This window comes from Suncus etruscus, chromosome X (genome assembly GCF_024139225.1).
Source record: "Suncus etruscus isolate mSunEtr1 chromosome X, mSunEtr1.pri.cur, whole genome shotgun sequence".
Classification (NCBI taxonomy): domain Eukaryota; kingdom Metazoa; phylum Chordata; class Mammalia; order Eulipotyphla; family Soricidae; genus Suncus; species Suncus etruscus.
Genome location: NC_064868.1, coordinates 118,430,657 through 118,502,095, shown reverse-complemented (window position 1 = coordinate 118,502,095; position 71,439 = coordinate 118,430,657). Strand labels below are relative to the sequence as shown.

Below are 71,439 nucleotides of genomic sequence, written 5' to 3'. Positions count from 1 at the left end.
CAATAGAGATGAAATCTGGAAGGACAGGCTCACAGTATGAAGCTCACCACAAAGTGTGGTGAGTGCAGTTACAGAAATAATTACACTGACACCTACCATAACAATGTCAATGAGTGAGAGAAGTGCAAGGCCTGTCTTGAAAACAGGCTGGGATGGGGGAGATAGAAAATGGGGAGCATTGGTGGTGGGAATATTGCACTGTGAAATGGGTGTTCCTTAGTTAATCGATACCCAACTCCAATTATGTATGTAATCAAGGTGCTTAAATAAAAATATTATAAAAAAAGAATAAAAGACATTATAAATCTAAAAAAAGAAAATTTGTGGAAAAAAGAAAACGGAACCAATATATATTTATATATTGTACTGAATTAAAATATTGCTTTCTCAGGAGTGAGAATTGAAATAGTTCAGAATTGAAATACAGAGGTGTTATTAACCTTAGAACCTCTAAAGAGGAATCTAATCAAATATTATGAATTAGTTTCAAAAGTTTCATCCTTCTTGTAACTGATAGGTTTTAGAGAAATCATTCATGAATGAGGTTACCAAGAAGTGATAAGGATGGGAGAGGAAGGGAAGGGGTTTGAAAGGAGGTACTTAGAGAGAGTAGTGGAAAGATATTGAAACTTTGGTGTTGGTTATGGCATATTATCATTGTATGTCTAAATCCTAAATATTAATACTATTGTGAACCAGGTTACTTAATTAATAAAATAAATGATAAAATAATATAAAAGGAATATAAAATAAAGACAGTTATACATTTATTATAATTTATTTTAAATTCCCTGCCAGAATATTATAATTTACTTTACAAGTTTATGTATTTTGGTGTGGTTAACATAGTTGTTATGCCAGATAGATAGCTCAAAGAGCTAGGACACATGCTTTGCAAGCAGTTCTCCAAATTATCACATTGACCCCTGAGATCCACCAAAAGTCACTCTAGGTGTAGTCTCTGAGCACTGCCAGGGCCAGGTGTGATTCAAAACAAAATGAAATAGAACAAAATAAAATATTCCACAGTATTTTCAAATTAATAAAGTCACAATTCTCTTCATCTAGCTAAGAAAAAATATCACTCTAGTTCCTTCCTATCCTTAAAGGTATTCCAATATAGAAGAGAAGTCTGAACATACCTTGTGTAACACTAGCATATAAGGTCCATTCCCTTAGCACATTTCATATTTTATACCTTTGTTAAATAAAGGATTTGGGTAAAGTTCATATTTGTGTGTTAGTATATATTAATTAGTGTCTAAGGGTCATATCTGATTAACATTCAGTGTAAGAATTAAGAAACAAATGCTTTTGTTCTAGTGAAGGACTAGGCTGTACAATTCATCTTCATCCCCCTCCTAAAATATATAATTTCACATAAAATCGCACAGATTTTCCTAACAATTTTAACAATGTGCTATTATAAAAAATTGCAATATTGTATCTGAAGTATAATCAATTCCAAGTACTCTTCAATTGACAATGAATGAATAGCGTCTTTTAAATCTTGAGAAGAGTAACCATTTTTTTCTCAACTAAATAACAGGAAATTTCAAAAAAGAAATGGAATTATTCTTTACACATAAATTTTGGGGATGTATGTGGGCGTAAAGTGCAATATGTACTTGTACAGCTGGCGGAGTAACAAACCTGAAGATCACATGGCAGCTATGTCTCTTTCCACAGAAGGGCAAACTTACAGTGTCTGTAAATTATGTAGCCATTAATGTAAAATTAAATGTGGCATTTTAAAAATAGATCACATTTAAGATCACCCTGGGTTCCATAATTTGCCAACAGATGAAAAGAGAAGGCGGTCAGTTTCTTAGATTAGACTAAAATATAACCCAACCCCCTTCTGATAACATTTTCTTGGTGAAGAATTGTCACAACGCCTCACTGAGATGCAAAAGTGATTCAGAAATGGAGTTGTACCTGAGAAGTATTTCTCAGTCACATGATTTAGTATGATGAGCAGTACAGCTATTTGGGGGCCAGTTCAGATTCTTTGTCACAACTGGATTATGTCAGCTATGATGTTGGTGTTTCAGTTCCAAACACTGGTTGGTATGCTGATAATAAGAACCAACCAGTCGCATTTCTGCCTTATCACCTGGTTCTGTTGGGCTGTGGCAGTGCTGATGGTAGAAGGATATTACAAAGCTGTATAGGAGAGATTTGCTTTACCAGTTTGATTCTGGGATTTCCTGTTCACTTATATTCTCTTTGAGTATAACTCCCACCTGAGTCCCTGCCATGGAAACAATAGTGCTTCCTATAGAATAAACTGAATATGGTTTGTAAGCTTGTCCATCACTTAGAAGAATCAACCACATAAATCTTTTAGGGTCAACACCAATGGTCTGCACCTCCTCTCAGAAAGCTAACAGACCTAGCACCAATTGACAAGGGTTCCCTTACAGACATCTGAGTCTTAATTCCACAAACTTTCTGACTAAAATTTTCATAAATACAAACTCTTCTGTTTAAACTCAGAATATTGGTGATAGCTGCTTCCTATAGTTTTGATTTTTTATGATAGCTTCGAGCAGTCCTAAGCTAGAAAAATATCAATGGAGTCAAGTTGATTTTAAATAGTTCAGTAGCCACTTTACAAAGGAAAAAAAGAAACAGTGAAATCAATTTCAATACGTATGCTTGGCTTACACCTTTCAACATAAAATCATTGCCAGCTAATAATGAGATGTTTTGTTTGAGGTCTTTGAAATCTAGCTTGTATTTTATATTTGCAGCATGCTTTACTTTAATTAATAATTTTTCACTAGTAATGCTGTATTTATATTTAAATACCTTGACATTTACAATTGAAAATGTAGCTTAGGCATGCTCGAGTTATTCCACACATACTGAACATTTTTAATAGCTGAATTTAGTGTTCATTTGTTACATTTTATTTTGAAATGAAGACATACTCACAGGAAGTTAAAAAATTATTACATAGAGTTTCCATTTACCTCCACCTCCACCATTGGCAACATCTTTAATAACCAGAAAATTAATTGACACAAAACACAATGTTATACTGCAGATATTAATTAGATCTTACTGGTTTTTAAATGCAATTACTACCTTTGTATGTATTCATGATTATGTGCCTTGTATCATGTATATAGATGTCCTAAGCACAGCCACTAAAAATCAAGAAAGTGAATTGCTTTATTAATGCAAATAAAAGTCCTCATGCTTCTCCTTTATTGTTCCTTAATCCTTTCCATACAGCTAATATCAGGCAACAACTAACATATTCTTATCTCTAGAATTTTTTTTCATCTACAGTGTCCTATAAATGCATTCATTCAAAGTTTGGAATCTCCTGGAATTGTCTTTTTTACACTCATATTAAGACAATTGCTGTCTATTCTGGGTGCATGCTGTTTGCAATGGTTTATTCCTTCTTATTGTTGAGTAATATTCCATACTATGAATATTTGTACCACAGTGTTCTTAAGCATTCATTGGTTGAAAAACATTTGTTTTATTTTCAACTTAGCACAATTACAAATCAAAGATTCTGTGAACATTGTAGTGTGTTTGGCTATACATTTTCACTTTTATGAAATAATCGCCCAAGAGTATGAGTATTGGGCCATAGGACAATTCTGTTTAAGTGCTAGAAGGGTTTCAATGTGACTTTATCACTTTGCGTTCTGATCAAGTTAATTTGCATTCTTATAAACATTTGATGCCAGCAATACTTTACATTTCAACCATTCAAATGGGTGTTTAGTATCATTTAATTGTGATTGTAATTTGCAGTTGCCTAATGACTAATGGGATTCAACATTAGAATTTTCATGTATTCATTTGCCATCTGTGTATCATCTCTGGTGAAATATTTGTTGAAGTATTTTCCTATTTAAAAATTATTGGCTGACTACTTAGATTGTATTGTGAAAGAGCTGCATATATATATTCCAGATGCAAATCCTTTGCTAGAGAGAAGTACTTGCAAATTTGTTTTGTCCTATATGTAGCTTATTTTTTGTCCTCTTCACAGAGCCTTTCACTATAAGAGTAATATTTTTTTGATTTTATATATACTGATATTTGGCAATAAAACAGTCATTCTGTTTGCCACATTATATCTAATAACTGTTGATATAACCCAAGGTCATGAATATTTTCTCATATATTTACATATAGAAGTTTTATAATTTTATACTTAAATAAATGTTTCAATTTTATTTGTGTTTGTATGGTGTAACATTTGAGACCCAAGTTTATGGTTGTAATTTTTACTATGAGTTCTCAGAAACTTTTATTGAAAGAAAAAAACACTCCTTATTTCTAACATTGTATTACCACTTTAGTTGAATGACTCTTTGGAGGAACTCACTCACAAGTCCCAATTGTAGGTTTTGCTCATAGCTAAGGTTCTGTTATAGTAAAAATTACAGAGCAAAATCAACAGGAAGAATATTTGTATTCAATAGATTCCAGGAGGTTAGAGATAGATGTCACCCCCTAAAATAACAATGGAGATATTTTCTCTATAAGGAAGCCCTTTCAAGTTTTAGAATTTGACTATTTAATGTGTGTGTTTGTGTGGGGGGCAATCTGGGAAAATAGGCTAGTAGTCATTTATCTTACTACATATATCCCTAGGAGCCCTCTCTTATTTTGATGAGTAATATTTATTATTTATTATTTAATACTTATTATTTAATAGTATTAATTATATACAGTAGTTAATTATTTACCTTTCACCTGTTCTTAGTTACTACTAATGAAAATTCTATTAATATTTCCTGTATGCATATGTATTGTTTTCCCATTTTAATGTGCTTATGCAAAAGAGAAGCAATGCCACAAGATATTGTTGGTGCATCTGGGGCCAACAAATAAAGTCCAACATTTCCCATAACTTGGTATAAACGTGAGATCTATACAGAGTTATTCTTCTACCAGTATTGCTTATAAAACAGATCTCACAGGGGGAAAATCAAACAATCAAATAACTAATCTAGTGGTCAAAATTGTCACAAATGAGGATATTTGAAAAGAGTTAATAGATGTTAAGGGAATACATCTGAGATATACAAAAGAGATACATGTGACCCTTTTATGTTTTAAAAAGAAAAAAAAAAGAAAGAAAACAAGGGTATCTGAAGACAACAGGTGATAGTTGAGTTTGAGACATGTTTTCCGGCATTACGGAATCCTATATAGTCCTTGAACTAGGGGTTATGCTGAAGCTGATTCCGGTATCATGCAACAGTCAAGTTCTTATCTAATAGAGATTGGAACACAAATTTGGTAATGTAATTAGGCCTTTTACCCTGAACATTGGCATAGTGATTTGGCTCAGTCCTCAGAATAATGGGCATCGCCCACACACACCTGAACTATGGAAACAACCACAATTGTCTTTAACATTCCCAGGATCCAAGCCTCTACCAGGGAAGACCTACCACTGCTTTGGCATTGACTTACTCCAAAGAGTACTCCCAACACCCTGGCGACTCAGCAACAGTCTGCATGCAGGGCAGATCGCTCTGCATTTAATGATATGCTGAAACTAGAGGATGCTCCACATCAGCCTGACATCAACGAAAGAAATGCACAGAATCCAGAGTCTTTAAATATAAAAGTCTGAACCAACTATAGCTAAAGTGTGAAAAAGTTTCACCGGGACCTTGAGAATGATTGGAGATGGATAGACTGGTATGCCTGGAACCCAGAGTCTTTCTTATGCCAATAAACTTCTGGGGTGAGGCCTTTTTGTAATCAGGTCAAGGATTTTTTTTCCCATTTTCTCCATTTTTCTGGACCTATGCAAACATAGGCGATTGCCACTATCACACCTTTACTATATTTTTTTTACTCTTATCCTTTAGGGAAAAAATACAACTTACTGAACTTAAAAACAAATTACTGTAGTAGAATGCCTGTCTAGAATACAGGCAGGGGATGGGAAGGGGGAAGGGGGTAATGTTGCACTGATGAAGGGGGGTGTTCTGGTTATGACTGTAACCCAAATATGATCATGTTACTTAAATAAAAAATATATTTAATAAAAAATTTCCTGTAAAAGGTTTTTTATGAAATCAGTCATATTACCTTGGGCTCATATCAAGGGGAGTAATGATTGAATCATTTAATTGGTTCATTTAGTTGTTTATAAAGTACCAAACTACTTTAAAATAGCACCATTTACATTGCCACAACTAGTGTAAAATGGTTCCTATAGATTGAAATCCTTAATAATACATGGTATGGTCATTCATTATCATTTCACTCAGTCTAATTGGCAGGTTAATATTTAGCCATGGTTTTAATTTACAATTATCCAATGACTAATGATGTTTGAACCTCTTTTCATGTACTAGGTCTCATGTCATTTTTTCTTTTCTTTCTTTTTTTAATATTTTATTTAAACACCTTGATTACATACATGATTGTGTTTGGGTTTCAGTCATGTAAAGAACAACACCCATCACCAGTGCAACATTCCCATCACCAATGTCCCAAATCTCCCTCCTTCCCACCCGACCCCTGCCTGTACTCTAGACAGGCTTTCTATTTCCCTCATACATTCTCATTATTACGATAGTTCAAAATGTAGTTTTTTCTCTAACTAAACTCATCCCTGTTTGTGGTGAGCTTCATGAGGTGAGCTATAACTTCCAGTGCTTCCATCTTTTGAGTCTGAAAATTATTATTGCAAGAATGTCTTTCATTTTTCTTAAAACCCATAGATGAGTGAGACCATTCTGTGTTTTCCTCATACTCTCTGACTCATTTCACTCAGCATAATAGATTCTATGTACATCCATGTATAGGAAAATATCATGACTTCATCTCTCCTGACAGATGCATAATATTCCATTGTGTATGTGTACCACAGTTTCTTTAGCCATTCGTCTGTTGAAGGGCATCTTGGTTGTTTCAGGAGTCTTGCTATGGTAAATAGTGCTGCAATGAATATAGATGTAAGGAAGTCATTTTTGTATTGTATTTTTGTATTCCTAGGGTTTATTCCTAGGAGTGGTATAGCTGGATCGTATGGGAGCTCGATTTCCAGTTTTTGGAGGAATCTCCGTATTGCTTTCCATAAAGGTTGAACTAGACAGCATTCCCACCAGCAGCTGTAAGAGTTCCTTTCTCTCCACATCCACACCAACACTGTTTGTTCTCATTCTTTGTGATGTGTGTCATTCTCTGTAGTGTGAGGTGGTACTCATAGTTGTTTTGATTTGCATCTCCCTGCTGATTAGGGATGTGGAGCATTTTTCCATGTGCCTTTTGGCCATTTGTATTTCTTCTTTGTCAAAGTCTCTGTCCATTTCTTCTCCCCATTTTTGATGGGATTAGATGTTTTTTCTTGTAAAGTTCTGTCAGTGCCTTGTATATTTTGGAGATTAGCCCCTTATCCGATGGGTATTGGGTGAATAGTTTCTCCAACTCAGTGGGTGGCTCTTGTATCCTGGGCACTATTTCCTTTGAGGTGCAGAAGCTTCTCAGCTTAATATATTACCAGATGGTAATCTCTGCTTTCACTTGCTTGGAAAGTGCAGTTTCCTCGTTGAATATGCCTGTGGTCTCAATGTCCTGGAGTGTTTTGCCTACGGGTTGTTCTATATATCTTATAGTTTTGGGTTTGATATTGAGATCTTTAATCCATTTGGATTTTACATTCATACATGATGTTAACTGGGGTCTAAGTTCAATTTTTTGCAAATGGCTAGCCAGTCGTGCCATCACCACTTATTGAAGAGGTTTTCTTTGCTCCGTTTAGGATTTCTTGCTCCTTTATCAAAAATTAGGTGATTGTATGTCTGGGGAACATTCTCTGAGTATTCAAGCCTATTTCACTGATCTGAGGGCCTGTCTTTATTCCAATACCATGCTGTTTGATAACTATTCCTTTGTAGTACAGTTTAAAGTTGGGGAAAGTAATTCCTCCCATATTCTTTTTCCCAATGATTGCTTTAGCTATTCTATGGTATTTATTATTACAAATGAATTTCAAAAGTGCCTGATCCACTTCTTTGAAGAATGTCATGGGTATCTTTAGAGGGATCGCATTAAATCTGGACAATGCCTTGGGGAGTATTGCCATGTTGATTATGTTAATCCTGCCAATCCATGAGCAGGGTATGTATTTCCATTTCTGCGTGTCCTCTCTTATTTCTTGGAGCAGAGTTTTATAGTTTTCTTTGTATAGGTCCTTCACATTTTTAGTCAAGTTGATTCCAAAAAATGAGTTTGTGTGGCACTATTGTAAATGGGGTTGTTTTCTTAATGTCCTTAATTCTATTGGTGTATATAAAGGCCATTGATTTTTGTGTGTTAATTTTTTAGCCTTCCACCTTGCTATATGAGTCTATTGTTTCTAGGAGCTTTTTGGTAGAGTCTTTAGGGTTTACTAAGTAGAGTATCATGTAGTCTGCAAACAGCGAGTGCTTCCTTCTTCCTTTCCTATCTGGATTCCCTTGATATATTTTTCTTGCCTAATCACTATAGCAAGTACTTCCAGTGCTATGTTGAATAGGAGTGGTGAGAGAGGACAGCCTTGTCTTGTGCCAGAATTTAGAGGAAAGGCTCTTATTTTTTCTCCATTGAGGATATTTTCCACTGGCTTGTGGTAGATGGCCTTAACTATACTGATAAAGGTTCCTTTCATTCCCATCTTGCTGAGAGTTTTGATCAAGAATGGGTGTTGGACCTTATAAAATGCTTTCTCTGCATCTATTGATATGATCATGTGATTTTTATTTTTCTTGTTGTTGATGTTGTGTATTATGTTTATAGATTTACGGATGTTAAACCAGCCTTGCATTTCTGGGATGAAACCTACTTGATAATAGTGGATGATCTTCTTAATGAGGCATTGAATCCTATTTGCCAGGATTTTGTTGAGGACCTTTGCATTTGCATTCATTAGCGATATTGGTCTGTAATTTTCTTTTTACGTAGCATCTCTGTCTGGTTTATGTATCAAGGTGATATTGGCTTCATAAAAGCTGTTTGTAAGTGTTCCCGTTTTTTTTATTTCATGAAAGAGTCTTACTAGGATTGGTAGTAGTTCCTCTTGGAAAGTTTGAAAGAATTCATTAGTGAATACATCTGGGCCTGGGCTTTTGTTTTTGGGTAGATATTTGATTACCTTTTTAATTTCATCAATAGTAATGGGGGTGTTTAGATATGCTACATCCTCTTTATTCAACCGTGGAAGATTATAAGAGTCCAAGAATTTATCCATTTCTTCCAGGTTCTCATTTTTATTGGCATAAAGTTTCTCAAATTAGTTTCTGATTACCCTTTGAGTTTCTTCCATATCAGCAGTGATCTCTCCTTTTTCATTCCTAATATGAGTTATCAAGTTTCTCTCTCTTTGTTAGATTTGCCAGTGGCCTATCAATCTTGTTTATTTTTTTTTGAAGAATCAACTTTTGCTTTCGTTGACCTTTCAGATTGCTTTTTGTGTTTCCACTTCGTTGATTTTTGCTCTCAGCTTTGTTATTTCCTTCTGTCTCCCTATTTTTGGGTCCTTTTTTGAGCACTTTCTAATTCTATGAGCTGTGTCATTAAGCTATTCAGGTAGGGCCCTTCTTCCTCCCTGATGTGTACTTGCAAAGCTATAAATTTTCTTCTCAGTACCGCTTTTGCTGTGTCCCATAAGTTCTGATGGTTTGTATCTTTATTATCATTTGTTTCCAGGAAAGTTTTGATTTCCTCTTTGATTTCATCTCAGACCCATATTCAATAAACGGGGTCTTTCTTTTGTTAGTTCTTTTTTAATTTTATTGGCTGAATGCAACTAAAGACTTAGTAACTTGTAAATTTTTTTGTTTTGTTTTTGAGCCATGCCAGGCTGCACTCACGAATTACTCCTAGATCTGCATTCAGGGATAACTTTAGGGAGGATTGTGTACTATGTGAGGTCCTAGGAATCAAATACATGCTGGTCATGTGCAAGGAATGTACTCTACCTTCTGAACTATCTCTCTGATCCCCTTAACTGTCATCTTTGAGGGACCAGAGAGAGAAAAACCACACAGCACCTAACATTAAATCTCATTAGATAGCACAGACTAAGCAACCTGACAGAGAGCAATTGTTACCATCACTGTGCTCATTTTATAATTTGGTCACAAATGTACTAATAATCAGGAATACAGAGAGCTCTCTGCTGCTGTGCATGACCTTTATTCAAGAAGAGTTTGACAGACCAGGTTAATTAAAGATATATGACATTTTGCAGCTAAGTCAATACTCTGCACATACTTAGAATGGAAGACAGCAAATGTATGGTCAATTCTTTCTCTACATCCACATACATCCCCTGCTGGGTTTAGCAGCAGCATCTTTTTATCTAAAAACTAATTCTTAATCAAGGGGCCATGGGGACAGGAAGGGAACCTCCAAGAAAATAGGGTGCTTAGTGTTTTGGCTTTTTAGTGCAGACAGGGAATGTATGAACTAAGGAAGGCAAAGGCTGAAGAAAGAAAAACATTAAAACTTATTTAACAAAATGTTCTTCAGGACATTTTTCAGGACATAGACAGAACTTGGTGTACAGAAGTTCACTGTGATGATTAAAGACTCTCAAGAACTAGGAAGTCTATGTCTTGATCTATCCCATGTCCAAACATTTTCCTCAGGAAAGGATCAATGCAGCTCCAGCGGAAAGTTGAATTTCCAGCTTAGAATACTCTGGGAAGAAGCAACTTCCCATCAGTCGCTTCAGAACAGGCAGTTGTAGGTGTGAGATAAGTGCGGGTCACTTCTGAAGAGCAAGTCAGTGAGGATTGGTGGTATTTGGCCTCTACCCTTTGATCACAGCAATTGATCTCTTTAATGGCCTCCCCTTCTTGCTGATCCCAGTATCATAACAGCTGTTCACCACATCAGTCACATTCTGCTTTTTTTCTATGTTTTATTTTATTTATTTATTTTTAATACATAAAATATTTAAGCACCATGATTACCAGCATGATTGTCAGTCACATTCTTATAGGACTCAGGAGCCTAACTCAGGACTCATAACCAGTTTGGATGAAAAAACACAGATGGCAATTCCCATATCTGTCAATTTATCTAAATAATCCTGAAAATCTATATTATGTGGAGATTTTGCTCATGATAATGCGTGACCATGGCACATTGTTCCAAAGGACTCAGTCATGCCATGCTCAGTGCCAGTAACTACCAGTTCCCGTGGTGCCACCAATGAGCACTGGCTGTCAAATGGCGAGGAGGAAAAAAATGGGTGGGTCCTTCTGTGTACCAACAGTATACACTCCTTTCTGTCCACCACACGCTTCTCCACTTTGGCAATATTGTGAGAAACATCAGAGATCAATCACATATAGGGTCAAGTCATCAGGGGTTGTGTTGAAGACCTTGACAAACATCTGGTGAGTTAGGAAGGTCATGGAAGAGTGGGTGACCCAGGTGTAGTTTCCACTTTCTGCCATTCCCCTGAGATAGTCCTGACCTTCTGGAGAGGCAATCCGAAACTGGCCAACTGACAGTTATTGACTGTGATATTGTCTCTCTTCATAGCTTTTTCCACCATCTTAGCCACCAGGGCATCTGTTACTACCTGGTAGCCCAGGTCTCTGCTTCTACTGTGGTTCAACACGCACACACACACACACACACACACACACACACACACACCACACACCTGTTCCTTATGGTTAATGCCCATTTTCTTTGCAGCATATTAATTAAAATCTCATCAACAACCTGGATTTCCGCATAGTGGTTGCTTGGTCTAAGGGTCCCCAACTGAGGCAGGCCTCTTTCCTTGCCCCTGGCAGAGATGTTGTTGGGGTCAGTTTGAAGCATCCTCCTGTACTCCTCACATTTTTGCTCTTTGTCCTTAGCCCAGGTATAGCCTCTTCTCAAGGACCAGTCTACACCTATCAAAAGCCTCCTCCATGTCTTTGGCATTCATTCATTGGGATGACACCTATTGAGTCCACACCAACAGGAATATGATCAAACATGGCCTGGACAAATTGTTTCTTCACAGGCTGAACATCATTTTTATCTAAATGGGTTCTTAGCAAGAGGACACCACAGTTCATATCAAATCTAACACCAGCTAGGGACACCACTGCTTCAGGCTCCTTCATATCAAAGGCTGCCATATTTCCAAGAGCAAACCCATAACCTGAATGAATATCAGAAGCCCAAAAGACCTATAAACAATCACAGGCAGAGCTGTCATGTTGCCTATATGCTTCATAGCAGGCAGAAGCCATCAATATCACCACCTTGGCAGGCATTCTTCAAACATTAATTTTTCCAGAGAAAAACTCCTTCAACCTGCACATTTGTCATGAAGCCCTTTATTACCATCCAAAATTTTTAATTAATTTTTCCAAGGACTGCATTATTATTATATATCATCATTATAGTTGTGACTCATAGAGGCAGAGGCAACTCAAGGACCCACCTCATGTCATTTACTTGGTGGTAAAGTTTTTTTTTCAGATCTGTTGCCCAATTACTTTTATTGAGTTGTTTGTGCTCTTCTCACTGAATTTTAGAGTACTTTTTATATATTAGAAATAGAAGTACTTTGCCAGATATAGACATTATGAATATTTTCTTCTGTGAATTTTCCTTTTATTAACTTGACATTATCTTTCAAAAAGCACATAATTAAAATTTCTATAAAGTCCAATTGAACATTTTGTTTTTAATGGGTTGTGCTATTTGTATCATATTCAAGTAATCATTAAGTCAAGGTTACTAAGATATTTTTACTGTTCTCTTCAAAGAAATTTACAGTTTAAATTTCATATTTATTTCTATCATGAATTTTATTTACTTTTGTAAATTTTTCTCAAGTATGAGTTGAAATGATTTTGATCATAGTGCTATTAAGATGACAGAATACTTTTTATAATTTTTGTGTAAACATAGATTTACTCTTAAAGATACTTAAGAAATAGGAGCCGGGAAGGTGGCGCTAGAGATAAGGTGTCTGCCTTGCAAGCACTAGCATAGGACGGACCGCGGTTCGATCCCCCGGCGTCCCATATGGTCCCCCCAAGCCAGGGGTGATTTCTGAGCGCATAGCCAGGAGTAACCCCTGAGCATCAAACGGGTGTGGCCCCAAAACAAAAAACAAAACAAAAATAAAAACAAAAAAGATACTTCAGAAATAAAATTATTGGGCCAGTGTTCAAGTTGTATAACAGATGACTCGCAGGTGAAATGTCTTGAGTTTGATCCCCCAAAGCACGTGGCCCACCATCATATGTAGTCCTTGCAGTACTTTGAAAATCACCATCCAGAACATTCCTGGCTATTTCAGGAGCAAGCTATTCTAGAGGTAGCCCCATACCAGCCACCCACCCAGTACTACCAGATGTGACCCCTATACAAAAAACTTTAAAAAGTCATACATGAAGCTTCTGCTTCAAGTATTATCATTTTGCATAGATACATAGTTTTAGCTGGTGTCATTTTCTGTCTGCTTAGAATATCATTTATTTATTATAATTATGGACTGCTTACTACCCTTTTAAAGTCCAAGATGTCTTTACTTCCTTTTATTATTGTGGTTAAACATAGAATTTATTAAATGAGATGCTGAAATGAATTCTAACATATAGTTCATCAGTATTATCACTGTTATTGCAGCCATCACCACACCCATCTCTACAGCTCTATTACTCAAACAGAACTGACAACTTCTGTATTATAAAGCTGTTCATAACTTTCCATTCTTCACTTCCATCAGTCCCAAAACTCTCTCTAAAACGAAAAGATGCTTCCTTACTTTTGATTATCAAACCATTGGTTATGCAGAGCTTACTATATACAGGTTGATTCTAATATTACTATGTTCCTTAGTATTTTCCTTATTGAGTTCCTTAACTACTTAATACCTTCCTTTTTAATTATTTTCTTTATTGACTTCCTTAGTATCTGAGTTTATTTTCTGTTTACTTTATTAGAAAAATACTTCAGGGAAACTTAAAGACTTGTAAATGGACCAAAACCAAAAGCAAATAATTCTTAGATTTAACATGTGGCAGCTTTTCAATTACCACTGATTGGGCCAGAGTGATAGCAGAGCAGTAGAACATTTGCCTTCCTGTGGCCAACTCGAAACGAACCTGGGTTTGGTTTTCAGTTTTCCATCTTTCCCGTAGCCTGCGAGGAATGATTTATGAGTGCAGATCCAGGAGTAATCACTGAGCACTCTCAGGTGTGACCCAAATATAAGAAAAGAAAGGAGAAAGAAAGAAAGAAAGAAAGTAAGAAAGAAAGAAAGAAAGAAAGAAAGAAAGAAAAGAAAGAAAGAAAAGAAAGAAAGAAAGAAAGAAAGAAGGAAGAAAGAAAAGAAAGAAAGAAAGAAAGAAGAAAGAAAGAAAGAAAGAAAGAATGAAAGAAAGAAAGAAAGAAAAGAAGAAAGAAGAAGAAAAAGAAAGAAGAAAGAAAGAAAGAAGAGAGAGAAAGAGAGAGAGAGAGAGAAGAAAGAAAGAAAGAAAGAAAGAAAGAAAGAAAGAAAGAAGAAAGAAAAGAAAGAAGAAAGAAAGAGAGAGAAAGAGAGAGAGAGAGAGAGAAGAAAGAAAGAAAGAAATGAAAGAAAGAAAGAAAAAAGAAAGAAAGAAAGAAAGAAAGAAAGAAAGAAAGAAAGAAAGAAAGAAGAAAGGAAGGAAGGAAGAAAAGTAAATACATTACCAATGACAAATATTTTTATATTTTATTTAAATACAAAAAAATTAGAATAATAATCACACAAATAAAATGTGATTCTTATCCTAGAAACAGCCTGTAAAAAGTATACCTATTTATGAACCGAATCTCAGTGTAGCCATTTAAAAGCCTGTGTCTAGCTTTATTTTTTAATTTTGCTTTATTTTTGCTTCTATTTGCTTGGTTGAAGGCACTGAGTCATGGAAGATGTCTCTAGATTCAATTTCATGAAGGGTTGTCTTATGCCATGAACATAATTTATTAATTGATGTATGATAGCAAGATATTTGATTAATTTTGAATGAACTTTTGTTTAAAGTGTAATACAGGTATCATCTGTGTTCTTTTTTTTCACAAATGACAAACAGGCCGGAAATATTAACCCTAACATGATTGCACTTAGGCTAGCAGCAAAGCTAATAATTTTATTAAGATTGTTAATAATAATAATAATAATAATAATAATAATAATAAGATTGTTTGAGCATACAGAACTGCTAGTGATGGGGGGGTTAAAAAAAGATCTGAGTGGAGCTGGTGCGGGCTGGCTCCTGGCAGACCTCCGTACGTGCCAGGGGCCTCTTGGCCTGGCCTAGGGTAGGCGGGCCCGGACCTGGGTCTCCCAACCCCCCTCTTCCCCTTTCCTCCGGATCTCCAGGTGGGTTCTTGGGAGGACTTGATGGGGCACCCTGGGTTTTCCCCACTCCCAGGCCAGCCCCAGAGATTGGCTTAGTTGGTGGAATTTGATCTGGGGGGTGGCAGATAGCTACTCAGTTATACTCAGGCTGTCACTGGCAATTTCATACCAGTCTACATGTTGCAAACCGCGCGGGGTTTACTCCTCCCACCATCAGTACCCCAGATTTACCCTTCTTAACTTCAGTAACACACAGTTCTAATCTCAGACCAAAGACATACAGTGGATCTAACAATCCCAGAACTATTTAGAAGGACACAAATTGAACACATATTGAACACATATATCTTTTGAATATTTTATGAGTATTTTCTTTAACAGCTGTAACTCTCTATATATTCTTCTACCATGATGTTTCTATCCACTTTTCATCTTGTCTCTTCTTTGTAAGCTGTTCAGTAAGGATTGTTGGTGGAACTGTCCCTCAGTTTAATGCCTATGATTGAACTATGCCATGGAAATTGCTGGTCTTGTTCCTATTGCCTCCAGATGGGCCGATAACGCTTCATGGCATTGATCCTTGTTTGCATAGACACATTAAAATGGGAAAACACTATACATACAGATAAGTTCTTATCTAATAAATCTCAGTACAATGTACCTTACTCCCTGAACATTGATATAATGACCTGGCACAGGCCTCAGAAGAATGGGCATCCTCCATTCACGCCAGAACCAGGCAAGCTATCTACGAAACATCCAAGGTCTTTTATAGCAACAGCTGGAAGCAGTCCTCTACCAGGAAAGACACTACCAAGGGTCTGACATCGACCTCCTAAAAAGAGACTTCCGTTTACACTGAGAAGACTTGACAACAACAATGACCTGCTCTACAGGACATGGTTCTCTCTAGTGCCCCTTAAGTGTGAGGTGAAACGAGAGGATGCTCTGCACCATCCTGACTGCAATATGGGATATGCAGACTCCAAGATCTTTAATACAGAAGCATGATACCAACAACAGAGACTATGTGAGGAATGGAGATGTATTGCCACTACAGACGATGACTTGGATTGGACAAACTAGTGTGCCTGGAGCCTAGAGTCAGTCCTGTGCCAGGAAACTTCAGGGGTAGGGTTTCCTTGTATTTAGACCATAATTTTTCTTTCCATGTCCCTTATATTTTGGTGGGCCTATGCAAACAAATTCCACTCTAACACCATTTTTTACTATGTTCTCTTGACTCCAATCCTTAAGAAAAACAACCCACTAAAACTTTTGAGGTTAACTTAAACTAGTAAGCATGTGCATGGAACTAGAGAAATGTACTTTGCCCTCAATGTTTAAGGAGTTACATAAGTCTAATGACTTTAGATTATATTGTGTGCTGCTAAGAAATAGTATGTACTACAACTGGGGATTTGATGGACAAAGTAATTGTATTGTACATGGGTTCAGTTTTGTTTTTCTTAATGTTTTTTGGCTGAAAGTTCAAGGCTGGGATATCATCGATGGGACTACCGAGAATTCTGTTTATGGGTGATTGTGCTTCCACTGTAACTTTACCCTGTCCTCTTTCTTTGCATCTTTGTTGTCATAATTAAAATTTAAAAAATAAAAAATAAAAATAAATAAAAATAAAAAAATAAAAAAAAAGATCTGAGTGGCCTTTAAGAGAGGCTCAAAGAAATATCCTTTCGGATGCTCATGAAGTCATGTCTCAAATAATACTACATTCCTATCAGTTTTCCCATTTCTCTGAATTCTCAATGCATGAACAGACAGCCAAAGTCTTTGGTGGTTGTTTTTTGTTTGTTTGTTTGTTTGTTTTGTGGATTCAGGCGGCTCCTAAGCCTCCTGCCCTACCTGTTGAGTACAGGAAGTTAAGGCCTCTCAAAATGTCCTCCCTTGGAGGTACAGGTGGCTAGGGCCTCTTTAGTCTGGTGCTCTTCTTTGTTCTCAGGGTCAGAGTTCCTTACACAAGGGTGGACATAGCACCCAGGTGAGCCATCTGCAAGTGAGATGTGAGATCTACAAGTAAAAAAATGTGAGGCCAAGGGATATAACAAACAATTAGGTATGCCTGTTATATGTATGCAAGATCCCTATTTGATCCCCAGTACTACATGGCTCATTGAGAATCAAGTCAGATTTATCTCCAGAGTCCCCTGAGGACCATTAGGCATGGCTTTTTTTTTTACCAACTGATTCGATAATGCAACACACTTTCTTTTTTATTGATATCTTTATTTATTTAAACACCTTAATTACAAAGATGATTGCAATTGGGTTTCAGTCATGTAAAGAATACCCCCCTTCACCAGTTCAACATTCTCATCACCAATGTCCCAAATCTCCTCCTCCCCACCCCACCCTGCCTGTACTCTAGACAGGCTTTCCACTTCCCTCATTCATTCACATTGTTATGATAGTTCTCAATATATTTCTCTAACTGCACTCACCACTCGATTGTAGTGAGCTTCATGTCATGAGCTGGACCTTCCAGATCACCTCGCTTTGTCTCTGAGAATTATTGCAAAAATGTCTTTTATTTTTCTTAAAGGGCATGACTTTGATGGCTTCCAGACACCGCTGAGGTAATCTCAATGATCTCAGGTATTACAAATTCCAATTCATACTGCATCCTAGGTCTTACAATCAAAAGATCTGGCCTGATTGACCAAGTTAACACTGCGAAGTGACTGCTATGAGCAGTCACAGCTCTGCTGTGCATGCTATCACTGACTTTCTTGAGCATTGCTTAGAGGTCTCAAATAAAAACAATGAAATAAAGTTTGACACCTTATGAAAAGTACCAACAGGGCCCGAGAGATAGCATGGAGATAAGGTGTCTGCCTTGCATGCAGAAGTACAGTTGTTCAAATCCTGGCATCCCATATAGTCCCCAGAGCCTGCCAGGAACGATTTCAGAGTGTAGAGCCAGGAGTAACCCCTGAGCGCTGCCGGATGTGACCCCAAAAATATGTACCACCAGAATGTGCTTAATTGCTATAATTAAAGGAGACAGCTGACAAGCTCATGTACAAGTTCAATATGATAGTTCACAGTGAGTGTCACTTCGCAGTGAGTTTCACAATCAAACATGCAAGCACAACAACTAAAAATGAGTGCATCCATAAGCAAGGACATTTAAACAGTAATAAAGAATATCCCTGAGAATAAAAGCTCAGGACGAGATGGGCTTAATGATACATTTTATCAAATATTCAGAAAAGATTTACTACCATTGATCCTTAAACTCTTCCATAATATTGAAGATATGGGAATTCTCTCTAATACCTTCTATGAAGCTAACATTATGCTGATTCTCAAAATTGCAATATATTCATTCTACCAAGAAACTACAGAAAATCTCACTGATAATCTTTGAAGAAAAAACTCCTCAAGAAAATCTTAGCAAATCAAATCTAACAGCACTTCAAAAATTGTCTATCATGATTATGTGGGTGTCATCTTGGGGATGCAAGCATGGTTTGATATGCACGAATCAGACAATATTACACCACATTAGTAAAAGAAAAGATGAAAACTATATGATCTTATCAATCAATGCAGAGAAAGCATTTGACATGATCTCTATTTGCATATAAGATTATATAAATTAAAGACCCTAAGGATGCCACAAAAAAGCTTCTAGAAACAATAAATCAATACAGTAAATTGTCTGGCTACAGAGTCATTACATAAAAATCAGTAGCACTCCTTTATACAAATAATCGAACAATAGAGAAAAAAGAGATAAAATAGTCTATTTCATTGTCTAGTCCAGCCTTTATGGAAAGCAATATGGATATTCCTCAAAAAACTGGAAATTGAACTCCCATAAGGAGTTCCCTAGGAACACAAAATATAATTCAAAAATACCTTCCTTACACCTATATTCATTGCATCACTATTTAAAATAACTAGACTCTGGAATCAGCCCAAATGCCCTTCAACAAATAAATGGCCAAAGAAACTGTGGTACATATACACAATGGAATATTATGCAGCCGTCAGGAGAGATAAAGTCATGACATTTTCTTATACAAGGATGGACAGGAAATCTACTTTGCTGAGTGAAATAAGTCAAAGGGAGAAAGGTAGACACAGAACAGTCTCACTCATCTATGGGTTTTAAGAAAAACAAAAGACATTACTGTAATAATGCCCAGAGACAGCAGAGATGAGGGCTAGAAGGATTGGCTCTGGATTTGAAACTCACCGCAAAGAATGGTGAGTGTAGAGAGATGAGTAAATTATCATGACAATGTTAATGAGTGAAAGTAGTAGAATGCCTGCCTGGAATACAGGCAGGGGGTAGGGAAGGAGGGACATGGGGGACATTGGTGGTGGGAATGTTGCAGTGGTGAATTGGAAGTTTTCTTTTTATGACTGAAACCCAACTACAATCATGTATGTAATCATGGTGCTTAAATCAAGAAAAAATTAAGATTATTCCATTTAAAATAGTGTCAAAAACCATCAAATACCTAGGAATCAATTTAACAAAATAGGCGAGAGACCTATATCATAAAAACTTCAAAACACTTAATAAAGAAATGGAAAAGAGCCCATGATCATGGATGTGAAGAAATAATGGTATCAAAATAACTATCTTGCTTAAACTACTATACAGCTTCAATTAAATCCTTACCCAAATACAGAAAACATTCTTCAAGGATTTAGAACAATTATAAAGTTTGTGTAGAACCAAAAAAGACCTTGAAAGTCAAAAACATTTAAAAAAGAAACAAGAAACTGGGAGGTATCTCATTATCTAACTTGAAGCTGTACTGCACAGCCATAGTGATTGAAACAAAGACAAATGTTCAGACCAATGGGTCAAAATAGAATATCCATTGACATACTCCCAAGTACATGGTCAATTAATATTTGACAAAGGATCTGAGAACATTAAATGGAATAAAGACAGCCTCTTTAACAAATGGTGCTGGTACAATTGGATAACCATATGTAAGAAATTAAAGCTGGATCTGTATCTCACACCTTACACAGAAGTCAATTTAAAGTGGATCAATGACCTTTGATTCATAAAGTACATTGAGAGAAACAGGCATAGCTCTATAAGAACTAAACCTCAAAGGGATTTACAAAGATAGGATGCCAATGGCAAGAAAATGGGACTGCATCTAACTAGAAAGTTTCTTTATGGAAAAAAAGAAATATGGGATAACTAAAGGACAGATGACTGAGTGGGAGAATATATTTTCATTTAACACAACAAATAGAGGGTTAATTTCTAGTATATAAAAGCACACAGGCTAACCCTGCAAAGTCTAAAAACGCATTAAAATGGGGAGAAGAAATGAATAAAATCCTCTGGGAGGAAGACCAACCAATGGCCAACAGGCACATCAAAAATTGTTTATCATTCTTATATGTATAGAAATCCAAATCAAGAAGGCAATGAAATATCATCTTACACCAATGAAGATGGCATATATAAAATTATTGAAAATTTTTGTTGGTGGGATGTGGTACAAATGGAACCCCATGCACTGCTGGTGGGAATGCTGCCTTGTGCAACCAATTATGGAACATGGAATGGAGGATTTTCAGTAAACTCAGATTAGATCTGCCATATGACCCAACAACCCTATAGTTTGGTATATATCCCTAGAACAACAACCAAAAAAGCACTCATGCAAAAAGATGCATGCACACCACTAATGATTGCAGCACTCAGTATAATAGCTAAGAGTAGGAATCAACATAGATGTCCAACAATAGAAGAGTGGATCATGAAGATGTACATTTATACAATGGAATACTACACAGCTGTAAGAAACGATGCCATCATGAAGTTCTCTGCAACATGGATAGAGCTGGAAGATATTATGTTAAATGAAGTAAGCCAAAAGAAGGATAAATACAAGATAGCATCATTTTTATGGGATAGTAAAAGATACTACATGAAGAAATACAGTAGCTTAAATAGGGGTTGTCAAGAACACTCTATGCCTCAGAATATAGTGAGGAGAAGAAAAATGAGTAGGGGAGGAGAAAGACACATATAAAATGTTGGGAAATAGTGGCTAAGTGGTCTCTAGTGCATTGGTGGTATTAGGAAAAGACATAACTAAATATCCAAGTCAGAGTCAGCAACAATGAAATCACACGACCCAAGTGTTGAGAAACAAACTTAAAAATGTGCCTGTTATGATGGCAGGCTGGGATGGAGGAACGATGGTATGGGGCTCATTCTGGTAATATTGGTAAAGGGAGTTTGACACTGGTAGTGGGATTGGTTCTGTAGCATTGTATAACTGAAACCCAGCTATGAATGATTTTGTAAATCACAATGATATAAGTATTTAAAAAAAGCATGACTAAATACAGACAGTACACGAACAACAACATTGAATAGAAAGGAATGGCAGAGAATAATTTGCAAAGGTTTCTTTGTTTTGCCCTTATCCTATTGTGTTCAGGGCTTACTCCTGGCTCTGCACTCAGGAATCATTTTTGGTGGGACTCTGGGGAACATTTGTGTACCTAGGACCAAACCCTGGTCAGTTGCATGCAAGGCAACTGTCCTACCCACTTGCGCCCCTGAAAACTTTTTGAGCATATTAACCTGCAGTAATATTTGATATACTACATGAGTTTGGACTTTTATGTTTCAATATATTTTAGAGCAAATTCAGACACACGGATATTTGTCTTAAACTCTTTTCACAGTACTCTAGGGTGTAGAGCATGTCATTTGGTGTTTAAGAATTTATTCTGAAGCTCTATTTCTTAGATTTGTTCCTGACTCTGAAACTAGCATAACTGGATCACCTTGGACTCAACCTGCTTGTGTGTCCTGTTTGTCATTTGTAAAATGTGGTAAAATAATACCTCTTTCACAGTGTTGCATTGAGGGTTAATTAATTTAATCCATAAAGTGTCTACATAGCAACTGAACATTGAGTTCATATTTGCCATTATTACAATGGTTGAGCGACTTATTAGAGGATGTTAAAGACACAGAAACAGCATGTTCCACACTCAGAAAGTTCACAGTCTCATGGAAAATATGGTCAAGAAATTAATAGCTGCTTTTAGAAATACCAAATCTCATTGTGGGAGAAACATTGGGAGTGTCTAATAACTTAGTACAGTTTTAAAGCCAGCTTATTCAATTAAGAGCAACATATTCTGATAATATTAACGATAAGAAGCCAGATTAATAAGGTTTATGTTAGTATTGACAAGGAGACTCGAAGACCGGAGATAGCATTGTTTTACTAAGTTAACTTCCATACTTTTTCAACAAAGACTTAGTATATGAAATTAACAATTGTATCAGTAGTCAAAGTGCATTATTTCAGTTAGAATAGAACCAGTTGGACAGAGAATTCATACACTTCCTTTATGAATATGCTTCTCTGTCAAATAAGATGGTTTCATCCTGAGAGAGTGGAAGAAAAAACAAAAAGAAAAGGAAAAAGAAAAGAAAAGAAGGAAAGAAAAGAACCTAAGATCTAATGTTGCTCTGATCCTGAAAAAATTTAATAAGCTTGAAATTTTATCAGAATCATTTAGGGCTTCCTGATGGATGAAAGAGAATCAAAATATATTAATAATAATATTTGATTGATAATATAATTTACTCTGGGGAATAGCTGTTTCAATGCTGTAACCTTTCCTTTTCCAAGCCAGACAAGTCTGTTCGATTAAGATATTGGTTACTTTTTATAAACTAGTTTTTCTCTCTCAGAAGTAGTGAAGATGACAATTTATGTTGCAATCAGTTATTTTGTATGATTCATGAAGAAACACTTTAAAAATAACTTTGAAATAAAGACAGAAAACCGTTTCTTCATGATGGTGAGTCATCATAATTATTTTCGAACATTTGGTAAATCCTATTTCTGTGGATTTTAAGATGTACTGTAAAGCCCTCTCAGAGCTTGTTTCAGACCCTCTTGTACGAATTCTCCAAAGGCTTCACTTGGTGAAGAAAATGGCCTTGAGGTATTAAGCATAGTCTGAGACCATGCTGTTATTTATGTGTTCCTGCCCTCTCCACATCTTTTCATTTTCTCTTCTGAAAAATGTTCAAAGAAATCAAGGGCTTATTTGGAGAAATTAAAGTAATTGTAAAGAGACAAAACCTGGGTCAGTAACCCTTCCAGCATGGCATGTTCTATGTTTCAAGGCTCCAGGGGCAAGACAGTGCATGCATTTCAAGTTTCTGTCTTCACGAAATACAGTGGAAAGTTACCTTATAGTTCTTAAAGTAAGGGATGATGTTGGAGCTTTATATATATATTTAAATTTTTATTTTGGTTTTTGGGTCACATCTGGCAGCTCTCAGAGGTTAGTTACTCCTGGCTCTATGCTCAGAAATCACTTCTGGCAGGCTTGGGGGGACCATATGGGATGCTGGGATTCGAACTACCGTCCTTCTGCATGCAAGGCAAATGCCCTTCCTCTATGCTATCTCTCAGGCCCCATTTGTTTTTTAAGCATGGTAGAGAATATGACAGTGATAAGCACAGCCACAGGATATATTTGGGATTTATTATAGATTTGCTTAGCTGAATTGCATTTAACATTTTATTTAGTTAAACATTCTTGATTTACATAGTTAATGACAGTTGAGCTTTAACCAGTGTCAACTCCCATTACCAATATTGCCATATTCCATCACACCCCACCCCTCACCTTCTGCCTGCCACCTTGAGAGGCACAGAGTTAATGGCTATAGCTTAGATATCATGGTTTTACTGTTGCTGAGTCTGTGCTTTGGATCTATTATCTTAATTACATTTTAAGTTGAAAGTCTATAGTTCCTATTTTGGGAATGGACAGGATACCAGTCTGAGTTGAACAGAACTCAGACACAGCTGTCATCTTCATTTCTTCACAAAGGCTTTTAACAGTTTGTCCTGAAGTGAAGGATTTTTATTTTGCTACACGGATGGTGAGTAGATAAAACAAAAATATATCAGTAATGGAAACAGGATTGCTAAAGGATTGTCTTTTAGTATTTGGGCCGCACCTTGCAGTGCTCAAATTTAAGTGCTCTTAGTTTAAGGCTCAGGAGACCACATGGTGTGCCAGGGTCTGAACCTGGTTTGGCTGGGTGCCAAACTTGAACCCTCCCTTTTGTGCTATCTCCTGGTCCCAATGATTAACACCCTTTCTGGACCTGAATAATGGCTGATGACTAGAATCTCTAACCTCCCAGGGAACTTTACAAAATGTTTGAAAAGTGATTAATCAACTTTGAATTGCAGTTCTAATAACATGATCTTTAAAAACTGTCTAAGACGTCACTGTTAATTTGAATCATAATGTTATCAAATAATACCTTTTGGCATTCTGATTTTGTACCTTTGAGAGCCACTTGCCTTTCTCATTACCCCTTTATGGATCACCTTGAACTAGGTACTGCCAGTCATCATGATATTCCAAGGCTGACCTATTCTTTTTCTGTTTTGTTTTGGTTTGGTTTGGCTTGGTTTTGGTTTTTGGGCCACACTCTGTGACACTCAGGGGTTAGTTACCCCGGCTATGTGCTCAGAAATTGTTCCTGGCTTGGAGGCCCGTATGGGATGCTGGGGATCAAACTGAGGTCCATTCAGGTGTAAGGCAAAAGCCATTTCACTGCAACTATGGCTCTGGCCCCTGACCTCGTCTTTTTCTTTATTAAAATACCCTACTAAATTCCCTCTCCACACAATTATCCTTTCCAAAATTTATGGCTTCTGAATCTTTAAATATCTACAAGAGGTTGATTAGGTCCCTCAATATCCTAATTTGGTCTTTAGAAGAACAAGAAGTTGGAATTTTTTCTACAAATTTCATAAATCACTACATGAAATTTAAAAATGTTATATATGTAAAGTCAGGAACCACTATTTTCTTTAAATTCTCAGAGGTCAGTATATCTCCCAGATATTAAGAAGAATTTGCATTAAAGTCAATAGAGTTTTTAGTTAAATATTATGTTTTACAAGAACCCTCCTAAATATGATCACTTAATCTAACAGAAGAATTTTAGAAAAGGTAAAAGAAAAATCCATGGTGAGATGTATATCATTTGGGCAATCTTGTGATACCCATAATATATGAGTGTCAAACCTAGATTTTCTTTTTTTTTTTAGTTAAAGAAAGGAGTTTATTAGAGAGCTCAGGGCTACGAACTCCCAGGCCTTAGGGGTACCAAAAGCCACAAGCTGTCTATCAATACATACTTTTATTTTTACACAAAGGCAGTAAGGGAGACAAAGCCACATTCCTACCTCGATGACTTATGGTGGGGTTACAGAAAAGAAAACAAGTTTAGTACTTAAGACATCCTGGCAAGCTTTTCTACACTAATTTTATGAGATTTTCCTCTCCTACTCTTATGCTTCTTAAGTGTTTTTAGTCCTGTAAAAGATCCCATTCCCCTATTTTTAGTATTTTTTATTTATTTAAACATCTTAATTACAAATATGATTGTGATTAGGTTTCAGTCATGTAAAGAACACCCCCCTTTACCAGTGCAACATTCCCACCACCAATGTCCCAAACCTCCCTCCATCCCACCCCAACCCCACCTGTACTCTAGACAGGCTGTCCAGTTCCCTCATTCATTCACATGATTGTGGTAGTTCTCAGTGTAGTTATTTCTATAACTGCACTCACCACTCTTTGTGGTGAGCTTCATGAAGTGAGCTGGAAGTTCCAGCCCTCCTCTCATTGTCTCCGAGGATTGTTGCAAAGATGACTTTTATTTTTCTTAAAACCCATAGATGAGTGAGACTATTCTGCATCTCTCTCCCTCTGACTAATTTCACTCAGCATAATAGACTCCATGTACATCCATGTATAGGAAAATTTCAGGACTTCATCTCTCCTGACAGCTGCATAATATTCCATTGTGAATATGTACCACAGTTTCTTTATCCATTCGTCTGGTGAAGGGCATCTTGGTTGTTTCCAGAGACTGGCAATAGTGAATAGTGCTGCAATAAACATAGGTGTGAGGAAGGGGTTTCTGTATTGTATTCTTGTGTTCCTAGGGTATATTCCTAGGAGTGGTATAGCTGGATAGTATGGGAGCTCAATTTCTAGTTTTTGGAGGAATCTCCATATCGCTTTCCATAGAGGTTGGACTAGACAGCATTCCCACCAGCAGTGGATAAGAGTTCCTTTTTCTCCACATCCCTGCTAGCACCGATTATTCTCATTCTTTGTGATGTGTGCCAATCTCTGTGGTGTGAGATGGTATCTCATTGTTGTTTTGATTTGCATCTCCCTGATGATCAGTGATGAGGAGCATTTATTCATGTGCTTTTGGCCATTTGTATTTCTTTTTTATCAAAGTGTCTGTTCATTTCTGCTCCCCATTTTTTGATGGGATTAGATGTTTTTTTCTTGTAAAGTTCTGTCAGTGCCCTGTATATTTTGGATATTAGCCCTTTATCTGATGGGTATTGGGTGAATAGTTTCTCCCACACAGTGGGTGGCTTTTGTATCCTGGGCACTATTTCTTTTGAGGTGCAGAAGCCTCTAAGCTTAATGTATTCCCATCTGTTGATCTCTGCTTCCACTTGTTTGGAAAGTGCAGTTTCCTCCTTGAAGATGCCTTTAGTCTCAATTTTCTTGATAGATCTCGTTAATATTATTATATAATATTAATGAAAAGGTAATTATGACATGTTTCACCCTGTAGTTATGACCTTAGTAAGCAATAAAGTAAAATACATATTCAAATGTTAGCATAAATGCCAAAATGAGGTACAGAATTATTAAATTCAATTTATGATGTAGGGAATTATCAAATTCAGTTTATCCTCATGAACATTTATGGGGTATCTATTATATGTAAACTATGGTGCTAGTTGAAATGGGGTATATAATTAAAAAATATAAAATGCAAAGCATCATAATTATATATAAAATACCCCCTTGTTTACTTGTTTACTTTTTTCTGAACCATAATCTTATCATATATTATTTCTTAAGTGGATTCAGAGATTCAGTTCATTTCACTTTAAAATTTTCTTTTTCTCTTCTTATTGAGAAATATTTCAGATGTGCAAAATAAAATGGTATTTAAATTTCTGTAATAAACACCCACGTGTATACCATCAAATAAAATAGTATATCTCTGTGGGTTTCTCTCTGAAGACAAATGAAAAACCACAAATATTTGTGTTATTTATGAGTTAGAAAATGAAGGTATATATATAGTACAAGGTTTGAGGCCCAAGCCTTGCATGCAGCCAACTCTAGTTCAATCCTAGATACTATATTATCCTCCAAGGATCATCACGTGCAACTGTGGAGCCCCCAAGTACTGCTGAGTTGGTCCAAATAATCCCCAGCACCAAAGAGCCCAAGCAGATGCATCCTTGGATCCCTCAGTGGAGACAATGACCAAATGACTATAAATTGGCAGAAGGGACTTTGTTTTACTGATTACTTATTGTGAGCCCCCCATGAAAAATATAGAAGCCACTGAGGTGTCCTTAAATATATGCATGAACAGATAACAAAGCCTAGATAAGACCAACACCACCAATTTTAGTAGATCAGTGCATAATTTATGGCTTCTATGTTACATCTAATGGCTTCTGAGAGAGAAACGTAGTGTAAGACAGAGAAGCACCTGTGAATTCAAGGGTAATAAGTCATCTCCTAATCACACCTCACTGTCCTGCACAAATTTTGTATTTTAATGTGGTACCATTAAACCTTTGACCGAGTCCAAGATTGACTTGGGAGCATCAAACAACAAAGAACTTCCAGACTGGCTAATCATGACAGACAAAAGTAGTCAAACGCAGATACTTTGGTCTATCTCAGGTCAGTTTGGAAGTGCCATAAATCTGGTCATTCCTGTGCACCAACAACCAATGATACTCAGGGGTTTGGTCAAATATCAACAGATTCAAGAACTCAGGCACACATCCTGGGATGCTTCATCTATAGAATCCTAGATTACCCACTAAATTGGAAACTAAAAATGCCAGCACGTCCCATGCACTGCAACCCAGACTCCCATAAAATTTGATCCCAAACACTCCCATTCACCTTGCATCAGATTTAACAAAGAAGAATTGACCGACAACAAAATAGTTGTAAGGATCTTAAACACACAAGAAGATTGTTCTAACACCATGATCAGTGATAGTGATCACTGAATTGAAAATAGAGACAGCTACAAGGAAAGAAAAATACAAGAAAACTTTAATCAAAAATCACATAGATAAATTGAGCATGTTTGCCATTAGGCCAGAGCCATAGACTCCATCTAATTTTCAAAAGAAATGCAAAACTGGCAACAAAACCACAAAGATATGCTAGCCTTGCAGCTTATTGCTCTGGGGCCCCTCAGAAGCAGGCAGAGCAAGTCCCCTGCCCTGCTGAGCACCTGGAATAATGATGGAGAAATGACACTGAAACTATAAAACATAGTTTTATCAATTGTACTGTAAGCCATGATTCCTCACTAAGAAAAACTGAGAGACAAGGCTATAGAGTGTTATCACAGTAGGCAAAGCCCTGGCTTGATCCCTGGCACCAAAAAGATGATTTATGCATAATTTGAAACAAAATGTAAGGAGCTTGAATGAACTAAAAAAAAACTGAAAATGAGTCAGAAGAAAAATGATAAGTATAGAATAATTTTACATACTGTAAAACATAGGGTTACAACAGTGATGAGCAGACTAAATAGAGTAAAAAGAAAAATAGTGCGTATCGGTAATAGAAAAAGGTTTTCTGAGAAGCAAGTAGGATAAGGGAGATAATTTGAGTCAGTGTTTAAGAAAATGAAAGTAGTATTATACCATAATGTTAAAGCAATGGAAAAACAAAACCTCTATCTATCTATCTATCTATCTATCTATCTATCTATCTATCTATCTATCTATCTCTATCTACCTATATCTATCATCTATCTATCTATCTATCTACATACACATACATACAAACATATATATCAATGAGTGTACTAAGAGAATGTGAGTGAATTAAAAATAAATTCCATAATCCTTGTATTTTCATATGAAAAGAATTGTAAAGTGAAAAGAACAAGTTGTCTAACAAGATCCATAATTTGTCTATTTTGTTTTTAAAACATCACTCTATAGGTATGAATCTAAATATCACATAGTATGGTATGAATGACACCAATTCTTTTTGTTTTATTGGGCCACACCCTGTGGCGCTCAGGGGTTCCTCCTGGCTCTGCGCTCAGAAATCGCTCCTGGGTTGGGGGACCTTATGGGACACCAGGAGATCAAACCATGGTCCATCCTGGGTCAGCCTCTTTCAAGGCAAACACCCTACGGCTGTGCTATTCCTCTGGCCCCAAATGACACCATTTTTAAATGTTTAAATATTATTTTTATTTATTTTAATACTTTTATTGAGATATCACAGTTTTCAATAATGTTAAAGGCATTTATTTTACTTACATAACACTACATATATCCTTTCACCAGTGATTATAGATCCCTCCACCTTTATGCCAGGTCAATTTACCCTCTCTTTACTTAATTCCAAATTCTGTTAAATATGTCCCACTAATTTTTTCACTGTGAATTAAGACACCAAAATAATTTTTGTTGTTGCTGTTTTTTGATCATACCCCACGATGCTCAAGCTTGCTTGTGGCTATGTTCTTGGGAATCACTCCTGATGGTGCTTGGGGAACCTTACTTGATGCCAGGGATCAAATTTGGGTTAGCCATATTCAAGGTGAATGTCTTAACCTCTGCACTTTCTTCTATAGCCCTTAAGGTTTCACCAGTCTTATGATGGAAATTTCTGATGAAAAAGATTTATAAAATGGCAATGAAATCATTTACTTTTATTTCATGCATCTGTTTTTCTTCAAAAGGATGACTGGTTGCATTATCATAAATTTTAAAAATCTAAAGAATGAAAAAAAAACAAGAAAAATTCACATATACAGTTAAACTCTCCCTATGTATATCCAAGCTAGAACTCTCTTTTATTTATGCTATTTGCTTTTTATTCATGGCTTTAAGAGATGACTCTCAATGATACCTCAAATCTGTTTTTCATGATTTCCCATTAAATGTGGGTCAAACGTGGTAACTCGATTCTAATGACTAGAATATGACAAAGCTGATGAGATGTCACTTCTGTGGTTAGATTATAAAATATTTTATCCCATTGAATCTCTTACCCTTTTACCTATCACTCTGATGCCACTTGTTACACTGCTGTGAGGTAATCTAAGGGGAGATCCACATGATAAAGAATCAGGAGTTAACCTACATACCTGTTATGAGATATTGAGTCCTTAGATCACAATATGCAACAAAAATGAATCCTGCAATTACCATGTAAGTGTATTAGGAAATAGATACTCCCCCAGTACAAGAATTAGATGAGACTTCATCCCTGGCCAACATGTTAACATTGGCCTAAGTAAAGATCAGAAAGCAAAACATCCAGTTAAGCCATGCCTAGATTCTTGAAAATATGTTTTAAGCATCTAACTTAGATGTTTGTAATACAATGTGCTAACTAATACAGCTTCGAGGATGTTATCATGAGCCTAAATGTGCTGCCATTTCTATGTGTCTATTTATATTTGTCAATATAATTACTTAAATGCCTATAAATATACACTCAATATATGGATGAGGCTTTTGTTATTGTATTTCTTTTTTCTTCTTAAATTAGTTTTTCTGTTATTTATTTTCCTGCTACAGCCTGTGAATCTTTGCTGCTAGGAAATCTTTTTCTTATCCCTAAAAATTCTAGTCTTCTTCCCATCCCAACTTTTTTTTCACCTTACCCAAAGTAGTGCCAAAGCAGTGAATTAATCTTAGGTGAATTCCATTTCCTTCCCATATCCTCTTTAAGCCAAAATGTAAGTGTAGGCTCTTCAAATATAATTAACTTCTAGGAAAATCTCCTTTATTCCTTTGGCTTCCTCTAATAACAGTGCTTTCATGAGTAGTATGCACCTAAAATTACATAGATTATACTTGGGGAATTATTGAAATCAGAGAGAATTTGATATTCTGCATGTCTACAAAGCTTCTGAGCTGATATTACTGATAAATGGATAATATTTATTAGCATGGTTCCAGAGGTAAGAAAGCCATTTAGTAAAGCATAAAATGTGTTTTAACTCAGAGTCAAGAATTAGTACAGTGGGAAAGGTACTTGCCTGGCAAGTGGCTGACCTGTGTGTGATCAACAGTACCATATATGTTCCCTTGCACCTTCCAGGAGTTATTCCTGAACCTCAAGCCATACATGAACCCTTAGTACCACCAGGTGTGGCCCCCAAAGTCAAAAAATGCATGTCTTAACTTAATTGTTTAATTTATATTGAATAACAGAACTCAAAATAAACTTACCCAATGATAGAAATTAATAGCCTTCAGAGAAGATAAGATGGAATATTATTATTTATATATTATTTATATATATTACATATATATTATATTTAGTCTCTTCCATTGCTTTGCAAGTCTCTTTTGATGTCAATACCACATTTTTCTGTTGTTTTGGAAGATATTTGGAAAATAAAAAATGTGAGGCCTCCTGAAAAAAAGGAATATTATATGTTTTAGCTTCTATAGAAAATATTATGGTGTCTATTCAAAAATTAATTTATTTTGGGGGCCAAGAGATAGTACAGGGGATAGAGTATTAGCCTTTCATGTAATTTATTCATATTTGACACCTCTCCCCTTACAGCATATCTGATCTGAGCAACCACCATAAATGATTCCTGAACACAGAGCCAGAAATTAGCCTCAAATACTAAACACAAAAATAATGAGTTTCTATGTGACCAGATATTTTTCCACTCTCCATCTACCTCTAAAGAGCAAAAAAAAAAAAGAAAACCCATTAATTTGAAAGATATTTGCATTCCAATAATCATTTCAACAGAAATTCACAGTAGCCAAGACAGAAAAACAATTTGGGTGCCTAAGAATAGATGAGTTGATAAAAAAATTCTGATGTATGTTCACACTGGACCACTTCTCAGCTATTAGAAAAGAAGAAATCCTGCAGATTGGATAGAACTGGAAGAAATCGTGCTAAGTGAATTGTCAAAAGGAGAAGGAAAACGTAATGATTGCTCTCTATGTAATATGTGAAGAAACATATTGAAGTAATAAGAATGTCCAATAATAAAAGATCTTGAGAGTCAGCCTATAGAATTGAGTTTGTTAAGTTGGGAGTGGGGAATGAGAGAGAATCTAGTGTAGGAGGGATGTGACAGCTTATTGGAAGATGTGGGGTAGGGTAGGAACATTGTATTCCTGAAACATTAATATGAACAATACTGTAAACCATGGTGCTCAAGAAAAGAAGGCAAGATGGCAAAAACAAAACAAATAATGCAAGGACACATTTCATTCTGTACTATTTACCTAAAAATAAATAGGGGAGTCTGGTGATGGTACAGTGGGTAAAGCATTTGCACTCACAATGTTGATATGGGTTAGATGCCTAGAACTCAATATGGTTCCAAAATCTTCTGACACAGGATTGGTTCTTTTTAAATAAATATTTAAAATGGTTCACCATGAGACATAGATATAAAGTTGTTCATGATTGAATTTCAGTCATACAATGTTCAACACCCATCCCTTCACTAATGCACATTTTCTGCGACCAATTAACCCAGTTTTTTCCCCACATTTCCCACTCTCCTCCAGGCTTCCTGCCTCTATGGAAGACATTTTTTCTTCTCTCTCACTCTTCTTTATTTTCTTTTTTGACACTGTAGTTCGCAATATTGTTTCTAAGGGCTCCACTGTAGGAAGAGTGCCACAGGATTGATTCTTGAGTGCAGTCAGAAGTCCTGAGCACACTGGATGGAACTGGAAAATATATTGAATGAAGTAAGCCCGAAAAATAATGGCACAGGATGCTCTCTCTCTTACCTGTGGTTTAATAATAATAAATGGATGAAAATATATAATGTAATAAAAGGGGATGCATAAATCAAATTTGACCCTATAATTTAGGGAGAAGGTCAAGAAATGAAAGGGATCAAGGGAGAAGGAAGATGATAAAATCAAGTAATAGTGGAACAGGTGTCAAGGGCCTTGGTTACAGGGTGATGTGGGAGAATAGTATAGCTATATATCAAAAACAAAGGTTCAACAACAGTGAAAAAATTGGGATCTAGACAACAGAACTTTTATTTATTTATTTATTTATTTATTTATTTATTTATAAAATCTTTACTTAAGCACCATGATTACAAGCATGACTGTAGTTGGGTTAATATGCCTTTCAAAGCGGGAGGTGGGTGTTGGGAGGGAGCAAGGCAACACCAAGTGAGGGAAGTTGACACTGGTGGTGAGATTGCTGTCAAAAATTGCATGCCTGGAGCTGGAGTGGTGGCACAGCAGTAGGGCTTTTGCTTTGCACATGGCTGACATAGGACGAACTGCGGCTTGATCCCCAGGCATCCCATATGGTCCTGGAGCTTGCCAGGAGTGATGTCTGAGTATAGAGCCAGGAGTAACCCCTGAGCGCTGCTGAGTGTGGTTCCTCCCCCCCCCAAAAAAAACAAAATAAAGTTGTATCTAATTTTATTTTGACTTAGGGACCACATACATCAGTGCTCAGGGCCTACTCCTGGCTCTGCACTCAGGGCTCACTCCTGTTGGTGTACAGGGACCATATGGACTTCTGGGGCAGCATACTATACATTATTCTATCTCTTGGGACAGTGGGTGCTACTTTTAACACAAGACTAGAATGTGTGACTTGAAGGACACGTGAGAGCCTGTTGGAACATGGAAAGATTTTTAAATATTTACTAAATTCCATTTCGAGGGGCCTGAGCAGTGGAGCAGCTGTAGGCCTTGCATGTGGCTGACCTAGGACAGACCACGGTTCAATCCCCAGCATCCCATATGGTCCCCCAAGACAGGAGCGATTTCTGAGAGCAGAGCCAGGAGTAACCCCTAAGCATCACAGAGTGTAGCCCAAAAACAAACAACAAAAACTGTATGCCTAAAACCCAACTATCAATAATTTTGTAAATGACAGTCCTTGATTAAATACAAAATTTGAATCATCAAAAAACTCCATACTGTTTTTCATAGATGTTAAATAAGGCAACATTCTCACCAGTAGGAGATGAGGGTTGCTCTTTTACCACATCCCCTCCATCTGAGATGTTTTCTAGGTTTTTTTTTTACATATGCCAGTAGTGAGTGATGATATTCATTGTCAAATGAATTTTCCTAATGATAAGGGACGAGCTATTACAAGTGTATGCTTCAATTCCCAATTACAATGAAAAATCACTTAGGAAAGGAATGGAAAAAGTTACAAGAGGATGAAAGAGCTCTCAATTTCTATATTATAGGTCAATATCACCCTGTTACTGAACCAAAGATATTGCAAGTAAACTATAGACCATAATCCACTTGAATAAAGGGGGAAATCCTCAGCAAAATATTAGTAAAATAAAGTTAACAATATATAAAAAGAATTAAGTCATATAAAAATGGGATTTAGTCTAGGAAAAAAGGAAGGCTTATCATATCCAAATAAATTCATAAAAAATCCTAACAACTTCATTTTCGAAGGTTTTCTTTAGTTATTTGGGTGTGTTCATTGTTTCATGTGAATTCCCTGAGTGTGATCTATTTTTTTTGAAAAATTTCATGAATATCCTAATAGGGACTGCATTGAATGTGTACAATAAAATGCATCCATCAACAACTTTGTAACTGCACCTCTCATTGTTATTCAAAAAAAGATAGTAAAAATAAATTCTCACAATTTGGGGCCAGCGAGGTGGCGCTAGAGGTAAGGTGTCTGCCTTGCAAGCGCTAGCCAAGGAAAGATAGCGAGCGCGGTTCGATCCCCCGGCGTCCCATATGGTCCACCCAAGCCAGGGGCAATTTATGAGCTCTTAGCCAGGATTAACCCCTGAGCATCAAACGGGTGTGGCCCTAAAAACCAAAATAAATAAATAAATAAATTCTCACAATTGAATATGAAATAATATCACATGATCGTCTTATTAGATTCAGAAGAGCATTTGACAAAATCCAGTATCATTTAATGGTTTTGAAAAAATAATTTAAACTTAAAATTGTAGAAAAGTCTTGACAAAGAACATCTACAAAAGCCCTATAGATAACAGCATATGTATCAGTAAGCTAATAGATTGTTAACCCCAAGAGCAGTAACAAAATTAGAGTATCTGACTCTCAACATTTTATTGGACAAGAAAAATACATATAGATACAAAATAAAAGAAATAAAATTATCCCTATTTGCAGATGAGATCATCTTGTATGTAGAAAATCTAATGTTCCATTCTGCACACACATGAAAATTCCCTAAATAACATTTATGCATAATTAAAAAGTTCAACAAGGTTTCTAACACAAAAATTAATATACAAAACTCAATTATATAGTATTACAGTGAATAGTACATTATGAGAATTATGAGATTAATTACATATAATAAATACAAATATCATATATTCAAAAATCAAAATAGTATATCTTATGTGTAAATATATAAAATAGCTTATGTATAAATATATACATTGTATGGAGTTATGAGAATGAGATTAAAAAGCAATTTTATTTATGACAGCTTTATAAAGAAGAAAATTCTACTGAAATAAGGAATACAATGTCTTAAATTTTACAGGAAGAGAAAATGCAATATCCTTGATCACCATTAGCTTCCTAAATATTAAAGAAATAGAAAATTTTCCAACAGCTTATAGGCCATCACATTATAGTGTAAACTAAAATTTGAAGAATATAGAAATAATTTTTTAAAGAAACCCCTTCCTCACACCTATATGTATTGCAGCACTATTCACAATAGCCAGGCTCTGAAAACAAGCAAGATGCCCTTCAACAGACAAATGGATAAAGAAACTGTGGTACATATACACAATGGAATATTATGCAGCCGTCAGGAGAGATGAAGTCATGAAATTTTCCTACACATGGATGTACATGGAATCTATCATGCTTAGTGAAATAAGTCAGAGGGAGAGAGAGAAGCAGAATAGTCTCACTCATCTATGGTTTTAAGAAAAAATAAAAGTCATTTTTACAACAATCCTCAGAGACAATGAGAGGAGGGCTGGAACTTCCAGCTCACTTAATGAAGCTCACCACAAAGAGTGGTGAGTGCAGTTATAGAAATAACTACACTGAGAACTACCACAATCATGTGAATGAATGAGGGAACTGGACAGCCTGTCTGGAGTACAGGTGGGGGTGGGTGGGATGGAGGGAGGTTTGGGACATTGGTGGTGGGAATGTTGCACTGGTGAAGGGGGGTGTTCTTTACATGACTGAAACCTAATCATAATCATATTTGTAATCAAGATGCTTAAATAAAGATATTATAAAAAAAAGAATCCCCCCCCCAAAAAAAGAAAAAAAGAAACCACCAACAGCAGAATCAGCAGCATAGAGAGAACAGGTATGTAATCAGCGTTTTACTATAAAGGTCCATAATATAGAGATAATTTTTAAAAAATTTCAGACCCACTTCACTGATGAACATCAATGAAAAAAATCAACAAATAGTGGCAAATCAAATCCAGCAATATTTCCAAAAGATTATACACTGCTCTCAAGTGATATTCATACCAGGGATGCAAGGAGAGTTCAACATATGCTAATCAATTAATGTAATACATCATATCAACTAAAGGGAAGACGTAAAACCATATGATTTTTCAATACATGTAGAGAGAGCTTTTGACAAAATCCAACAGTCTTTAATGATAAAAAAACTCTGTAAATTAGATAGAAGAAAAATTCCACAAGATAGTAATATCCATTTACAAGAAAAACACAGTTATTCTTTTAAAATAGTTTGAATTGTTGAGATTCAGTGGCTTACAGTGCTATTAATGATGGTTTCTCACTAACATAATTCTGACACCACAACCATTACCAGTGTACATTATTTCTAGCTCGCAAAAACTTTAAGGTTTCTCCTTCTCGAGCTCCCCATGCAATTGTGTGGATCAATTCTCCCATTATGTTGTTACCATATTGTGTATCATTAACTCCCACATGTTAGAAAGATAAATCTGTGTCTATCCATTCCCTGCTTATTTCACTCAGCTTGAATTCACTCTAGTAACATCCATGTTTTTGAGAATTGCATAAATTTGTTCTTTCTTAGATATGCGTTGTATTCAATGCCATCACTACTCTTATACTCAATGTGGAAAAATGAAAACTCCCTCTTTGAAATGAGGCATTAGCCAAGGAAGCACACATAAACCATTTTTATACAATATAATGCTGAATTTCCTAAGCCAAAAAATCTCAGTGATACAATCGATAATATAAGAAGTCAAACTATCACTATTGAAAATGACATTATAATATTCAGAGAGGATCTTAATCATTCCACTATATGTATCTTTGAGACAACAAATCATTGTTTATTTACAAAGTAGTAAGCTAAAGAATCAATACACAGGGCTGGAGTGATAGCAAAGTGGTAGGGTGTTTGCCTTGCACATTGCTGACCCAGGACTGACCCAGGTTGGATCTCTGAAATCCCATATGGACCCTCGAGCCTGCCAGGAGCTATTGCTGAGTGAAGAACCAGGAGTAACACCTGACCACCACAGGGTCCTCCCAAATAAAATAGAAAAGAACAAGAATCAACAGTGATGGAACAGAACTTCTTAGAACCGTAAAGAAAGACTCCATCCTAGGCTCCTTCCTATGACCTGTGCAAATACCAAGATCTCTAGCTACAGAGGCCTGATTTTATCATCCATGACTGAATGGAAAGTTTCCAGACATCACAAAAGGACCTAGGGGAGAGTAAAAGAGCATGTACGGAACCTGTAGTTATACCCATGACAGTGTGCTTCAAGGGTGGAGAAACCCTGTATCTCTTAGGCCAAGGGGATTCCCTTTCTAATCTTCCCAATTTTTACTGTGCCTATGCAAAAAATTAGCACAAATTATTTTTTGTAATTGTTGTTGTTGCTTGTTTGTGTGTGTGCTTTGTTTTGTCTTTATTTCGGGGACCGTGGTTATTGTCTGGTTTTTGTCTTTATTGCTATGGTGCTTTTCAGGTTTTTTTGTATTTCTGTCATGTTTTCTTTCCTTTTTCTCTTTCTTAAACTGTTATTTATATCCTCTAGAAGGACTCCTTCCTTTTTTTTGCTTGTTTGATTTTTGCCCCCCCTTTTTTTCTTTTCCTTATTTTCCCTTCAAACAGAACCACATAACTTGAATCATCTTGTTCTGCCTCAAAACTTGAGGGGGAAATATTGGAGGGTACCAAGATAAAACAGTGGTATGAACATTGAGTAGAAATAAAAAAATATCATACATAAACACCAAATCCAAAGCCAACTACAACAGAGTCGACACCCAATCTACAACAAGCTAGACACAGAGGGGACCACTTATACTAGCAGCCCGGGTGTCAAAGGAGGGGGATATGGGAAGCATGCTGGGAACAGGAGTGGAGGGAGGACAACACTGGTGGTGGGAATGCCCCTGATTTCATGGCACTATGTACCTATAATATTACTGTAAAAGATTTGTAATCTACTTTGGTCAAAATAAAAATTATTTCATTAAAATAAGGGAGGTACCAAGGCCAAATAGGTGTAAGTAGTAAGCTAGACACAGAGGAAACCACTTATTCTAGCAGCCCCGGGGGTAAGGGAAGAGGATATGGGAAGAAGGGCGGGAACGGAGGTGGAGGGAGGACAGTTCGGTGATGGGAATTTCCTTGATTTTATGTTAATATGTACCTAAAATATTATTGTCAATGATATGTAAGCCACTATGATCAAAATAAAAATTAAAAAAGAAGGTATTGGGCTATAATTGATAGAATTGTATTGTATCTTAGAAACTTAATATTAAATTTTCCCACCCCATAAAGGAGTAATAATGATATACTAAATGACATGTATGCTAACACATGGAGAGAACTGTTTTACAAGGTATACATATATCAAATCATCAAGTTGTAAAAATTTAAATGTCTTACAGTTCTATTAGTGAATTATGCTTCAATAAATCTTGGGAGAACTTAATTTATACTTACAGTATAATGATTTCAAAGAATCTATCTGATGTTCATAGGCTCATGTCTTGCATGCAAAAAGACTCAAGTTTAATCTCTGTAAAAAAAAAAGATGCCTCCTCCAAGCACGGTTGGGTATATAATTTGTGGCCTAGTCAAACATTAAATGATCTAGCCCAGTATGTTGGTCAACTATAAATTAAGGTCACTTTGGGACCCCAAAACAGTTCCTGGGAGGTATTCAAAATATAAATTACAAATATTGGTGAAGGAGGTTGACACTGGAAGTGGGGTTGGAACTGAAACGTTGTCTAACTAAAACTCAACCGTGAAGAACTTTGTAAATCACAATGCTTAACTTTTTTTTTAATTATGTCTTTGTTTTGTTTTGTTTTACGGCTACATCTGGCAATGTTGAGGAGTAAGTTCTGGCTCTGCACTTAGAAATTACCCCTGGCAGATTCAGGGGACCATATCAGATGCTGGATATTACACCTGGTTCCACCACCTGCCTCTGCAATCCTATTGCTACAGCTCCTACATTTTTTTAAGAAAAGGAAAAATAATGAATGAAAAATTTTGAAAAGAAGTTACCCTATTCCAGGTAAGAGATAAAAGATGGGTTTTCTATTGTGAATTTGGACAGTAACCATGGATAAGAAGAGACCAAGTATCTGATTGAGCGCATAGACTCAGAAAGCCCTAACGCTGAGCAAAAGGGAGGAGTTGGGGCAAGAGTGTGGGCATCAGTGCTGACAGCTGCTGGGATGTCAAATGTACAAGGACTGGAAAGTGATCTAGGAATATTGTGATAGTGACAAAGGAATTATGGGCTATCTTATCTAGATAATTTCTTGTGAAATGGAGAGGGCAAACTAAAGGACACTGATGACTGAAAAGTCTCTGAGGAAGTAGACTACATGATACATCAACAAGGCATCTGACACTCATTGTTCTTTATATGTTCCTCTTCTGGCCTTCCTTTTCTGTTTTTGTAATGAGGTAACTATATTGTCAATTAAGCAACTCTAGGAAAAGGAAAATATTAAAGAAATACGATGGGTAGTTAAATATTTACTATTCTTCTGACATCATATTTCTTTAGGTAAAATATTAAATTCAAATATTACAGAGAAACACAGCTGGTCCTGAATATTCTAGCTTCCAGAGGTCCATATCAATGAATGATTTTTAAAGTTAGAGAGTATTTTGCTTTATCTGTTCAAGGAATATGAACACAGTCATTTCTGAATTATTGTTCTATGAAATGAATGTCAATTTTCAGTTAGCCTGGTCCCAAAATGGAAACAGTCATTTAATATTATAATCATAAATTTTTGTTGTAAGAAATTCAGGAAATGACTTGATGTATAAAGAAAGATTGGGAGAATGAGTTTATGTTTTAAGATAGAAAATATTCTGTGAGGGGATGGTGGGGATAGTCGACTAACAGTGACTATACCATGTGACAGCCAACAGTAGGCTTTAAAATAGTAAAAATGGACGGTGTCGTGTTATGTATATTTCACCACCATTTAAAAGTAAACATAAATCCCCTAGAGCAGTCCATGATTCTAAGATTAGGACAGATACCTATGAAGATAAAGATAAAGGTTAGCAATAGTTTGCATAGGTAAAGCAGCAGTTGGGAAAATATAAAGAAAAATGTTCAGCCTAAAAACAGGGCATCTCTACCCACCAAGCATTCTGCCTTATGACCATCTAGCTCCAAGTACACTGATTTGTCTAACCTCATAGTCTTTCTTCAAGATCCCAGGAAAGTTTCTCCTCAAACATAGTTTTTGCTGTAGGTTAGCCCATCCTAGGTCAATTAAGTGATAAGAGTATTCCACTCTTTCCTAGATGATATTCAATTTTACTAGAGCTAGGGCAATCTGACTTTATGTTCTCCCTGTAATGTCAGTTACCTAAGTTTGGCAATGTAAAGATGCAAAGATCAAATCAAGAAAATGAGCCAGAAGGTGGCCTGGGGCCTCTCATCCTCGTAGGAGTGTCTTGTTAGAAGGGGGTCTGTCCTGTTGGTCTTCGGTGTAGAAAGAAACTCTGATCTCCAGAACTGTTCTAGATATTGAAAGGAGAGACCATGTTCTCTACTGGTAGATTGCCTATTCCTGGTGTAGGTGCAGAGAACCATGCTGGAACCAAGGCCCCTCTCCCCTTTCCTCTCTTTCTCCTCTCCTTCTTCTACTTCTCCTTCTCTCTCCTCTGCCCCGCCTACTCCCACTCTCCCTCTCTGTGTCTCTACCTTGAATTTCGTCTCTCTTCAGGCCAAAGAGGAGGTGCCATGAGCAGGCAGGTCTTCCCATGATCTCTATACACCTTGGAAAGCAGATTCCCTTGGACCTGTCCACTAGAGTGACTTGCTGGCAGATTCAGCACCATCGTGTGGACAGCTCTCAATGCTTATCCCCACATCTCCATATGTCCCAGAAGCAATCCTGAGATGCTCAGACTCTCGCAGTGCTCCTCAAACTATGGCCCGCGGGCCAAATATTGTATTTGTATCTGTTTTGTTTCTTCATTGCAAAATAAGATATATGCAGTGTGCATAAGAATTCGTTCATAAGTGTTGTTTTTAATATAGTCAGACCCTCCAATGGTCTGAGGGACAGTGAACTGGCCCCCTGTTTAAAAAGTTTGAGAACCCCTGACTGGTGGGATACAACCCCTTAGTCTCTTGGCCTGTTGATCTTTCAGTGTCAGAAAGTGGGTTAAGACCAAAGAGAAGAAATGGAGAGGAAGCCAGGGTGCTTTGTGTTTCTGTCCCTCTCATCATTCCAGTGTGGTGAGTGAGGAAATTTTAAGAAATTTGGGGTCTCTTCTCACATATATTGGGGAAAAAGTGTCTTCTGGTGTTAGGCTCATCTTCCAGACTGAAGTCTTTGGGGTTCAAATTCTAACTTTACTGAGGCTCTGTGAGCTAGACTCCCGTGTTTTCTTACAGAAATAGTTGGAAACAAGGCATCCTGTGACTCCCTTTAGATACAACCATTGGTGCTCAAGGTTCCCAGTGACTTTGCGGACCCACCAGATAAAGCCTTGCTAAAAAAAACCCTAAGTTTCTTTGTTATGCATTAGATAATATTTGGCTTTCTGCTCCATTCTTCTCTCCTCCCTTTCCATCTTCTCCTTCAGGACCTGGGCTAGGTCTGCCTTCTAAAGACCACACTGATCATCAAAAGTTCCTCTTTGTATTTTATTTATTAAAATTTTTATTTAAGCACCATTACTACAAACATGATTATATAGTTGGGTTTCAGTCACAAACAGAACACTCCCCTTCACCAGTGCAACATTCCCACCCCCAATGCCCCCCCCCTTCCCATCCTCTGCCTGTATTCGAGACAGGCATTCTACTACAATTATTTTTTTAAGTTAAGTAAGCTGCTTTTTTCTTTCTTGATAAGTGTTAAAAATACAGTAGTAAAGGTGTGAAATTGGCAATTGCCGTTGTTTGGATAGGCCCAGCAAAATATGGGAGAAAGGGGAAAATCCTCAGCCTGATTACAAGAAAGCCTCACCCTGTTTATTGGCATAAGACCAACTCTGGGCTCCAGGCATACCAGTCTGTCCAACCCCTTAGTCATGCTCTATGGTCCAAGTGAAACTTTTTCACACATTAGCTGTTTTGGTGTAAGGTTCCTGTATTTAAAGATTCTTGATTCTGTGCATTTCCTTCATCAAAGTCAGACTGATGTGGAGCATCCTCTAGTTTCATCTCACCATTAGATTTGGAGAGACCTGTTCTGCAAGCAGGTTGTTGCTAAATCGTCTGGGTGTTGAGAGCGCTCTTTGGAGTAAGTCAACGCCAGAGCAGTGGTAGGGTCTTCCCTGGTAGAGGTTTGCATCCTGGTAATGTTATAGACAATTGTGGTTGTTTCCATGGATGGTATCCATTGTTCAGGGGTGGATGGGCAATGCCCTTTCCTCTGAGGCCTAAGCCAAATCATTATGCCAATGTTCAGGGTATAAAGCCTAACTGAATTACAAAATTTGTGTTCCCATCTCTATTAGATAAGAACTTGTTTGCATATGTAATATTTTCCCATGTTAATGTCCCTATGCAAAAGAGAACCAATGCCACAAGGTATTGTTGGTGCATCTGGGGGCTGAGGGAACAAGTCCAACATTCCCTGTAACTTGGTTCTAACATAAATTCTATAGAGACACTCTTCTTCCAGCTTTCTTATTGAACAGATCTCAAAGGGGAAAAAGCAAAAAAGCAAACAAAGAAAACAGTGAGAAAAATTGTCACTATATAAGAGGATATTCAAAAAGAGTTATAGATGTTAAGGAAATACATATAAGATATACAAAGGAGATACACATGTCCGCTTTATGTTACACAAATAGTCAGGGAGAGGGTTTTGTTTCTGGGACACCATTTTGGTCTGTGATTTGGCCATCTGGAGTCTGTAAAAAACACCCAGCACTCCCGTATCAGGAAATGTCTTTGAGTGGGGGCGTCTCAGAAACTGATTATGGTAGCAAGCACAGGTACCCAGTGAAGGGAGTGGGAGGATAGGAGTCCGTTGATTTTAGATTGATAGGAACAGAGTTTTGGTTTCTCCTCTGGCTGAGAGTCTATTTTTTTCATTTTGGGAGATGGCTGGCAATTAGTTGGAGAGAGGTTAATCTGCTTCATAAGGAGCGAAGATCTGAGGGTAAAAATGGTTACATATGGGTAAGAGGATTACCCCACATTATCCTCTTAGTATTTAACCTTCTTGTATAGTCCTCTCTGTATCTAAGCTTTCCTGAGGCAGAAATATGTCCCTTGAACTCTCATGCCTTTAAGTACTCACTTAGAACTTTATCATAAACCACTGTGTTCACTCCAGTCTTGAGTGTTTAAACGTTAGAACCCATAACTATTCTGGGGCCAGAGTGATAGCACAGTGGTAGGGCATTTGCCTTTTATGTGATAAAGCAAGGACAGAGTAGGTTTGAGCCCAAACATCCCCAGCATCCCATATGGTTCCCTGAGCCTGCCAGGATAGATTTCTGAGCGCAGAGCCAGGAGTAACCTCTGAGCAACACTGGGTTTAGCCCCAAAACAAAAACAAAACAAAAATCATTTAAAAAAGGACTCATAATTAATCTAGTAATTGCGGACATCTCATATCTGTTCCATCTGGTACATCTGTACATCTGGTACAAAATGATCTGGTAAGAATTGGGGTACAGAGACTCAGGGGCTGTGCCAGTCAGATACATAATGTCGAAAAGGCAATGGCATACAAGCTGAAGGTGGTGGTTATAACAGGATTACCAAGGAAGCAGAGTGGCACACAATGATTCAAGGAGGATGGACCTGGATCCCAGGGCCTGAGAGGGCATTACATAGCTTCCTGGTTCTCAGCTATATAGGGGACCTGTCACCGTAGAGCCAAGGACACTCTGGGAGCATAGCAGGTGATAGCATTGTTAGAGGCTCAGTGAACTCAGGCTCTGAAGGGCTTTCTTCAGTCCAGAGAGAAAAGTGCAGTTATGATCATTGTTTTGGACCATGTCTCACAGTGATTGCAGGTGGCTCCCATGTGGTGCTCCGAGGACCATGCCTGCGTGCAAGCATCCATCATTGAAACTGGTCATCCTGCTCATAGAGCTTGGGCTCTGTGTCACCTACCCACACCCCTTCTCTTTCTTCTTCCCTCTGTGAAGATCCAGAACCTGGCATGCAGCAGGCAGGGGTCTCATTCCCGGGCCATGTCAGGTCAGCAAGACTCAGGAGCCCTCAGACCAATGCCCAGCCATGCTTCAGGAGATCAAAGCCAGGTCTTACTGGTGCATATGAATAGCCTGGCGTCCTAACAACTTCCACATCTTGGTTGTTATAATAAAGGCTGCAGCTGTCCCTTTTCAAACTGCTTGTCTTTTGGGGGAGAGGGGTTGTTACCTAGAAGTGGGATGGCTGCATCAAATGGAAGCTGTTTTCTCTTCTTTCCTCTGACACCTCTGTGTTGTATTCCATAGCAGCTAGAACATTCCCACTAAGTGACTGAGGTTTTCTTTCGTCCACCGCCACCAACATCGGATTTCAAATTTGACTACAAGTGTCATTCTCACTGGAGTGAGGAGATGCATGTTTTGATCCTGTTTCCGTTTTGTTTTTTTGTTTTTGTTGTTGTTTTTGGGTCAAGCCGTTGACGCTTAGGGGTCGCTCCTGCCTCTGCACTCAGAAATGGCTCCTGGCTTGGGGAGACCATATAGGAAGCTGGGGATCCAACAATGGTCTGTCCTAGGCTAACACTCGCAAGGCAGACAGATGCCTTACCTCTAGCGCCACCGCTCTGGCCCCTCTGGCACTTTTTCATGTGCTTATGGATCCTCGCCCCTAAGGACAGTCTCCTACTGGCCCTCCAACTCCTGCATTCCATGCCCCCTCCCATACACTTATCAAACAGATGGATCCATGAACTGTGGCCAAGAAGAAAGGACATACCAGCCTCGCATAGTTCCCATCTGGTGGTGCCTAGGGTGGTGGGAGGCCGTGGCTGTACAGCAGACATGCAAGTGGCTGGTGAATCCTTGCCTGGTCTTTCTGAAGCTCATCCCCTCTCTCACAGACAAATCAGAGTGCCTACACCTCAGGCCATGGAGGGCACACCCTGTGCTGTGGGACATCTCGGGGATAGAGAGTGCAGAAACATATACAAGCTTTCCCTCATATTCCCCAGCTCAACATCGCACCACCGTGCCCACTCGCTCTCTACTGGGCTCTGGGTAGCCCACCTGGCCCCTCAGGACCCCTCCCTGACATTTCCCCAGGGGCCCTCAGGCCACCTCCCGCCATTTCCTCAGGGGCTCTCAGGCTATCTCCCGCCATTTTCTCTGGACTACCGGGAATGCGCATGATTCCTTGCCAAGTCTTTCCTGGGTGCTTGCTAGGATCTTGCAAGCCATGTTTTATTGTCCTTTTGAAACATGGCCAGTAACTGCCCTCTGCAATGAGGAGGAGGTGGGGAGGCCCGTCTCCTGAAGCACAGGTTTTACTGAAGGGCTAGTCAATAATCTCCCATGTGAAGAACCTAGCTGTGTCTCCAGGAGCCTAGAACAAGATTGTCGAGGGGTGGCCCTGGTAACAAGGCCATCAGGAAGCTTACCATGCTGGCCACAGCTGCTTCCAGGACTCAAGCCCAAATCCTGGCTGGGCAACACCCAAGATAGTGCTTTTACAGGAATGTACCCAGCCATAGACTCTAGGGAAAAAACTACCTTGTGACAAGAAATGGCACTTCGCACTTAACAAACGTTACTCCTTGTGAAGCCAACATCTACACCGAAGGCCAAGGGAGGCCTCTGCTGAGGGCACAAATCCAATGCGAGTGGAGGGGGTTGCCCCATTTGGACCTGCCTGCTCGTGGCACCTCCCCTCTGGCACAAAGAGCGGTGTAGAAATCCAGAGTAAGAGAGAGAGAGGGAGAGCAAGAGAAGGAGGGAAAAGGAAGGAGAGAGAGGGGGTAGAGGGGGAGAGACAGAGACACGGCGAGAGAAATACACAGAGACGTGACTGTGAACATGAGTTTGGCTTTATTTTGTCTCCCAAATTGAAGGCCACGTCCAACATGGGGCTGGAAACCAGTGGCTGCATGGCTGAACCTGCCAGAAGACTTCAGGGGCATAGGAGGTTATTCTGGGGAGAGAAGGCTAGTCCTCCGCCACCCCACCCCCGTCAGAAATGGACCTGCCATGGGTTAGAGGTCCCAAGCGCTTCATGGTTAGCATCAAGAGGGTGGAGGCCAAGATTTGCAGGAGGTCAGCGTCAATACAGTGCATGCACCTGCAAGAGAGAACGAAGGGGAGAGAAGAGGAGGGAAGATGAGATGAGAGGAAGTTGGCAAAGATTTGGCACTGAGATGAATCCAGAAACCCACTCCTCAGGCCAAGAGCCTGCCAGCCGGGGCACCTCCACCAGCCACTGCTCTGCTGGTACTTACCGTGCAGGTCACTGCTGGAAACTGGAAATTAGAGATGCAGGGGATTCCTGTGGGTCTGTGCGATAGAGCCAATGAAGTAGTTTGTCAGCCGGGAATCCAGGTAGGGCGGGAATGGCAGGCCCACAGTGCTGTGGCCGGTTTAAGGAGCTATTAGAGGAAGAGCATCACCCCAGCAAGCTCAGACCTTCCTTGTGCCCCTCAATGCCTCCACTCCTGGGTTCCCTGCTGGCTGTGCCGGTGGTCTCCAAGCTTCACTGACTCCTCTGGCGGCTGCTACGCCTGCAGCCATGGCACCACCCTCTGGCCCTCAACACCCCATAACCTCTGGGCACTCAGGCCGCCACCGCACCATTTCCCCAGGGGCCCTCAGGCCACCCCCCACCATTTCCCCAGGCCGCCTCCCGCCATTTCCCCAGGGGCCCTCAGGCCATCTCTGCCATTTCCTCAGGAGCCCTCAGGTCCCCTCCCCACAATTTCCTCAGGCCAGGACTCTAGGGAGACACCCCCTCCCAATCCAACAGGCGAAAACTCCAGATCCTCAGCACAGGCCCCAGATTGGCCATGATGCAACTCCAAAAATAGTGGCGCCTTGCCTGAATTGACGAGGCCTGATGGGCCTGCGGCACGTGTCCCCTGATGAGGTTGGGGAGGCTTCCATGCTGGCCCTGGGTGAAGCTGCTTTGTTGTTCAACTTCCATTCTCTGGGGCTCCCATGGCAACTTCTTAGAAGCTCTTGGTCTCCTTCGGCAATTTCCAAGCTCTTGGGCTCCCTCAGCAACTTCCAAGGTATGGGGCTCCCTCGGCAACTTCTTCCAAGCTCTTGGGTTCCCTCAGCAACTTCCAAGTTATGGGACCCCTTCGCAACTTTTTCCAAGCTCTTGAGTTCCCTCAGCAACTTCCAATTTATGGGGCTCCTTCGGCAACTTCTTCCAAGCTCTGGGGCTCCCTTAGGCAACTTCTTCCAAGCTCTGAGGTTCCCATGGCAAATTCCAAGCTATGGGGCTCCCCCAGAAACTTCCAAGCTCTGGGGCTCTGTTAGGCAACTTCTTCCAAGCTCTGGAGGTCGCTGGGCAACTTCTTCCAAGCTCTGGGGCTCCCTGGGCAACTTTTTCCAATCTCTGGGGCTCCCTTAGGCAACTTCTTCCAAGCTCTGGGGCTCCCTGAGCAAGTTCTTCGAAGCTCTAGGCCTCCCTTAGGAAACTTCTTCCAAGCTCTGGGGCTCCGTGGGCAACTTCTTCCAAGCTCTGAGGCTCCTATGGCAACTTTCAAGCTATGGGGCTCACCCAGAAACTTGCAAGCTCTGGGACTTCCTTAGCAACTTCCTAGATATGGGCTTTTCAGGGCAGATGTGGCTTCACCACAGTTGGTTTTTCCTCTGGGGCTTGTATGGCGGCCAAATGAGAGGCGAACTGAGAAGTCCAGCGGTGGCTTCCAAGACGCCACAAGCTCCAGGGCCCGCACTTTAGCGCCTGCTCACAAGCCCGCACCTGGCCTCCTGTGCTCTGATTGGGTCTATAAGGCCCCCCACACACACAACCACCCTCCCACTCTTCCTGGCCTTTCTTTGTAGGCAGCAGGATGGCAACTCAGCACACACACACACACCCCATACACACACAAACAACCACCCTCCCACTCTTCCTGGCCTTTCTTTCTAGGCAGCAGGATGGCAACTCAGCACAAACACACAAACACCACACACACCACACACACACAACCACCCTCCCAATCTTCTTGGCCTTTCTTAGTAGGTTGCAGGATGGCAACTCAGCACACACACACACCCCACACACACCACACACACAAAACAACCCTCCCACTCTTCCTGGCCTTTCTTTGTAGACAGCAGGATGGCAACTCAGCACACACACACCCCCAACACACACAACCACCCTCCCACTCTTCATGTCCTTTCTTTGTAGGCAGCAGGATGCCAACTCAGCACATACACACACACACACACAAAACCACCCTCCCACTCTTCCTGGCCATTCTTTGTAAGCAGCAGGATGGCAACTCAGCACACACACACACAACCTCCCACTCTTCCTGGCCTTTCTTTGTAGGCAGCAGGATGGTCCAAGGTGACCCGACACACAAACTCACACATTTCTTGGTTGTCTGCTTGCTCTCTGAGGCTGGCACTGCTTAAGTCACGGGACCAGATGTGGGATGCAGTATCAGCTTGTGAGAACCTTGGTGGTGATACTGGTTGCAATTGATATTAGGGACATGAGAGTCCATATCTTTTCAGATGCACTTGAGATGGGGCAAGTAACAGCAGGGAATACAGTACCGGTGGTGGAATGAAGAAGCAGCTTGTGTTAAAAGCTTGGAAGAGGCACTGGCTTTGTTTGATAGGAGTCTTTTTCTCAGCAGACACAGTTGAGATGGGAAGTAAGACATTAGTGAGGTAAGGAAAGTGTTCGAACTCAGACTAATCTTGGGGGAAGTTTTCGTTCACGGCAGTGGTTGCCTTTGATAGGAGGAAACATAGAGTTTCTCTCGTAAGATGCACCTGAGATGGCGTGGTAGACAATGGGGAGGTGATATTGGTGGAGCCACACATAGTGGCTGAGGCCTTATTAAAGGTGATGTCTCCTGAAATCTGACTGCCTGTGGATCATTTCCTTGCGGCCACCCTGAGACCGGCCAGCTGGAATGAAGGGGTTCTGCTCTGTGCTCTGTGTTCAACTGCCCAAATCAAAGCCAAGTAAAACAATAACAATACACCAAATAAAGATTTCTTTAAAAATGATCAGTCATCAACATATATGAAAAGTTTTCTGATGCCTTTATTTACAAAAGCTTTAAAAAATAATACCCTCTGTTTTGCAAATAATGTTCAAAAAGGATCACCCAGTTACAGCATTGTACTATCATGAAAAGACAATGTACAAGAAACAAAACCAATGTGGCTAACATTTGGAGATTTGCTAATGTATTGATTGAAGTGTAGATAACACACCATCACTTGCAGTCCACCATTTCAGGGTAAAATTAATGATTGGCAGAAATTCCTCATACACATGTGCTGGTTTGGTCACATATCCTGAATGGCTAAATATTCACAATCTCATTTTTCAGTATATAAAAATAGATTGCAAAGATAAACACCAAAAAATTAAACAAGCATTACAATCCTCAGGTAATTTTATATAGCTATATGGTTTTTGTATTTTCTTGTTTTTCACGAAATATCTCCATTACTTTAATCTTCTGCTACTTTGAAAGTACAACTGTTTATCTTCTAATTTGGTTCAAAATATACCTAAATACTTATTATTTTTGGACTTTAATGGAATTGATTTGAGTAATCAACAAATCGAGAGCATAGTAAGTATGGCTATAAAATTAAAAAAGAATTTAAAAATCAAAGTATACAGTGATGGAACAAAAAATAAATCAAGGGAAATGTGCTATTATGACTGCAGCTTCAACATCTGGGATACCAGTTTCCTGATAGTTACTCAACATCCAATCACAAGGGATTTTTCCTGAAGGGTGTAAAGCTGGTTTGAAAAAGTGTTCAGTCACAGAGTAGCCTGCACATGCCATTTAGAAACTGACAGACGCTACTAGATGTATTCGAAAGCTTAAACACTACATAGAGAAAAGAGTAGTTACTAAGTTCCTCAGTAGTTTTTTATTTTGTCTTCTGTAGTCTTGCCGAATTAACTCTCTGCACATGCATTATGTTTCATGGGTCAAAAACAAGTCAATACTTTACTTTGTTGGCAGATTATCATTTTTCCAGCTAAGAAAGCTGGAAATCTTCTAATAAAATAGAGGATTTGTGTTAGGTATCACTCTCTAAAGTGCAAAATTGATGGTCCACAATCTCAAGTACCTAAACTCCTGTAGAATGGAAGGGAGACAAGAAATAGGGGGATAAATTACAATCAGTGCTAGTTAATTTAGGAAAGGGGGGAAACAAGCTACCAAGCTCAGGTAGATAGTTTATCAAAATATTCAGTGTGACATATTTCCCCAAACACCTGCTAACAATATATTAAGGCCAAATTTAACCTGAATACTTTTCTATTTCTTAAGATTTGAGATAGGAATGGTCATACTGAGTGGCAGAAAATAAAATGAACTACGAATAAAAGTACTGTCTATTGTTCAAAGGATCACCCAAGTTAAAACCTATATACAAGCATGTGTCTAGCTGAGATAAGATAAAAATAAAGGATTATTTCATGTCATGACTGTTGCTGGCTTCCTTATCATATATATTCCCTGTGCCATTCTGTACATTGGATGAACCATGATCAAGGCCATAAAAATCACTACAATATTTGGCATCATCAATATGGTCTTCAAAGAACATCTAAATCGGAATCTTGTGGGGGGGAGAAAATTTTAAACTAAAGATACCATTTTTTTGTTGTTGTTGTTTTTGGGTCACACCCAGCAGCGCTCAGAATCTACTCCTAGCTCCTTGCTCAGGCTCAGGGAACCATATGGGATGCCGGGATTCGAACCACCAACCTTTTTCTTTTTCTTTTTTTCTTTTGGTGTTTTGGGCCCCATTTGATGGTCTCGGGTTACTCCTGGCTAAGCGCTGACAAATCGCCCCTAGCTTGGGGGGACCATATAGGACACCGGGAGATTGAACCGCGGTCCTTCCTTGGCTAGAACTTGCAAGGCAGACACCTTACCTCTCGCACCACCTCTCCGGACCCCGAACCACCAACCTTCTGCATCAAAGGCAACTGCCTTACCTACATGCTATATCTCTGGTCCCAGATACCATTTTTAACTATAAATATAGAAATTTTTATTATATAACTTGAAAATGTTATTTTATTTTTTACAATAATATTTATTTTGACCAAAGTGGATTACATATCTTTTACAGTACTATTTTAGGTACATATTGACATTGAATCAGGGGAATTCCCACCACCAAAGTTGTCCTCCCTCCACAGAGTTGCCACTGGACACCGCGGGGCCACAACAGTCCCCCAAGACCCAATGCACAGCCATCTTTCTCCCCACTGGTTACAAAAAGCAGCAGGAAGGTGAGGGAAAAATCTTGGAGTGTGACGTGGTGCACATTGAGTGTGAGAGTAAAGATTGTGACAGGGGGTGTGGCAGGCGACACTGGGTGAGAGGGGACTGACTCATTGGGGGTGGTCAATGTTGGGGCCCAGGTGAAGCCAAGGGTCGCCCCAACAGGGTCAGTGTGCTTGGGGGTCCTATTACGTGCTGGGGGTTGTTTGTTCGGGAAGCCATGATTTGATAATTTCCTGCCAGGTGTGTCCGCAAGCAAGGGCCAGTGAATGTGTCCCCCTGCTAGAGAGACCACTGCTGCCCACCAATGGCGATCGAGAGCACCGCCCCACGAGACACCTCTCCCCCATCTAACGCCACCCAAGGCTCCTCGCCTACATGAGAGACGCATGGGCTCTAGGCCACCAGAATCATATTTGTCCCAAAATGGCTCCCTCTGTTGATGGAAGGGACTGGGCTAGGCCTCAAATGCTTGTGGTGCAGCTCGGTACATGCTGGCCCTCGACTTTGAGCAGAACACTGTGAAAGGAGCACTCGACAGGACATTGCCCTGGAGGGTGGCGAGGGATTGCATAGGCACTACCCCAAGCTCTAGGTCGTCGGAACCATCGTTGTCCCAGACTGGCCCCCTCTTTGACGAAAGGGAGCGGGCTAGGCCTCAAACGCTTGTGGTGCCGAGGGGTGCAGGCAGGCCCTCGTGTTCGAATGCCACAGTGGGAGGAGTCTGTGAAGGGAGCGCTGGACATTCCCCGGCAGGTTGGTGGAAGAGTGCACGTGCTACCAGGGGTGCTCTGAGGGCCCCTCCTCAGGGCTGCTCTCTAGAGATGAGACTGGAGCAGTTGGAGGCCTGGCTGCTAGCGAAGGCTGAGGAAGGAACCGCTCGGGCGAAGGAGCAGTGGGGTTGCCGTTTGGGTCTCGCAGCTGCACGAGAGGCAGGAGGGCGGTGCAGCACACTTCCTGGAACTCCCAGGCTGGCAGAGCCAATCACCAGGCGCGTACAGGTGCCAAAGGGCGGGGCCAAGAGCTCGTGGCGTCCAGAGAGAAGTCGCTTCGGCGACTCTTCAGTTCGCCTCTGGGGTCGCCCGCCGCCATGCAAGCCCCAAACGATGAGGGTAATGGTCCTCCGCCAAAGAAAATTCCCCGCAGGAGCTGTAGCCCCACACATCAGCAAGAGGGGTCCACTGGGAGCGGGGCCCCGGAGGAGCCTCAGACCGAGGAAGTGGCCAGAGGCTCTGAAGGCCAAGCTAGTACCAGCATCCAGGGGGCCACGTCTGCCCCCGAGGAGCGCCAGAGCGAGGAAGTGGCCGAGGGCCAAGCAACTACCAGCACCGAGAGCCCCCGTGGAAACCGCCCTGTGGCCGAAGGCCCAGAGCAGCAGGCCTCCTCAGCCCCAGTGGGGCAACAATATTCTGTGGAGTTGTATCCTGGCAGCCAGGGGCAAAGTGGGCCTGCGCTGAGGACCTGGGAAGGTTGTGGTGGGTTGGGGGGCTGCCTACAGCCCTGGCCTGAGGAAATGGCGGGAGCTGGCCTGAGGGCCCCTGAGGAAATGGCTGGAGGTGGCCTGAGGGCCCCTGGGGAAATGGCTGGAGGTGGCCTAAGGGCTCCTGAGGAAATGGAGGGAGGTGGCCTGAGGGCCCCTGAGGATATGGCGGGAGGTGGCCTGAGGGCCCCTGAGGAAATGGAGGGAGGTGGCCTGAGGGCCCCTGAGGAAAATGCTAGAGGTGGCCTGAGGGCCCCTGAGGAAATGGCTGGAGGTGGCCTGAGGGCCCCTGGGGAAATGGCAAAAGGTGGCTTGAAGGCCCCTGGGGAATTGGTGGGAGGTGTCCTCAGGGCCCCTGGGGAAATGGGGGGAGACGGCCTGAGTGCCCAGAGGTGATGGGGTGTTGAGGGCCTGAGGGAGGTGGGATGGCTGCAGCAGTGGCAGCCCCCACAGAGGTCCGTGAATTGTTGCTCAGAGACCACTGTTGCAGCCAGCAGGGGACCCAGCACTACAGGCACTGGGGTGGGGCACGGTGAGGGTCTGAACTTGCTGGCATGAGCTTCTCCTGTGTGGTAGCTCCTTAACCGGATCCCAGCACCGTGGACCTGCCGTTCCTATCCTATATACATCCCCAAGTGACAAACCAATATTTGAACTGGATTGCACAGATGCACCAAGATCCTGTGCTTATTCAGGTTTCAGTCTCCGGCAGCAACCTGCAGGTGTAAGTAGCAGCTCTGCAGTGGCTGGCGGGTTTGCCCTGGATGGCGAGGTTCCTGACTCGAGGAGCGGATTTCTTGATCCACCTCTGCGTGGAATCATCAATTCCCTCCCCTCCCGTCCTCTTCTCTCTTGTAGGCGAATGCAGTCTTCTGACAGGGAAGCCCTGAGAGACACCGCCACAGACATGCACTTCCAGCTGTACCTCCTGAAGTACACTTTGGAGGGCTTAATCCCTCCTGCCCAGGACAGGCCCCCTGCTGGCAAGAAGGCTTAGAGGCCTCTCCCCAGAATTCCCTCCTCTGCCCCTCAACTCTTCTGACAGATTCAGCCTGGCAACAACTGTTTTCCTCTAACCCCACTTTTGATGTATTCTAAAGTTTTGAGAGAAATAAAGCCTAATTCATGTTCAGAGTCACATCTTCTGTATTTCTCTTGCCTTGTATCTCTCCCTCTCCTTCTCCTAGTTCCCCCTCACTCTACATCTTCCCCTTCCTTTTGCTCTCCTTCCCTGCATCTCTCACTTACTCTTGATTTCGACACCACTCTTTGCCCAGGATGGCAGGTGCCATGACCAGGCAGGTCCAAAAGGGGCAACTCCATCCACTTGCCTTGGGTTTCGGCCCTCAGCTGAAGCCTCTCTTGGCATTTGGTGTAGAGGTTTGCTTCCCAAGGAGTCACATTTGTAAAGTTTGAAGTGCCATTTCTTATCCCAAGATAGTTTTTTCTGGAGTCTACGGTTGGACACATTCCCGTATAATCACTAACTTTGCTGTAGTCCAGCCAGGATCTGGGGGTAAGTCCTGGAAATAGCTGTGATCAACCCTTCAAGCTTCACCATTGCCTTTTTACCGGGGACACCTCTCGAGAATCTTCTTCCGAGGGCTCCTGGATGCACAGCTAGGTTCCTCGCGTGCAAGATTGTAGACTAGCCCTCTGTAACCACCCTTCCCACCTCCTCCTCACAGCAGGGGCAGTTACTGGCCATGTTTCAACAGGAAAATAAAACTTGGCTTGCAAGATCCTATTATGCCCACCAGAAAGACTTGACAAGGAATCATGTGAGATCCTGCTAGTCCTTGTTTTGGATCAAAGAGAAATCGGGCCAGGTGGGATAACTGGGGCCCAGTGGAGAGCGGGTAGGTACGGTGATGCAATATTGGGGTGGGGAATACGAGGGAAAGCTTACTGTGTGCAGGCCCTGTTTCTGTACTCTATCCTCCAACAACACCCTATACGGGGTGTGCTCTTCATGGCCTCAGGAGTGGGCATTCTGGTTACTCTGGGAGTGAGAGGATGAGCTTCAGAGAGACCAAGCAACCTTCTTCCAGCCACTTCCAGTTCTGCTGTTCAGCCACGGACTCCCACCACCCTCGGCCCCATGAGATGGAGGCTCTAAGAGCCTGGTACGTCCTTTCTTCCTGGCCACAGCTTTCGGGCGCCACCTGTATTTAGTTGGCAGATGATCATTTTTCCACCTAAGAAAGCCCAAATTTTCTAATAAAACGTAGGATTTGTGTTAGGAATCACTCTCTAAAGTGCAAAATTGATGGTCCACAATCTCAAGTACCTAAACTCCTGTAGAATGGAAGGGAGACAAGAAATAGGGGGATAAATTACAATCAGTGCTAGTTAATTTAGGAAAGGGGGAAAACAAGCTACCAAGCTCAGGTAGATAGTTTATCAAAATATTCAGTGTGACATATTTCCCCAAACACCTGCTAACAATATATTAAGGCCAAATTTAACCTGAATACTTTTCTATTTCTTAAGATTTGAGATAGGAATGGTCATACTGAGTGGCAGAAAATAAAATGAACTACGAATAAAAGTACTGTCTATTGTTCAAAGGATCACCCAGAGTTAAAACCTATATACAAGCATGTGTCTAGCTGAGATAAGATAAAAATAAAGGATTATTTCATGTCATGACTGTTGCTGGCTTCCTTATCATATATATTCCCTGTGCCATTCTGTACATAGGATGAACCAGGACAAAGGCCATAAAAATTACTACAATATTTGGCATCATCAATATGGTCTTCAAAAAACATCTAAAAAAGGAATCTTGTGTGGGAGGAGAAAATTTTAAACTAAAGATCTAAAGATACCACTTTTTTTTTTTTTTTTTGGTTTTTGGGTCACACCCAGCAGCGCTCAGAGGCTACTCCTAGCTCCATGCTCAGGCTCAGGGAACCATATGGGATGCTGGGATTCGAACCACCAACCTTTTTCTTTTTCTTTTTTTCTTTTGGTGGTTTGGGCCCCGTTTGATGCTCTCGGGTTACTCCTGGCTAAGCGCTCAGAAATCGCCCCTAGCTTGGGGGGACCATATGGGACACTGGGAGATCAAACTGCGGTCCTTCCTTGGCTAGAACTTGCAAGGCAGATACCTTACCTCTCGCACCACCTCTCCGGACCCCAAACCGCCAAGCTTCTGCATGAAAGGCAGACGGCATGGAGCCTTAGCTCCATGGTATATCTCTGGTTCCAGATACCATTTTTTAACTATGAATATGGAAGCTTTTATTATATAACTTGAAAATGTTTTTATTTTTTACAATAATTTTTATTTTGACCAAAGTGGATTACATATCTTTTACAGTAATATTTTAGGTACATATTGACATTGAATCAGGGGAATTCCCACCACCAAAGTTGTCCTCCCTCCACAGAGTTGCCACTGGACACCGCGGGGCCACAACAGTCCCCCAAGACCCAAGGAGTCTGTCCGTGATGCCATATGCACAGCCATCTTTCTCCCCACTGGTTAACAAAAAGCAGCAGGAAGGTGAGGGAAAAATCTTGTGAGTGTGACGTGGTGCACATTGAGTGTGAGAGTAAAGATTGTGACAGGGGGTGTGGCAGGGGACACTGGGTGAGGCGGGGACTGACTCATTGGGAGTGGTCAATGTTGGGGCCCAGGTGAAGCCAAGGGTCACCCCAACAGGGTCAGTGTGCTTGGGGGCCCTATTACGTCCTGGGGTTTGTTTGTTCGGGAAGCCATGATTTGATAATTTTCTGCCAGGTGTGTCCGCAAGCAAGGGCCAGTGAATGTGTCCCCCTGCTAGAGAGACCACTGCTGCCCACCAATAGCGATCGGGTGCACCGTCCTACGAGATACCTATCCCCCATCTAACACCACCCAAGGCTCCTCGCCTACATGAGAGACGCATGGGCTCTAGGCCACCAGAATCATCTTTGTCCCAAAGTGGCCCCCTCTGTTCATGGAAGGGAGTGGGCTAGGCCTCAAATGCTTGTGGTGCAGCAGGGCACACGCTGGCCCTCGACTTTGAGCAGCACACTGTGAAAGGAGCACTCGACAGGACATTGCCCTGGAGGGTGGCGAGGGATTGCATAGGCGCTACCCCAGGCTCTAGGTCGTTGGAACCATCGTTGTCCCAGACGGGCCCCCTCTTTAACTGAATGGAGCGGGCTAGGCCTCGAACGTTTGTGGTGCCGAGGGGTGCAGGCAGGCCCTCGTGTTCGAATGCCACAGTGGGAGGAGTCTGTGAAGGGAGCGCTGGACATTCCCCGGCAGGTTGGTGGAAGAGTGCACGTGCTACCAGGGGTGCTCTGATGGCCCCTCCTCCGGGCTGCTCTCTAGAGATGAGACTGGAGCAGTTGGAGGCCCGGCTGCTAGCGAAGGCTGAGGAAGGAACCACTCGGGCGCATGCGCAGTGGGGTTGCCGTTTGGGTCTTGCAGCTGCACGAGACGCGGGAGGGCGCTGCAGCACACTTCCTGGAACTTCCAGGCTGGCAGAGCCAATCACCAGGCGCGTACAGGTGCCAAAGGGCGGGGCCAAGAGGTCGTGCAGTCCAGAGAGAAGTCGCTTCGGCGACTCTTCAGTTCGCCTCTAGGGTCGCCCGCCGCCATGCAGGCCCCAAACGATGAGGGCGATGGCCCTCCACCAGAGAAAGTTCCCCGCAGGAGCTGTAGCCCCACACATCAGCAAGAGGGGTCCACTGGGAGCGGGGCCCCGGAGGAGCGCCAGACCGAGGAAGTGGCCGGAGGCTCCGAAGGCCGACCAAGTACCAGCATCCAGGGGGCCATGTCTGCCCCGGAGGAGCGCCAGAGCGAGGAAGTGGCCGAGGGCCAAGCAACTACCAGCACCGAGAGCCCCCGTGGAAACCGCCCTGTGGTCGAAGGCCCAGAGCAGCAGGCCTCCTCAGCCCCAGTGGGGCAACGATATTCTGTGGAGATGTATCCTGGCAGCCAGGGGCAAAGTGGGCGGCGCTGAGGACCTGGGAAGGTTGTGGTGGGTTGGGGGGCTGCCTACAGCCCTGGCCTGAGGAAATGGCAGGAGCTGGCCTGAGGTCCCCTGGGGAAATGGCGGGAAACAGACAGCCTGAGGGCTCCTGAGAAAATGGCGGGAGACAGCCTGAGGGCCCTGGGGAAATGGCAGGGCTGAGTCCTCAGGGCTCCTGACAAAATGGTGAGAGACAGCCTGAGGGCCCCTGGGGAAATGGCTGGAGGTGGCCTGAGGGCCCCTGAGGAAATGGCGGGAATGGCCTGAGGGCCCCTGGGGAAATGGCAAGAGGTGGCTTGAAGGCCCCTGGGGAATTGGTGGGAGGTGTCCTCAGGGCCCCTGGGGAAATGGGGGGAGACGGCCTGAGTGCCCAGATGTGATGGGGTGTTGAGGGCCTGAGGGAGGTGGGATGGCTGCAGCAGTGGCAGCCCCCACAGGGGTCTCTGAATTGTTGCTCAGAGGCCACTGTTGCAGCCAGCAGGGGACCCAGCACTACAGGCACTGGGGTGGGGCACGGAGAGGGTCTGAACTTGCTGGCATGAGGTTCTCCTGTGTGGTAGCTCCTTAACCGGATCCCAGCACCGTGGACCTGCCATTCCTGTCCAATATAAATTCCCAAGTGGCAAACCAATATTTGCACTGGATTACACAGATGCACCAAGATCCTGTGCGTTTTCAGCTTTCAGTCTCCGGCACCAACCTGCAGGTGTAAGTAGCAGCAGTGCAGTGGCTGGCGGGTTTGCCCTTGATGGCGAGGTTCCTGACCCGAGGAGTGGATTTCTTGATCCACCTCTGTGTGGAATCATCAACTACCTCACCACCCTTCCCCTCCTCTATTGTAGGCGAATGCAGTCTTCTGATGGGATCGCCCTGTTAGTCACCGCCATCGTCCTGCACTTCCAGCTGAACCTCCTGATGTATGCTGTGGAGCGCTTAATCCCTGGCAAGAAGGCTTAGAGGCCTCTCCCCAGAATTCCCTCCTCTGCCCCTCAACTCTTCTGACAGATTCAGCCTGGCAACAACTGTTTTCCTCTAACCCCACTTTTGATGTATTCTAAAGTTTTGAGAAAAATAAAGCCTAATTCATGTTGAGAGTCACATCTTGTGTATTTCTCTTGCCTTGTATCTCTCCCTCTCCTTCTCCTAGTTCCCCCTCACACTCCATCTTCCCCTTCCTTTTGCTCTCCTTCCCTGTGTCTCTCACTTACTCTTGATTTCGACACCACTCTTTGCCCAGGATGGCAGGTGCCATGACCAGGCAGGTCCAAAAGGGGCAACTCCATCCACTTGCCTTGGGTTTCGGCCCTCAGCTGAAGCCTCTCTTGGCATTTGGTGTAGAGGTTTGCTTCCCAAGGAGTCACATTTGTAAAGTTTGAAGTGCCATTTCTTATCCCAAGATAGTTTTTTCTGGAGTCTACGGCTCTGCTATGTGCACTGCAGCCCTTGCTATAATATCCAAGATGTGGAAGCCAGCAAGCCAGGATATTCATAGGTACCAGTAAGGCCTGGTGTCGATCTCCAGAAGCATGGCTGGGCCTTGGTCAGATGGCTCCTGAGACTTGTTGACCTAACATGGCCTGGGACTAAGACCCTCCCTGCTGTAAGCTAGGTTCTTGATCTTCACAGAAGGAAGAAGGAAGAGAAGATTGGTGTGGGGATGTGACACAGAGCCCGAGTTCTATGGGCAGGATGACCTGTTTCAATGATGGGTGCTTGCTTGCACGCATACACCCCTGAGCACCACAGGGAGCCTCCTCCAATCACTGTGAGGCACGATCCAAAAACAATTATCATTATTGCACCTTTTTCTTTGGACTGGAAAAACCCCTCCAAACGCTGAGCACACTGAGCCCCTAACACAGCCAGCACCTACCATTCTCTTAGTCTATTTGACAGGTCCTGATCCCCTATATAGCTGAGAGCCAGGAAGCTATTCCAGTGCCCTCCAGTCCCTGGTGTGGGGTCCCGTTTATTCCTTTATTTGTTGTTATTCGTGTATCCGCAAAAAACTTCCAGAATGAGAAGTTGATTCCCTTCCTGTTGTCCCCTTTTGGGGGTGAGTACTTGGTAATATTTATCCACAGCAAATAATCCACACAGACAGGAGGATAAAGGGGTAAAAGTTTGGGCGGAGAGAGTCCTGGCCTACTGCCAGCTCCAAAATACACCTGGAGCCACACAGAAAACTGCCAAAAGACCCCGAACACCTCGCTCCCAAACTATTTATTCCACTCTCAACAGCACCCCCCCTGTTAGGTCAAGGTGGGACAACAGGCAGAAAATAATCTTTAGGAAATGTTTTCATATACAACACCTGGTATCCAGGTTCATCCTCCTTGAACACGTGTGCCAGGGCCAGCTCTGCTTTCCGGGTACTCCTGTTACAACCACCACCTTCAGCTTGTGTGCCTTAGCCCTTTCTGATATTATACATCTGACTGGCACAATCCATCCCTGAGTCTGTGTATCCCAATTCTACCAGACCCTGTGTACCAGGTGATGGAATAGATAAGAGATGGCCACAAATACTAGAGTAGGCATGAGTTCTTCTTTTAATGATTTTTAAAATTTTTGTTTTTGTTTTGGAGCCACACCTTCAGTACTCAGTGGTTACTCCTGGCTCTGCACTCAGAAATCGATCCTGGCAGGCTCAGGGTACCATATAGGATACTGGGGTTGCTCGGGTCAAAATTCTCTGTTCTGCCTAGGGAAGAGAAAAAGAGCATGTATGGAGCATATAATTATTCCCATGAAAGTATGCTTCAAGGGCGGAGAAACCCTTTATATCTTAGGCCGAGGGAATGCCCTTTCTAGTCTTCCCAATTTTCACTGTGCCTATGCAAAAAAAAAAAACCCACAATTTTTGTTATTCTTGTTGTTATTTTTGTTTTTTCTTTTTTGTGTGCTTTGTTTTGTTTTTATTTCAGGACCATGGTTATTGTTCGGTTGTTGTTTTTATTGCTGTGGTGCTTTTCGGGTTCTTTTGTTTGAATTTTTTGTATGGTTTTCATTTTTTTCTTTTTCCATTTCTTCTCTTAATTTGATATTTATAGCCTCTAGAATGACTCCTCCCATTTCTTCTTGTTTGATTTTTACCCCCTTTTTTCTCTTTCTTTTTTCGACCTTCCAAACAGAACCACATAACTTGAACCATCTTGTTCTGCCTCACAAATTGTGGGGGGGAAATAATGGAGGGTACCAAGATCAAACAGATGTGTGGACATTGGGTAGAAACAAAAAATGATCATACTCAAACACCAAATCTAAAACCAAAGACAACAAAATCAAAACCCAATCTACAACAAGCTAGACACAGAGGGGACCACTTATACTAGCAGCCCGGGTGTCAAAGGAGGGGGATATGGGATGCATGCTGGGAACAGGGGTGGAGGGAGGACAACATTGGTGGTGGGAATGCCCCTGATTCAATGTCACTATGTACCTAAAATATTACTGTGAAAGATTTGTAATCCACTTTGTCAAAATAAAATTTATTTATTAAAAATAATGTTCTAATGCTTTTATCCACAGAAACAGGTGCAGAAAGCAGTTGGAAGCCATGGACTCCCACTACAGTGTTTGCTATAAGTAGTTTTAATTTATTAAATTTACTATGTCTATAATAAATCTTCAATACTTTTGTTTACAGTGGCTCTTTGAGGAGATATAGATTGGTCGCCCTCATACAGTGATCATTAAAAATGTCTTGAAAAATATTCTAATCCAATTATTTTCCATTGGTTATGCCTCTTAATATGATCTACTGTTTATGTTCACAGATACCATTGAAATAGTCAACAGCATGGCACAGACTCTTCCTACAGTGCTCATTCATTGAATTTGTTATTGCAATTTATTTTCAATTCAATACAATAGTTTATTATTGTATCATAATGCCCATAATTTTAGTTTGCTTTCAGGAAAGGAACCTTAATGCTCAAGACCCATTAGACGATACTTTATGGTGTAGACTCATTTTACAGTGCTCATTACTATATTGCTTAGTATTCTAGATTTGAAAATTATGACAGTTTTTGTGGTACATATACACAATGGAATATTATGCAGCTGTCAGGAGAGATGAAATCATGAAATTTTCCTATACATGGATGTACACGGAATCTATTATGCTGAGTGAAATAAGTCAGAGAGAGAGAAAGATGCAGAATGGTCTCACTAATCTATGGGTTTTAAGAAAAATGAAAGACATTCTTGCAATAATAATTTTCAGACACAAAAGAGAAAAGAGCTGGAAGTTCCAGCTCACCTCAGGAAGCTCACCACAAAGAGTGATGAGTTTAGTTAGAGAAATAACTACATTTTGAACAGTCCTAATAATGAGAATGTATGAGGGAAATGGAGAGCCTGTTTAGAGTACAGGCGGGGGTCGGAGGGGGGAGGAGGGAGATTGGGACATTGGTGATGGGAATGTTGCACTGGTGATGGGTGGTGTTCTTTACATGACTGAAACCCAAACACAATCATGTATGTAATCAAGGTGTTTAAATAAAATTAAAAAAAGAAAATTATGACAGTTTTAAGAATGCTTTATGCACAATCTAACCCAGGAAACCTTTCTTCAGCAAAGTTTACCTTCACCAATGATGATGATAGGCTTAGAAAATTTAAAAAAAAAACTTTCCATGTGTTTTGACAGCTTTATATTTTTAAATTGACCCACCTGGGTCAATTTTTCAACTGCTACGTATGGATTGATCTTCATTGTTTTTGCATATGTGCGTGCAAGTGTGTGTGTTGACCACCTTTATGTCTGTCTAATGTCCGTCTCTAATGTACATAATATCTATGTAGTATTAGTCCTTCTCCCATTATATATAACCTTTGCTTTTCCCCCTTCTGTACTACAACTTTACAAATCCTTTTTTAATCCTTCACTCTCCTGCCCCTGATATGTTATTTCTCCCTGGTTCACCCTTTATACCAGGGGTGGCGAACACGCAGCTCTCGAGCCGCTTGTGGCTCCTAGCCAAAATGAATGCTGCTCTTTGCCTCTTATGTGTTTAATATATTATTGTTAAAATTAGATGCTTTTGTGTGAGTATTTGTCTGTTTTGGCAGGTCACTGCGTGGTGTGGCTCTCTGACTCTCACAGTTTAAAATTTTGGCTCTTTGTGTCGAACTTGTTCGCCATCCCTGCTTTATACCATCAGTTCTTAACTCCTCAGGAACTGGAACGTTTCTCCAACTCCAACCAGCTACCAACCAGCTCCCAAAGTGAAAATACAGCTTTCCAGCCTGCCTTGCCTTGGCCTAGGAAGAAGCTGCCACCTCCGCTGCTGCAGATTTGCTCTCAGTGGCCCCTTTCCTCCCACTTCCCATTGCTGTGGACTGTTGCTTGCTATGAAAATTGAATCTTGGGGGACCCTCAGATCAAGGACATTACCTAATTCTTGACTGCTGTTAGCCATTTTTAAAACTCCACAAGATCACATAGCAGGCTAAAGCTGTGCTCTGGATTTTATCCCCCTCAGACTTTTTAAAGACTTAAAGGTGACATGTAAATATAATTTTGTATATTTCCTTAGATGCATTTCCTTAATAGATATAATTTATATTGTGTATTTCTTTGTGTGAATGTAGATTTCCCCACTCCTTTTTTGGATTTGGTTAGTGAGAAATTCTAGTAGAAAACTTTCTCTTGGGGTCTGAGTTCATGTTAGAATCAGGTTATAGAGATTATTTTGTCTTGCTATTTTTACCCCCATATGTACCAAGTTTCATGTGTCATTGTTCCTTTTTGCATAGGCACACTAAAATAGGTGAAATCTTACGTATAGAAAGTTCTTATCAAAAACAGATAGGAACTCATAAATTTTATACTGCGGGGGGGGGGGCTTTCACTCTGAACAATTGTCACAGTCACTTGATTTAGACTTCAGTTGATCAGACATTGACCATTTATCGCTGAACCTTGGATCCCGTCCTGGGAATTGGCATGGTTTTCTGCACCAGTAACAGGAATCGAACTTCTATGGGAAAGGCCCTAAGGTTGCCCTGACACCAACTTGCTTCACAGTGGGTTCATATGACGACTTGAAAATAGCAACAATTTGCTTTTAGGGAAGATTTCCCTGCATCGCCACCTAATGGTGAGATGAAACCAGAAAACGATCCATGACACTCTGACTTCAGCATAGGGTCTGTGCAAAAACCAAGATACCTAATTACAGAAACCTGATTGCTGCAGCAACTGTGATTGAGGAAAACTTATACTGGGACCATGAAGAAAGACTTTGGGGTTAAACTACATAGTATGCCGGGAGCTGGTAGTTGGTCTTACGGTAAAAGTTGGTCTGTAGGCCGAAGTTTTTTTCACTTTCTGTTTTCCCCAACTTTTGCTGCACCTATGCAGAAAACTGCCATCCTTTATCTTCTTCTTTTTTATTTTTAAATAAGGTATCCAAATTTTTCATAGAACCGTAGGACACGGATTACTTTTTTACCTCATATTTCTGCATTTTTCTATAAAATTAAGAAGAAAATAAAAAAGAAAGAATGGGGACAAATGGGCAAGTGGTCTTAGGTACATTGGTGGAGAAAAAATAACAGAACTAAATATTGAAGCCAAAGTCAACAACAATAGAATCAAGAGGCCAAAACTTTAACAATCTAAAATTCAATGGACCTGTTTACTAGCAAAGGCAAAGGGTGGTATAAAATGCATTCTGGGAATATTAGTGGAGGGAGATCTACACTGGTGATGGGAATGGCTCTGATTTACTTTATATGTGAAATTCAACTATGAAGGATTTTGTATATCACAATAGTTTTAATAAATAAATAAATAAATAAATAAATAAATAAATGGATAGGAATAACCCGCCCTTGCATAAATGTGATGCAAAAGAAACCCTCATGCACTGCTTGTAGTAATGTTATTCAATTGAGCCCCTATATATAACAATATAAATTTTTTTCAAAAAACTGTTACTAGAGCTCCCATCTGATGCAATGATTCCACTTCTTGGTATCTACACTCAAGACAAAAGCTTTAATTAGAAACAGTCTATGCACATCTGTGTTAATTGCAGCACCTGATATAATAGTCAGGATATGAAAAAAACCAAGATAGCTAAAAAAAGCTTTCATGAATTTATGATATATGTACACAACAGATTAACAAAAGTAATAATAAAACCATGCACTTCACTACCACTTAGCTTAAATTGAATAATTTTATATTAAGTGAAATAACATAAAAAGGAACAATACTAGATGCTGCCACCAATATTTGATGTACTAAATAATACATCTAGGAAATGAAAAGTACCAAAGGTTGATAAATCATTGGTTTTAGATTACAGAATCAAAAATTTCAGGAAAGGATGGAAATCATTGGCTAGGGCGAGTGAGCAGAGATGGTCTGGAAGTTGAATACAGGAAAGGCTATACAAGGGTCCTAGGATCATCTCTGATATAGAGGGAAGCTATATGTTTATATCAAATGTGACCCACACTACAATGATTAAACTTAAAAAGTGTTTCTTTAGAGGCCAAAGGGGTACGAAGGGTAAGGTTATTGCCTTACAAGAAGCAGATATTGGTTTCATCTCTAAATCCCATATGACCCTTGAATATGCCAGAAGTGATCCCTGAGAGCAGAGCCACGAGTAAGCCTGTGGGTGAGCCCCCTCCCAAAAAAAATGCTATCAGTATAGGAAACAAGTGAGAAGAAAATTGGGATTACTGGAGGAGGGATGCACTAACTGGCGATGGGACTGGAGTTGGGAACATTGCATCTGAATGTTCAGATATTGAAACTAAACTGTAAACAACTTTGCAAATCATACTGCCTAAATAAAATTTTCTTTATTTGGTTTTGTAGTCACACATAGTGATACTCAGGGTTTATTTCTCTTTAAAAACTTTGGGATCAATCCTGGCGGTACGATGAATTTAGGAATTACTCCTGACTGAGGATTGAAGACAAATTTGCCATGTACAAGGCCTTATCCTCTGTACTATAACTCTAACCCTTAAAAAATTAATATGTGGGGCCAGAGATAGAGCAGCAATAGGGCGTTTGCCTTGCATGCAGCCGATCCAGAATGAATGATGGTTCAAATCCCGGCATCTCATATGGTCCCCAATGCCTGCCAGAAGAGATTTCTGAGTGCAGTCAGGAGTAACCTCTGAGTGCTGCCAGGTGTGACCCCCCCAAAAAAACCCCAAAATTAATATGTGGCCCTATCATTCCAAAAAACATGTACGGGAATGTGAGATGTGGTAGAGAATTAAATTATAAAAAATAAAACTTGGGGCTGGAGCGGTGGAGCACCGGTAGGGCATTTGCCTTGCATGCAGCAGACCTAGGATGGACTGCGATTCAATCCCCCAGAATCCCATATAGTTCCCCCAAGCCAGGAGTGATTTCTGAGTGCAGAGCCAGGAGTAACCCCTGAGCATCACCTGGTGTAGCCCAAAAACCAAAATCAAATTTTAAAAAAGGATACTTCAAATGGAACTCATGAAAGTCTAAATAAAATCCATAAAATTGGAGAAATAATTTTCAAATAGGTAGCCTGATAGTTATATGTATTGAGATTATATATAGAAAATTCTTACTCCTTGATAATGAAAACTCAAATAAACCAGAAGAAATTTCTCTGGGTTATATATACAAGCATCCAATAAACACATGGAAACTTCTCAACATAATTGGAGAAGTGCAAACCAAAAACCACAGCTATTTCATGCCCATTAAGGTATCTATGAGTTTTTTTTTTAAGAATCCTCAGTATTGGTAAGAATATAAAGAAATAAGAAACCTTGTACCTTGCTGGTGGGTATGTAAAATGATGCAATTTAGAAAACAATTTGGTTGCTCCTGAAAAGGTTAAATACCATATGACTAACAATTATCTTCCAAGTATATACTCACAAGAAAGAAAAATATGCACACCAAAACTTGGAAATTGAAGTACTAGTTATAATAACAAAAAGCAAAATTGAAAATTTCAAAAAGTTAATTACTACACAATAGAATATTACTTCATCTTAAATATAAATTACTGGCACATGCCACTATATGGATGAAACTTGATAACATTGCATTGTGTGTAAGAAGTCAGTTACAAAAACACACATGCTACATGATTTTATTTACTTGAAATTTCTCGAACTGTGAAATGAGCAAAAGATAGATTAGTAGGATAGTGCTAGAGGGAATAAAGACTAGGTATCCAAAGGCTAGGAAATTTCTTTTTGACGTGATACTGTTCTATAGTTGTGACAGTTAAACATGTATTTGTGAATATTCTAAAACATATTGAATCATATACTTTAAATGGGCAGCTTTATTGTATATGAATTATCTCTGACTATATCTTTTTTTTAATTCAGGGTATTCATAAAGTTCATGTTGTGAACTTCCTCTGTTTCTGAAATTACTCTTTTGTTGTCAAATATCCAGCATTGTAAAAGCTGTTAATTCTGGACCCTCTATCTCCTGCCAGTCACAAAGGTTAATTTAAAGGGAATCAGAGGAGGGAGGAATGTCAGGGTATAATATGAATCTACCCTGGCTCAAGTTGATGCCAGAGCAGTATTAGGGCCTTCCCTGGAAAGGCGTTTGATTCCTTGTGTGTTGTTACTAGCAAGTTTTCATTTGTTGGTACCAGCCGGATTTCACTTGGCCTACTCCCTGCTCTTGAGGCTGGGCTTTGCTTTCCCAATAACGATGCCCTAGGAAGACTGGAGGGGAAGCTGCCCTCTTGGCTCACCATTCCACTTAGTGAATAGGCTAGTTTGTGAGCGTACAGTTCCTGGCCTCTTATTTTTCCAGTTGTGTATGCATTATTTCCTGCATCAGAATGGCTACTGGGTTTGTATCTCTTATCCTACCTGAATTGGGGACATGGAAATTTATTTCCCCTGCTGGGGACTGTGGAACACTCAGCCTACAATTTCACACTGGTGCTGGTACAGGGAACTTGCCAGGGCTTGGGATTGGATGGTTGATGTCCAATCATATGAGATGGTTCAGAGCATGTAAAAATAAACAAAATTAAATGAAAAATAAAATTAAAATTACAACAAAAAATAATGGGGCCAGCACATCGGAGAGGAAATGGTGTCCAACTTCTAGGCACTTCATCAATGGTGGGAGTGAACTTTGCTAAATAGAGCTTTCGGAGTTAGATTGTGCATGGAGCATTTTAGGATAAGCATGATTTTTACATCTAGAGAACTAAGCAATATGGCAGTGAGCACTATAAGAGGAGTCTACCTCATAGTCTACCCCTGTAGTATTATCCACTGTGTCTGTGCATCGAGGTTTCTTTCCTGAGAAAAAAACTGACAGTGTGGACATTATGATATAATAGTAATGTAGCTTGAATTAAAAAAGAAGAAAAACGGGGGGAAAGAATTTACAGAAGCGTATTCAATAAACGGGGGCTGCAACAAAAGTCTATGGTGTGCAGTTGACCATTTCAGTGCTCTTCATGGTCATAATCTTTAGATCATAGTAGCAGACATAATCAAAAGGAAATGGATAAATTGGAATATTTTTTCAACATTGTCCTAAGAAGCACTCTATCTGGAGTTCACTGTGATAGAGCACCGAATTTAAAAATTAGGGTATTCACGAACCTCTGTGGACAAAGATGTTGGAGAGTCATTTTATACATAATAAAATTACAGTACTAAGACATACTGATAGTGAGCACCACAGTGGGAGCCCAGGCATCCAATCTTATTCTGCACCCTATTCTGTTGATAAAAAACGATAAAATATTATTATAGGCCTTTGTAGTAAGAAGTTGATTGAACACCTGTTAAGTCTAAACAGCTGTTTCCATTGTTCCAGGTTTCTTTGTAAGATAAAAGAAAGTAAAGTCTTTTTGTGTTTTTCCTCTTCCATCAACAAAAAAATTTTAAGTGAATTAATAGGCTGCTGATTTAGACATGAGTTTATAACATGCACTGAGGAAAACATATGCAGAGCTATAGATATATAGCTACATATATAGATATAGATCTTAGAGCTATCTTTAGTCAGACCACCTCACAAATTGAACTATACCAAACTAAGAAATCTCTGCGCTGCAAAAGAAACTCAGCTGAAGTCAAAAGACACATTATTGAGTGGGCAAAAAATTTCAAACTGTACATATAATGAAAGGCTAATTCTGAGTTATATAAAACAGCTATAAACCTAAAATTCCATCAAAATTGGGCAAGGAGATAACATACTTCCTCAATATGACAACATAGATGAACAAATAGCATATGAAAAAGTATTCATGATGACTGCTTATCAAGTAATCACCAATCAAAAAACCCAGACTATTGTATAAAAAGTCTCTCAAATGGGGCTGAAGTGATGGCGCAGAGGTAGGGTGTTTGCCTTGCACGCGGCTGACCCAGGATGGACTGTGGTTCTATCTCCAGCCTCCCATCTGGTTCCCCAGGCCAGGAGCAATTTCTAAGTGAATAGCCGGAAGCAACCCATGAGCGTCACTGGGTGTCCCCCCCAAAAATAAAAGAGTCTCTCAAAAGAGGGATTTCTGGGTCCTATGGTAGCTCCATTTTGAGTTTACTGAGAATCCTCCATACTGTTTTCCATAGAAGTTGGACCAGGCAAAATTCCCACCCACCGTGAATGAGAGTTCCTTTTTCATCACATCTCCACCAACAGAGATTGTTCCCAGGATTTTTTGTTTTTGTTTTTGATTTTGGGTCACACCCAGCAGCGTTCAGGGGTTACTCCTGGCTCTACGTTCAGAAATCGCTCCTGGCAGGCTCAGGGAACCATATGGGATATCGAACCACCATACTTCTGCAAGCCCTACCTCCACTGATGTAAGATGATATCTCGTTGTTTTTTTATTTGGATTTCCCTACTGATAAGTGATGATGAGCATTTTTTCATGTGTCTACTGCATCTGTTTGTCTTACTTGGAGAAGTGTCTGTTCATTTTCTCTCCCCATTTTTGATGGGGTTTTTAGGTTTTGTGAAGTTTACCTTTGTTAGTACTTTGTATATCCTAGATATCAAAGCTTTATCTGATGTATTGAGTGCAAAAGTTTTCTCCCATTCAGTTAGCTGTCTTCTAATTTTAGCTTGTGATTCTTTTGCCATCCAGAAACTTTTTAGTTTGATGTGGTCCCATTTACTCAGAACTCAATACAATATCTAAGACTTGGAATCAACCTAGATGTCCAATAACAGACGAGTGGATCATGAAGATGTGGTACCTAAATACAAAGGAATACTACAAAGGATGGGGGACTGGGATCAAGTGTTAGTAGTATTTAAAAAAGGACAGAACTAAATATCCAAACCAAAGGCAACAGCAATGGAATCAAGATACCAAACTTTAACCATTTAAACTTAATATGGGCCTGTTACACTGGCAGGCTGAGGGGAAAGAGGATGCATGGGATGCATTTGGGGACATTGTTAGATGGAGGTGGACACTGTTGGTGGGATTGGTCCTGATTCATTGTATATTTGAAATATGAAGGATTTTGTAAATCACAATAGTTTCAATAAAATTAAAATTTAAAAGTCTGTAAAATATACAGTGTTGGCACTGATTCTGTGAGAAATAAGACCTTCATCCATAGTTGGTGGGAACGTCCACTGGCTTAATTTTCATAGAAAACAGTACA

General features: G+C 40.2%; 1 pseudogene; it reads right to left on the bottom strand.

Moving 5' to 3' along the window:
• Positions 1-10,795: 10,795 nt before the first annotated feature.
• Positions 10,796-41,773, bottom strand: LOC125999023 (RNA-splicing ligase RtcB homolog; annotated as a pseudogene).
• Between the last annotated feature and the right edge of the window lie 29,666 nt (positions 41,774-71,439).